This window comes from Cervus elaphus, chromosome X (genome assembly GCF_910594005.1).
Source record: "Cervus elaphus chromosome X, mCerEla1.1, whole genome shotgun sequence".
NCBI classification, from domain to species: domain Eukaryota; kingdom Metazoa; phylum Chordata; class Mammalia; order Artiodactyla; family Cervidae; genus Cervus; species Cervus elaphus.
Genome location: NC_057848.1, coordinates 3038707 through 3110573, shown reverse-complemented (window position 1 = coordinate 3110573; position 71867 = coordinate 3038707).

The following is a 71867-nucleotide window of genomic DNA, read 5'->3' as shown; positions in this document are numbered from 1 at the left end:
GTCCTGACGTGGCTGAACAAACACGTGGGTGGAAGGGCCATCCCCGTCGTAACTCGAGAATATACCCCAGGTTCCCGTCGCAACTCGAGAAAAACCATGAGACTTCCCCCTCAATGCGAGATGAGGCCCGATTCCCCTGTACTGCGTGCAGAGCAATTCCGTCTTGCACATCACACATGAAAGGAGCCTTGATTTCCTTGATGGCACTCCAGAGAAACCCCAAGAACACTGTTTCAAGGCTAGAGGGATCCTGAGGTCACTGTAGCAACACGAAAGAACTCTGTGGACCAAAAATCAACTCGAAAAGAGAGGTTAGTCCCTGGATTCGTCTCCAGAGGAATACCACCTTACCACAAGCACCTCAAGAGGAGGCTTCTCTCAGCTCTAGGTATGTGAGAGGGACCCTGAGTTTGCGGCCTCAAGTGGAATGGACACCGCGATGCCCTGACTCGAAATAAGGCTGGATATCCCTGCAGTGACTTCAATGCAGGCTCGTCTTGCATCTCCCAGGACGAAAGGATGTCTGAATCCCCTGTGGAGACCACAGAGAAAGACCTAGTTCCCCACCTCATCGCGACCGGAGGCCTCACATCCTTTGAAAACTCCAGAGGTGCGCGGAGATCAGTGCCTCCAAAGGAGACGATGCCTGACTCCTCGTGAAACTTGATAGGAGTCCCAGGATTCTTGTGGCACGTGGAAAGGGACCCTTGGTCTCCCGCCTCAGCTGGAGAGGCGTTCCAATTGCCCTGCCAAGCCTCGAGGAGAATCCCGAGTTGTCCCTCGCAACTAGGCAGGAGTCCTGACGTGGCTGAACAAACACGTGGGTGGAAGGGCCATCCCCGTCGTAACTCGAGAATATACCCCAGGTTCCCGCCGCAACTCGAGAAAAACCATGAGACTTCCCCCTCAATGCGAGATGAGGCCCGATTCCCCTGTACTGCGTGCAGAGCAATTCCGTCTTGCACATCACACATGAAAGGAGCCTTGATTTCCTTCATGGCACTCCAGAGAAACCCCAAGAACACTGTTTCAAGGATAGAGGGATCCTGAGGTCACTGTAGCAACACGAAAGGACTCTGTGGACCAAAAATCAACTCGAAAAGAGAGGTTAGTCCCTGGATTCGTCTCCAGAGGAATACCACCTTACCACAAGCACCTCAAGAGGAGGCTTCTCTCAGCTCTAGGTATGTGAGAGGGACCCTGAGTTTGCGGCCTCAAGTGGAATGGACACCGCGATGCCCTGACTCGAAATAAGGCCGGATATCCCTGCAGTGACTTCAATGCAGGCTCGTCTTGCATCTCCCAGGACGAAAGGATGTCTGAATCCCCTGTGGAAAGCACAGAGAAAGACTTAGTTCCCCACCTCATCGCGACCGATAGCCTCACATCCTTTGAAAACTCCAGAGGTACGCGGAGATCAGTGCCTCCAAAGGAGACGATGCCTGACTCCTCGTGTAACTTGATAGGAGTCCCAGGATTCCTGTGGCACTTGGAAAGGGACACTTGGTCTCCCGCCTCAGCTGGAGAGGCGTCCCAATTGCCCTCCAAGCCTCGAGGAGAATCCCGAGTTGTGTCTCGCAACTAGGCAGGAGTCCTGACGTCGCTGAAGAAACACGTGGGTGGAAGGGCCATCCCCGTCGTAACTCGAGAATATACCCCAGGTTCCCGCCGCAACTCGAGAAAAACCATGAGACTTCCCCCTCGCCGCGAGATGAGGCCCGATTCCCCTGCACTGCGTGCAGAGCAATTCCGTGTTGCACATCACACATGAAAGGAGCCTTGATTTCCTTGATGGCACTCCAGAGAAACCCCAAGAACACTGTTTCAAGGCTAGAGGGATCCTGAGGTCACTGTAGCAACACGAAAGAGCTCCGTGGGCCAAAAATCAACTCGAGATGAGAGGTTAGTCCCTAGCTTCGACTCCAGAGGAATACCACCTTACCACAAGCACCTCAAGAGGAGGCTTCTCTCAGCTCTAGGTATGTGGGAGGGACCCTGAGTTTGCGGCCTCAAGTGGAATATACACCGCGATGCCCTGACGCGAAAAAAGGCTGGATATCCCTGCAGTGACTTGAATGCAGGCTCGTCTTGCATCTCCGAAGATGAAAGGATGTCTGAATCCCCTGTGGAGACCACAGAGAAAGACCTAGTTCCCCACCTCATCGCGACCGGAGGCCTCACATCCTTTGAAAACTCCAGAGGTACGCGGAGATCAGTGCCTCCAAAGGAGACGATGCCTGACTCCTCGTGAAACTTGATAGGAGTCCCAGGATTCCTGTGGCACGTGGAAAGGGACCCTTGGTCTCCCGCCTCAGGTGGAGAGGCGTCCCAATTGCCCTGCCAAGCCTCGAGGAGAATCCCGAGTTGTCCCTCGCAACTAGGCAGGAGTCCTGACGTGGCTGAACAAACACGTGGGTGGAAGGGCCATCCCCATCGTAACTCGAGAATATACCCCAGGTTCCCGCCGCAACTCGAGAAAAACCATGAGACTTCCCCCTCGCCGCGAGATGAGGCCCGATTCCCCTGTACTGCGTGCAGAGCAATTCCGTCTTGCACATCACACATGAAAGGAGCCTTGATTTCCTTGATGGCACTCCAGAGAAACCCCAAGAACACTGTTTCAAGGCTAGAGGGATCCTGAGGTCCCTGTAGCAACACGAAAGAGCTCCGTGGGCCAAAAATCAACTCGAGATGAGAGGTTAGTCCCTGGCTTCGACTCCAGAGGAATACCACCTTACCACAAGCACCTCAAGAGGAGGCTTCTCTCAGCTCTAGGTATGTGAGAGGGACCCTCAGTTTGCGGCCTCAAGTGGAATGGACACCGCGATGCCCTGACTCGAAATAAGGCCGGATATCCCTGCAGTGACTTCAATGCAGGCTCGTCTTGCATCTCCCAGGACGAAAGGATGTCTGAATCCAGTGTGGAAAGCACAGAGAAAGACTTAGTTCCCCACCTCATCGCGACCGATAGCCTCACATCCTTTGAAAACTCCAGAGGTACGCGGAGATCAGTGCCTCCAAAGGAGACGATGCCTGACTCCTCGTGAAACTTGATAGGAGTCCCAGGATTCCTGTGGCACTTAGAAAGGGACACTTGGTCTCCCGCCTCAGCTGGAGAGGCGTCCCAATTGCCCTGCCAAGCCTCGAGGAGAAACCAGAGTTGTCCCTCGCAACTAGGCAGAAGTCCTGACGTCGCTGAAGAAACACGTGGGTGGAAGGGCCATCCCCGTCGTAACTCGAGAATATACCCCAGGTTCCCGCCGCAACTCGAGAAAAACCAGGAGACTTCCCACTCGCCGCGAGATGAGGCCCGATTCCCCTGCACTGCGTGCAGAGCAATTCCGTGTTGCACATCACACATGAAAGGAGCCTTGATTTCCTTCATGGCACTCCAGAGAAACCCCAAGAACACTGTTTCAAGGCTAGAGGGATCCTGAGGTCACTGTAGCAACACGAAAGAGCTCCGTGGGCCAAAAATCAACTCGAGATGAGAGGTTAGTCCCTGGCTTCGACTCCAGAGGAATACCACCTTACCACAAGCACCTCAAGAGGAGGCTTCTCTCAGCTCTAGGTATGTGAGAGGGACCCTGAGTTTGCGGCCTCAAGTGGAATGGACACCGCGATGCCCTGACGCGAAATAAGGCTGGATATCCCTGCAGTGACTTGAATGCAGGCTCGTCTTGCATCTCCCAAGATGAAAGGATGTCTGAATCCCCTGTGGAGACCACAGAGAAAGACCTAGTTCCCCACCTCATCGCGACCGGAGGCCTCACATCCTTTGAAAACTCCAGAGGTACGCGGAGATCAGTGCCTCCAAAGGAGACGATGCCTGACTCCTCGTGAAACTTGATAGGAGTCCCAGGATTCCTGTGGCACGTGGAAAGGGACCCTTGGTCCCCAGCCTCAGCTGGAGAGGCATCCCAATTGCCCTGCAAAGCCTCGAGGAGAATCCCGAGTTGTGTCTCGCAACTAGGCAAGAGTCCTGACGTGGCTGAACAGACACGTGGGTGGAAGGGCCATCCCCGTCGTAACTCGAGAATATACCCCAGGTTCCCGCCGCAACTCGAGAAAAACCATGAGACTTCCCCCTCGCCACGAGATGAGGCCCGATTCCCCTGCACTGCGTGCAGAGCAATTCCGTCTTGCACATCACACATGAAAGGTGCCTTGATTTCCTTGATGGCACTCCAGAGAAACCCCAAGAACACTGTTTCAAGGCTAGAGGGATCCTGAGGTCACTGTAGCAACACAAAAGAGCTCCGTGGGCCAAAAATCAACTCGAGATGAGAGGTTAGTCCCTGGCTTCGACTCCAGAGGAATACCACCTTACCACAAGCACCTCAAGAGGAGGCTTCTCTCAGCTCGAGGTATGTGAGAGGGACCCTGAGTTTGCGGCCTCAAGTGGAATGGACACCGCGATGCCCTGACTCGAAATAAGGCCGGATATCCCTGCAGTGACTTGAATGCAGGCTCGTCTTGCATCTCCCAAGACGAAAGGATGTCTGAATCCCCTGTGGAGACCACAGAGAAACACCTAGTTCCCCACCTCATCGCGACTGGAGGCCTCACATCCTTTGAAAACTCCAGAGGTATGCGGAGATCAGTGCCTCCAAAGGAGACGATGCCTGACTCCTCGTGAAACTTGATAGGAGTCCCAGGATTCTTGTGGCACGTGGAAAGGGACACTTGGTCTACCGCCTCAGCTGGAGAGGCGTTCCAATTGCCGTGCCAAACCTCGAGGAGAATCCCGAGTTGTCCCTCGCAACTAGGCAGGAGTCCTGACGTGGCTGAACAAACACGTGGGTGGAAGGGCCATCCCCGTCGTAACTCGAGAATGTACCCCAGGTTCCCGCCGCAACTCGAGAAAAACCATGAGACTTCCCCCTCGATGCGAGATGAGGCCCGATTCCCCTGTACTGCGTGCAGAGCAATTCCGTCTTGCACATCACACATGAAAGGAGCCTTGATTTCCTTGATGGCACTCCAGAGTAACCCCAAGAACACTGTTTCAAGGATAGAGGGATCCTGAGGTCACTGTAGCAACACGAAAGAACTCTGTGGACCAAAAATCAACTCGAAAAGAGAGGTTAGTCCCTGGATTCGTCTCCAGAGGAATACCACCTTACCACAAGCACCTCAAGAGGAGGCTTCTCTCAGCTCTAGGTATGTGAGAGGGACCCTGAGTTTGCGACCTCAAATGGAATGGACACCGCAATGCCCTGACTCGAAGTAAGGCCGGATATCCCTGCAGTGACTTCAATGCAGGCTCGTCTTGCATCTCTCAGGAAGAAAGGATGTCTGAATCCCCTGTGGAAAGCACAGAGAAAGACTTAGTTCCCCACCTCATCGCGACCGATAGCCTCACATCCTTTGAAAACTCCAGAGGTACGCGGAGATCAGTGCCTCCAAAGGAGACGATGCCTGACTCCTCGTGCAACTTGATAGGAGTCCCAGGATTCCTGTGGCACTTGGAAAGGGACACTTGGACTCCCGCCTCAGCTGGAGAGGCGTCCCAATTGCCTTGCCAAGCCTCGAGGAGAATCCAGAGTTGTCCCTCGCAACTAGGCAGGAGTCCTGACGTCGCTGAAGAAACACGTGGGTGGAAGGGCCATCCCCGTCGTAACTCGAGAATATACCCCAGGTTCCCGCCGCAACTCGAGAAAAACCATGAGCATTCCGCCTCGCCGCGAGATGAGGCCCGATTCCCCTGCACTGCGTGCAGAGCAATTCCGTGTTGCACATCACACATGAAAGGAGCCTTGATTTCCTTGATGGCACTCCAGAGAAACCCCAAGAACACTGTTTCAAGGCTAGAGGGATCCTGAGGTCACTGTAGCAACACAAAAGAGCTCCGTGGGCCAAAAATCAACTCGAGATGAGAGGTTAGTCCCTGGCTTCGACTCCAGAGGAATACCACATTACCACAAGCACCTCAAGAGGAGGCTTCTCTCAGCTCTAGGTATGTAAGAGGGACCCTGAGTTTGCGGCCTCAAGTGGAATGGACACCGCGATGCCCTGACACGAAATAAGGCTGGATATCCCTGCAGTGACTTGAATGCAGGCTCGTCTTGCATCTCCCAAGATGAAAGGATGTCTGAATCCCCTGTGGAGACCACAGAGAAAGACCTAGTTCCCCACCTCATCGCGACCGGAGGCCTCACATCCTTTGAAAAGTCCAGAGGTATGCGGAGATCAGTGCCTCCAAAGGAGACGATGCCTGACTCCTCGTGAAACTTGATAGGAGTCCCAGGATTCCTGTGGCACGTGGAAAGGGACCCTTGGTCTCCCGCCTCAGCTGGAGAGGCGTCCCAATTGCCTTGCCAAGCCTCGAGGAGAATCCCGAGTTGTGTCTCGCAACTAGGCAAGAGTCCTGACGTGGCTGAACAAACACGTGTGTGGAAGGGCCATCCCCGTCGTAACTCGAGAATATACCCCAGGTTCCCGCCGCAACTCGAGAAAAACCATGAGACTTCCCCCTCGCCGCGAGATGAGGCCCGATTCCCCTGCACTGCGTGCAGAGCAATTCTGTGTTGCACATCACACATGAAAGGAGCCTTGATTTCCTTGATGGCACTCCAGAGAAACCCCAAGAACACTGTTTCAAGGCTAGAGGGATCCTGAGGTCACTGTAGCAACACGAAAGAGCTCCGTGGACCAAAAATCAACTCGAGATGAGAGGTTAGTCCCTGGCTTCGACTCCAGAGGAATACCACCTTACCACAAGCACCTCAAGAGGAGGCTTCTCTCAGCTCTAGGTATGTGAGAGGGACCCTGAGTTTGCGGCCTCAAGTGGAATGGACACCGCGATGCCCTGACTCGAAATAAGGCCGGATATCCCTGCAGTGACTGGAATGCAGGCTCGTCTTGCATCTCCCAAGACGAAAGGGTGTCTGAATCCCCTGTGGAGACCACAGAGAAAGACCTAGTTCCCCACCTCATCGCGACAGGAGGCCTCAAATCCTTTGAAAACTCCAGAGGTATGCGGAGATCAGTGCCTCCAAAGGAGACGATGCTTGACTCCTCGTGAAACTTGATAGGAGACCCAGGATTCCTGTGGCACGTGGAAAGGGACCCTTGGTCTCCCGTCTCAGCTGGAGAGGCGTCCCAATTGCCCTGCAGAGCCTCGAGGAGAATCCAGAGTTGTCCCTCGCAACTAAGCAGGAGTCCTGACATGGCTGAACACACACGTGTGTGGAAGGGCCATCCCCGTCGTAACTCGAGAATAAACCCCAGGTTCCCGCCGCAACTCGAAAAAAACCATGAGACTTCCCCCTCGCCGCGAGATGAGGCCCGATTCCCCTGCACTGCGTGCAGAGCAATTCCGTGTTGCACATCACACATGAAAGGAGCCTTGATTTCCTTGATGGCACTCTAGAGAAACCCCAAGAACACTGTTTCAAGGCTAGAGGGATCCTGAGGTCACTGTAGCAACACGAAAGAGCTCCGTGGACCAAGAATCAACACGAGATGAGAGGTTAGTCCCTGGCTTCGACTCCTGAGGAATACCACCTTACCACAAGCACCTCAAGAGGAGGCTTCTCTCAGCTCTATGTATGTGAGAGGGATCCTGAGTTTGCGGCCTCAAGTGGAATGGACACCGCGATGCCCTGACTCGAAATAAGGCCGGATATCCCTGCAGTGACTTGAATGCAGGCTCGTCTTGCATCTCCCAAGAAGAAAGGATGTCTGAATCCCCTGTGGAGACCACAGAGAAACACCTAGTTTCCCACCTCATCGCGACCGGAGGCCTCACATCCTTTGAAAACTCCAGAGGTACGCGGAGATCAGTGCCTCCAAAGGAGACGATGCCTGACTCCTCGTGAAACTTGATAGGAGTCCCAGGATTCTTGTGGCACGTGGAAAGGGACCCTTGGTCTCCCGCCTCAGCTGGAGAGGCGTTCCAATTGCCCTGCCAAGCCTCGAGGAGAACCCCGAGTTGTCCCTCGCAACTAGGCAGGAGTCCTGACGTGGCTGAACAAACACGTGGGTGGAAGGGCCATCCCCATCGTAACTCGAGAATATACCCCAGGTTCCCGCCGCAACTCGAGAAAAACCATGAGACTTCCCCCTCGATGCGAGATGAGGCCCGATTCCCCTGTACTGCGTGCAGAGCAATTCCGTCTTGCACATCACACATGAAAGGAGCCTTGATTTCCTTGATGGCACTCCAGAGAAACCCCAAGAACACTGTTTCAAGGATAGAGGGATCCTGAGGTCACTGTAGCAACATGAAAGAACGCTGTGGACCAAAAATCAACTCGAAAAGAGAGGTTAGTCCCTGGATTCGTCTCCAGAGGAATACCACCTTACCACAAGCACCTCAAGAGGAGGCTTCTCTCAGCTCTAGGTATGTGAGAGGGACCCTCAGTTTGCGGCCTCAAGTGGAATGGACACCGCGATGCCCTGACTCGAAATAAGGCCGGATATCCCTGCAGTGACTTCAATGCAGGCTCGTCTTGCATCTCCCAGGACGAAAGGATGTCTGAATCCCCTGTGGAAAGCACAGAGAAAGACTTAGTTCCCCACCTCATCGCGACCGATAGCCTCACATCCTTTGAAAACTCCAGAGGTACGCGGAGATCAGTGCCTCCAAAGGAGACGATGCCTGACTCCTCGTGAAACTTGACAGGAGTCCCAGGATTCCTGTGGCACTTGGAAAGGGACACTTGGTCTCCCGCCTCCGCTGGAGAGGCGTCCCAATTGCCCTGCCAAGCCTCGAGGTGAATCCAGAGTTGTCCCTCGCAACTAGGCAGGAGTCCTGACGTCGCTGAAGAAACACGTGGGTGGAAGGGCCATCCCCGTCGTAACTCGAGAATATACCCCAGGTTCCCGCCGCAACTCGAGAAAAACCATGAGACTTCCCCCTCGCCGCGAGATGAGGCCCGATTCCCCTGCACTGCGTGCAGAGCAATTCCGTGTTGCACATCACACATGAAAGGAGCCTTGATTTCCTTGATGGCACTCCAGAGAAACCCCAAGAACACTGTTTCAAGGCTAGAGGGATCCTGAGGTCACTGTAGAAACACGAAAGAGCTCCATGGGGCAAAAATCAACTCGAGATGAGAGGTTAGTCCCTGGCTTCGACTCCAGAGGAATACCACCTTACCACAAGCACCTCAAGAGGAGGCTTCTCTCAGCTCTAGGTATGTGAGAGGGATCCTGAGTTTGCGGCCTCAAGTGGAATGGACACCGCGATGCCCTGACGCGAAATAAGGCTGGATATCCCTGCAGTGACTTGAATGCAGGCTCGTCTTGCATCTCCCAAGATGAAAGGATGTCTGAATCCCCTGTGGAGACCACAGAGAAAGACCTAGTTCCCCACCTCATTGCGACCGGAGGCCTCACATCCTTTGAAAACTCCAGAGGTACGCGGAGATCAGTGCCTCCAAAGGAGACGATGCCTGACTCCTCGTGAAACTTGATAGGAGTCCCAGGATTCCTGTGGCACGTGGAAAGGGACCCTTGGTCTCCCGCCTCAGCTGGAGAGGCCTCCCAATTGCCCTGCCAAGCCTCGAGGAGAATCCCGAGTTGTGTCTCGCAACTAGGTAAGAGTCCTGATGTGGTTGAACAAACACGTGTGTGGAAGGGCCATCCCCGTCGTAACTCGAGAATATACCCCAGGTTCCCGCCGCAACTCGAGAAAAACCATGAGACTTCCCCCTCGCCGCGAGATGAGGCCCGATTCCCCTGCACTGCGTGCAGAGCAATTCTGTGTTGCACATCACACATGAAAGGAGCCTTGATTTCCTTCATGGCACTCCAGAGAAACCCCAAGAACACTGTTTCAAGGCTAGAGGGATCCTGAGGTCACTGTAGCAACACGAAAGTGCTCCGTGGACCAAAAATCAACATGAGATGAGAGGTTAGTCCCTGGCTTCGACTCCAGAGGAATACCACCTTCCCACAAGCACCTCAAGAGGAGGCTTCTCTCAGCTCTAGGTATGTGAGAGGGACCCTGAGTTTGCGGCCTCAAGTGGAATGGACACCGCGATGCCCTGACTCGAAATAAGGCCGGATATCCCTGCAGTGACTGGAATGCAGGCTCGTCTTGCATCTCCCAAGACGAAAGGGTGTCTGAATCCCCTGTGGAGACCGCAGAGAAAGACCTAGTTCCCCACCTCATCGTGACAGGAGGCCTCAAATCCTTTGAAAACTCCAGAGGAATGCGGAGATCAGTGCCTCCAAAGGAGTCGATGCCTGACTGCTCGTGAAACTTGATAGGAGACCCAGGATTCCTGTGGCACGTGGAAAGGGACCCTTGGTCTCCCGTCTCAGCTGGAGAGGCGTCCCAATTGCCCTGCAAAGCCTCGAGGAGAATCCCGAGTTGCCCCTCGCAACTAGGCAGGAGTCCTGACGTCGTTGAAGAAACACGTGGGTGGAAGGGCCATCCCCGTCGTAACTCGAGAATATACCCCAGGTTCCTGCCGCAACTCGAGAAAAACCATGAGACTTCCCCCTCAATGCGAGATGAGGCCCGATTCCCCTGTACTGCGTGCAGAGCAATTCCGTCTTGCACATCACACATGAAAGGAGCCTTGATTTCCTTGATGGCACTCCAGAGAAACCCCAAGAACACTGTTTCAAGGATAGAGGGATCCTGAGGTCACTGTAGCAACATGAAAGAACGCTGTGGACCAAAAATCAACTCGAAAAGAGAGTTTAGTCCCTGGATTCGTCTCCAGAGGAATACCACCTTACCACAAGCACCTCAAGAGGAGGCTTCTCTCAGCTCTAGGTATGTGAGAGGGACCCTCAGTTTGCGGCCTCAAGTGGAATGGACACCGCGATGCCCTGACTCGAAATAAGGCCGGATATCCCTGCAGTGACTTCAATGCAGGCTCGTCTTGCATCTCCCAGGACGAAAGGATGTCTGAATCCCCTGTGGAAAGCACAGAGAAAGACTTAGTTCCCCACCTCATCGCGACCGATAGCCTCAGATCCTTTGAAAACTCCAGAGGTACGAGGAGATCAGTGCCTCCAAAGGAGACGATGCCTGACTCCTCGTGAAACTTGACAGGAGTCCCAGGATTCCTGTGGCACTTGGAAAGGGACACTTGGTCTCCCGCCTCAGCTGGAGAGGCGTCCCAATTGCCCTGCCAAGCCTCGAGGTGAATCCAGAGTTGTCCCTCGCAACTAGGCAGGAGTCCTGACGTCGCTGAAGAAACACGTGGGTGGAAGGGCCATCCCCGTAGTAACTCGAGAATATACCCCAGGTTCCCGCCGCAACTCGAGAAAAACCATGAGACTTCCCCCTCGCCGCGAGATGAGGCCCGATTCCCCTGCACTGCGTGCAGAGCAATTCCGTGTTGCACATCACACATGAAAGGAGCCTTGATTTCCTTGATGGCACTCCAGAGAAACCCCAAGAACACTGTTTCAAGGCTAGAGGGATCCTGAGGTCACTGTAGCAACACGAAAGAGCTCCGTGGGCCAAAAATCAACTCGAGATGAGAGGTTAGTCCCTGGCTTCGACTCCAGAGGAATACCACCTTACCACAAGCACCTCAAGAGGAGGCTTCTCTCAGCTCTAGGTATGTGAGAGGGACCCTGAGTTTGCGGCCTCAAGTGGAATGGACACCGCGATGCCCTGACGCGAAATAAGGCTGGATATCCCTGCAGTGACTTGAATGCAGGCTCGTCTTGCATCTCCCAAGATGAAAGGATGTCTGAATCCCCTGTGGAGACCACAGAGAAAGACCTAGTTCCCCACCTCATTGCGACCGGAGGCCTCACATCCTTTGAAAACTCCAGAGGTACGCGGAGATCAGTGCCTCCAAAGGAGACGATGCCTGACTCCTCGTGAAAATTGATAGGAGTCCCAGGATTCCTGTGGCACGTGGAAAGGGACCCTTGGTCTCCCGCCTCAGCTGGAGAGGCGTCCCAATTGCCTTGCCAAGCCTCGAGGAGAATCCCGAGTTGTGTCTCGCAACTAGGTAAGAGTCCTGATGTGGTTGAACAAACACGTGTGTGGAAGGGCCATCCCCGTCGTAACTCGAGAATATACCCCAGGTTCCCGCCGCAACTCGAGAAAAACCATGAGACTTCCCCCTCGCCGCGAGATGAGGCCCGATTCCCCTGCACTGCGTGCAGAGCAATTCTGTGTTGCACATCACACATGAAAGGAGCCTTGATTTCCTTCATGGCACTCCAGAGAAACCCCAAGAACACTGTTTCAAGGCTAGAGGGATCCTGAGGTCACTGTAGCAACACGAAAGTGCTCCGTGGACCAAAAATCAACATGAGATGAGAGGTTAGTCCCTGGCTTCGACTCCAGAGGAATACCACTTTCCCACAAGCACCTCAAGAGGAGGCTTCTCTCAGCTCTAGGTATGTGAGAGGGACCCTGAGTTTGCGGCCTCAAGTGGAATGGACACCGCGATGCCCTGACTCGAAATAAGGCCGGATATCCCTGCAGTGACTGGAATGCAGGCTCGTCTTGCATCTCCCAAGACGAAAGGGTGTCTGAATCCCCTGTGGAGACCGCAGAGAAAGACCTAGTTCCCCACCTCATCGCGACAGGAGGCCTCAAATCCTTTGAAAACTCCAGAGGAATGCGGAGATCAGTGACTCCAAAGGAGTCGATGCCTGACTGCTCGTGAAACTTGATAGGAGACCCAGGATTCCTGTGGCACGTGGAAAGGGACACTTGGTCTCCCGTCTCAGCTGGAGAGGCGTCCCAATTGCCCTGCAAAGCCTCGAGGAGAATCCCGAGTTGCCCCTCGCAACTAGGCAGGAGTCCTGACGTCGTTGAAGAAACACGTGGGTGGAAGGGCCATCCCCGTCGTAACTCGAGAATATACCCCAGGTTCCTGCCGCAACTCGAGAAAAACCATGAGACTTCCCCCTCAATGCGAGATGAGGCCCGATTCCCCTGTACTGCGTGCAGAGCAATTCCGTCTTGCACATCACACATGAAAGGAGCCTTGATTTCCTTGATGGCACTCCAGAGAAACCCCAAGAACACTGTTTCAATGATAGAGGGATCCTGAGGTCACTGTAGCAACATGAAAGAACGCTGTGGACCAAAAATCAACTCGAAAAGAGAGGTTAGTCCCTGGATTCGTCTCCAGAGGAATACCACCTTACCACAAGCACCTCAAGAGGAGGCTTCTCTCAGCTCTAGGTATGTGAGAGGGACCCTGAGTTTGCAGCCTCAAGTGGAATGGACACCGCGATGCCCTGACTCGAAATAAGGCTGGATATCCCTGCAGTGACTTCAATGCAGGCTCGTCTTGCATCTCCCAGGACGAAAGGATGTCTGAATCCCCTGTGGAAAGCACAGAGAAAGACTTAGTTCCCCACCTCATCGCGACCGATAGCCTCAGATCCTTTGAAAACTCCAGAGGTACGAGGAGATCAGTGCCTCCAAAGGAGACGATGCCTGACTCCTCGTGAAACTTGACAGGAGTCCCAGGATTCCTGTGGCACTTGGAAAGTGACACTTGGTCTCCCGCCTCAGCTGGAGAGGCGTCCCAATTGCCCTGCCAAGCCTCGAGGTGAATCCAGAGTTGTCCCTCGCAACTAGGCAGGAGTCCTGACGTCGCTGAAGAAACACGTGGGTGGAAGGGCCATCCCCGTAGTAACTCGAGAATATACCCCAGGTTCCCGCCGCAACTCGAGAAAAACCATGAGACTTCCCCCTCGCCGCGAGATGAGGCCCGATTCCCCTGCACTGCGTGCAGAGCAATTCCGTGTTGCACATCACACATGAAAGGAGCCTTGATTTCCTTGATGGCACTCCAGAGAAACCCCAAGAACACTGTTTCAAGGCTAGAGGGATCCTGAGGTCACTGTAGCAACACGAAAGAGCTCCGTGGGCCAAAAATCAACTCGAGATGAGAGGTTAGTCCCTGGCTTCGACTCCAGAGGAATACCACCTTACCACAAGCACCTCAAGAGGAGGCTTCTCTCAGCTCTAGGTATGTGAGAGGGACCCTGAGTTTGCGGCCTTAAGTGGAATGGACACCGCGATGCCCTGAGTCGAAATAAGGCCGGATATCCCTGCAGTGACTGGAATGCAGGATCGTCTTGCATCTCCCAAGACGAAAGGGTGTCTGAATCCCCTGTGGAGACCACAGAGAAAGACCTAGTTCCCCACCTCATCGCGACAGGCAGCCTCAAATCCTTTGAAAACTCCAGAGGTATGCGGAGATCAGTGCCTCCAAAGGAGACGATGCCTGACTCCTCGTGAAACTTGATAGGAGACCCAGGATTCCTGTGCCACGTGGAAAGGGAACCTTGGTCTCCCGTCTCAGCTGGAGAGGCGTCCCAATTGCCCTGCAAAGCCTCAAGGAGAATCCCGAGTTGTGTCTCGCAACTAGGCAGGAGTCCTGACTTCGCTGAACACACACGTGTGTGGAAGGGCCATCTCCGTCGTAACTCGAGAATATACCCCAGGTTCCCGCCGCAACTCGAGAAAAACCATGAGACTTCCCCCTCGCCGCGAGATGAGGCCCGATTCCCCTGCACTGCGTGCAGAGCAATTCCGTGTTGCACATCACATATGAAAGGAGCCTTGATTTCCTTGATGGTACTCCAGAGAAACCCCAAGAACACTGTTTCAAGGCTAGAGGGATCCTGAGGTCACTGTAGCAACACGAAAGAGCTCCGTGGACCAAGAATCAACACGAGATGAAAGGTTAGTCCCTGGCTTCGACTCCTGAGGAATACCACCTTACCACAAGCACCTCAAGAGGAGGCTTCTCTCAGCTCTAGGTATGTGAGAGGGATCCTGAGTTTGCGGCCTCAAGTGGAATGGACACCGCGATGCCCTGACTCGAAATAACGCCGGATATCCCTGCAGTGACTTGAATGCAGGCTCGTCTTGCATCTCCCAAGAAGAAAGGATGTCTGAATCCCCTGTGGAGACCATAGAGAAACACCTAGTTCCCCACCTCATCGCGACCGGAGGCCTCACATCCTTTGAAAACTCCAGAGGTACGCGGAGATCAGTGCCTCCAAAGGAGACGATGCCTGACTCCTCGTGAAACTTGATAGGAGTCCCAGGATTCTTGTGGCACGTGGAAAGGGACCCTTGGTCTCCCGCCTCAGCTGGAGAGGCGTTCCAATTGCCCTGCCAAGCCTCGAGGTGAATCCCGAGTTGTCCCTCGCAACTAGGCAGGAGTCCTGACGTGGCTGAACAAACACGTGGGTGGAAGGGCCATCCCCGTCGTAACTCGAGAATATACCCCAGGTTCCCGCCGCAACTCGAGAAAAACCAAGAGACTTCCCCCTCGATGCGAGATGAGGCCCGATTCCCCTGCACTGCGTGCAGAGCAATTCCGTGTTGCACATCACACATGAAAGGAGCCTTGATTTCCTTGATGGCACTCCAGAGAAACCCCAAGAACACTGTTTCAAGGCTAGAGGGATCCTGAGGTCACTGTAGCAACACGAAAGAGCTCCGTGGACCAAGAATCAACACGAGATGAGAGGTTAGTCCCTGGCTTCGACTCCTGAGGAATACCACCTTACCACAAGCACCTCAAGAGGAGGCTTCTCTCAGCTCTAGGTATGTGGGAGGGATCCTGAGTTTGCGGCCTCAAGTGGAATGGACACCGCGATGCCCTGACTCGAAATAAGGCCGGATATCCCTGCAGTGACTTGAATGCAGGCTCGTCTTGCATCTCCCAAGAAGAAAGGATGTCTGAATCCCCTGTGGAGACCATAGAGAAACAACTAGTTCCCCACCTCATCGCGACAGGAGGCCTCACATCCTTTGAAAACTCCAGAGGTACGCGGAGATCAGTGCCTCCAAAGGAGACGATGCCTGACTCCTCGTGAAACTTGATAGGAGTCCCAGGATTCCTGTGGCACGTGGAAAGGGACCCTTGGTCTCCCGCCTCAGCTGGAGAGGCGTCCCAATTGCCTTGCCAAGCCTCGTGGAGAATCCCGAGTTGTGTCTCGCAACTAGGCAAGAGTCCTGACGTGGCTGAACAAACACGTGTGTGGAAGGGCCATCCCCGTCGTAACTCGAGAATATACCCCAGGTTCCCGCCGCAACTCGAGAAAAACCATGAGACTTCCCCCTCGCCGCGAGATGAGGCCCGATTCCCCTGCACTGCGTGCAGAGCAATTCCGTGTTGCACATCACATATGAAAGGAGCCTTGATTTCCTTGATGGTACTCCAGAGAAACCCCAAGAACACTGTTTCAAGGCTAGAGGGATCCTGAGGTCACTGTAGCAACACGAAAGAGCTCCGTGGACCAAGAATCAACACGAGATGAAAGGTTAGTCCCTGGCTTCGACTCCTGAGGAATACTACCTTACCACAAGCACCTCAAGAGGAGGCTTCTCTCAGCTCTAGGTATGTGAGAGGGATCCTGAGTTTGCGGCCTCAAGTGGAATGGACACCGCGATGCCCTGACTCGAAATAACGCCGGATATCCCTGCAGTGACTTGAATGCAGGCTCGTCTTGCATCTCCCAAGAAGAAAGGATGTCTGAATCCCCTGTGGAGACCATAGAGAAACACCTAGTTCCCCACCTCATCGCGACCGGAGGCCTCACATCCTTTGAAAACTCCAGAGGTACGCGGAGATCAGTGCCTCCAAAGGAGACGATGCCTGACTCCTCGTGAAACTTGATAGGAGTCCCAGGATTCTTGTGGCACGTGGAAAGGGACCCTTGGTCTCCCGCCTCAGCTGGAGAGGCGTTCCAATTGCCCTGCAAAGCCTCGAGGTGAATCCCGAGTTGTCCCTCGCAACTAGGCAGGAGTCCTGACGTGGCTGAACAAACACGTGGGTGGAAGGGCCATCCCCGTCGTAACTCGAGAATATACCCCAGGTTCCCGCCGCAACTCGAGAAAAACCAAGAGACTTCCCCCTCGATGCGAGATGAGGCCCGATTCCCCTGCACTGCGTGCAGAGCAATTCCGTGTTGCACATCACACATGAAAGGAGCCTTGATTTCCTTGATGGCACTCCAGAGAAACCCCAAGAACACTGTTTCAAGGCTAGAGGGATCCTGAGGTCACTGTAGCAACACGAAAGAGCTCCGTGGACCAAGAATCAACACGAGATGAGAGGTTAGTCCCTGGCTTCGACTCCTGAGGAATACCACCTTACCACAAGCACCTCAAGAGGAGGCTTCTCTCAGCTCTAGGTATGTGGGAGGGATCCTGAGTTTGCGGCCTCAAGTGGAATGGACACCGCGATGCCCTGACTCGAAATAAGGCCGGATATCCCTGCAGTGACTTGAATGCAGGCTCGTCTTGCATCTCCCAAGAAGAAAGGATGTCTGAATCCCCTGTGGAGACCATAGAGAAACAACTAGTTCCCCACCTCATCGCGAACGGAGGCCTCACATCCTTTGAAAACTCCAGAGGTACGCGGAGATCAGTGCCTCCAAAGGAGACGATGCCTGACTCCTCGTGAAACTTGATAGGAGTCCCAGGATTCTTGTGGCACGTGAAAGGGACCCTTGGTCTCCCGCCTCAGCTGGAGAGGCGTTCCAATTGCCCTGCCAAGCCTCGAGGAGAATCCCGAGTTGTCCCTCATAACTAGGCAGGAGTCCTGACGTGGCTGAACAAACACGTGGGTGGAAGGGCCATCCCCGTCGTAACTCGAGAATATACCCCAGGTTCCCGCCGCAACTCGAGAAAAACCAAGAGACTTCCCCCTCGATGCGAGATGAGGCCCGATTCCCCTGCACTGCGTGCACAGCAATTCCGTGTTGCACATCACACATGAAAGGAGCCTTGATTTCCTTCATGGCACTCCAGAGAAACCCCAAGAACACTGTTTCAAGGCTAGAGGGATCCTGAGGTCACTGTAGCAACACGAAAGAGCTCCGTGGGCCAAAAATCAACTCGAGATGAGAGGTTAGTCCCTGGCTTCGACTCCAGAGGAATACCACCTTACCACAAGCACCTCAAGAGGAGGCTTCTCTCAGCTCTAGGTATGTCAGAGGGACCCTGAGTTTGCGGCCTCAAGTGGAATGGACACCGCGATGCCCTGACGCGAAATAAGGCTGGATATCCCTGCAGTGACTTGAATGCAGGCTCGTCTTGCATCTCCCAAGATGAAAGGATGTCTGAATCCCCTGTGGAGACCACAGAGAAAGACCTAGTTCCCCACCTCATCGCGACCGGAGGCCTCACATCCTTTGAAAACTCCAGAGGTACGCGGAGATCAGTGCCTCCAAAGGAGACGATGCCTGACTCCTCGTGAAACTTGATAGGAGTCCCAGGATTCCTGTGGCACGTGGAAAGGGACCCTTGGTCTCCCGCCTCAGCTGGAGAGGCGTCCCAATTGCCTTGCCAAGCCTCGAGGAGAATCCCGAGTTGTGTCTCGCAACTAGGCAAGAGTCCTGACGTGGCTGAACAAACACGTGTGTGGAAGGGCCATCCCCGTCGTAACTCGAGAATATACCCCAGGTTCCCGCCGCAACTCGAGAAAAACCATGAGACTTCCCCCTCGCCGCGAGATGAGGCCCGATTCCCCTGCACTGCGTGCAGAGCAATTCTGTGTTGCACATCACACATGAAAGGAGCCTTGATTTCCTTCATGGCACTCCAGAGAAACCCCAAGAACACTGTTTCAAGGCTAGAGGGATCCTGAGGTCACTGTAGCAACACGATAGAGCTCCGTGGACCAAAAATCAACTCGAGATGAGAGGTTAGTCCCTGGCTTCGACTCCAGAGGAATACCACCTTACCACAAGCACCTCAAGAGGAGGCTTCTCTCAGCTCTAGGTATGTGAGAGGGACCCTGAGTTTGCGGCCTCAAGTGGAATGGACACCGCGATGCCCTGACTCGAAATAAGGCCGGATATCCCTGCAGTGACTGGAATGCAGGCTCGTCTTGCATCTCCCAAGACGAAAGGGTGTCTGAATCCCCTGTGGAGACCACAGAGAAAGACCTAGTTCCCCACCTCATCGCGACAGGAGGCCTCAAATCCTTTGAAAACTCCAGAGGTATGCGGAGATCAGTGCCTCCAAAGGAGACGATGCCTGACTCCTCGTGAAACTTGATAGGAGTACCAGGATTCTTGTGGCACGTGGAAAGGGACCCTTGGTCTCCCGCCTCAGCTGGAGAGGCATTCCAATTGCCCTGCCAAGCCTCGAAGAGAATCCCGAGTTGTCCCTCGCAACTAGGCAGGAGTCCTGACGTGGCTGAACAAACACGTGGGTGGAAGGGCCATCCCCGTCGTAACTCGAGAATATACCCCAGGTTCCCGCCGCAACTCGAGAAAAACCATGAGACTTCCCCCTCGATGCGAGATGAGGCCCGATTCCCCTGTACTGCGTGCAGAGCAATTTCGTCTTGCACATCACACATGAAAGGAGCCTTGATTTCCTTGATGGCACTCCAGAGAAACCCCAAGAACACTGTTTCAAGGCTAGAGGGATCCTGAGGTCACTGTAGCAACACGAAAGAACTCTGTGGACCAAAAATCAACTCGAAAAGAGAGGTTAGTCCCTGGATTCGTCTCCAGAGGAATACCACCTTACCACAAGCACCTCAAGAGGAGGCTTCTCTCAGCTCTAGGTATGTGAGAGGGACCCTGAGTTTGCGGCCTCAAGTGGAATGGACACCGCGATGCCCTGACTCGAAATAAGGCCGGATATCCCTGCAGTGACTTCAATGCAGGCTCGTCTTGCATCTCCCAGGACGAAAGGATGTCTGAATCCCCTGTGGAAAGCACAGAGAAAGACTTAGTTCCCCACCTCATCGCGACCGATAGCCTCACATCCTTTGAAAATCTAGAGGTACGCGGAGATCAGTGCCTCCAAAGGAGACGACGCCTGACTCCTCGTGAAAGTTGATAGGAGTCCCAGGATTCCTGTGGCACTTGGAAAGGGACACTTGGTCTCCCGCCTCAGCTGGAGAGGCGTCCCAATTGCCCTGCCAAGCCTCGAGGAGAATCCAGAGTTGTCCCTCGCAACTAGGCAGGAGTCCTGACGTCGCTGAAGAAACACGTGGGTGGAAGGGCCATCCCCGTCGTAACTCGAGAATATACCCCAGGTTCCCGCCGCAACTCGAGAAAAACCATGAGACTTGCCCCTCGCCGCGAGATGAGGCCCGATTCCCCTGCACTGCGTGCAGAGCAATTCCGTGTTGCACATCACACATGAAAGGAGCCTTGATTTCCTTGATGGCACTCCAGAGAAACCCCAAGAACACTGTTTCAAGGCTAGAGGGATCCTGAGGTCACTGTAGCAACACGAAAGAGCTCCGTGGGCCAAAAATTAACTCGAGATGAGAGGTTAGTCCCTGGCTTCGACTCCAGAATAATACCACCTTACCACAAGCACCTCAAGAGGAGGCTTCTCTCAGCTCTAGGTATGTGAGAGGGACCCTGAGTTTGCGGCCTCCAGTGGAATGGACACCGCGATGCCCTGACGCGAAATAAGGCTGGATACCCCTGCAGTGACTTGAATGCAGGCTCGTCTTGCACCTCCCAAGATGAAAGGATGTTTGAATCCCCTGTGGAGACCACAGAGAAAGAGCTAGTTCCCCACCTCATCGCGACCGGAGGCCTCACATCCTTTGAAAACTCCAGAGGTATGCGGAGATCAGTGCCTCCAAAGGAGACGATGCCTGACTCCTCGTGAAACTTGATAGGAGTCCCAGGATTCCTGTGGCACGTGGAAAGGGACCCTTGATCTCCCGCCTCAGCTGGAGAGGCGTCCCAATTGCCTTGCCAAGCCTCGAGGAGAATCCCGAGTTGTGTCTCGCAACTAGGCAAGAGTCCTGACGTGGCTGAACAAACACGTGGGTGAAAGGGCCATCCCCGTCGTAACTCGGGAATATACCCCAGGTTCCCGCCGCAACTCGAGAAAAACCATGAGACTTCCCCCTCGCCGCGAGATGAGGCCCGATTCCCCTGCACTGCGTGCAGAGCAATTCTGTGTTGCACATCACACATGAAAGCAGCCTTGATTTCCTTCATGGCACTCCAGAGAATCCCCAAGAACACTGTTTCAAGGCTAGAGGGATCCTGAGGTCACTGTAGCAACACGAAAGAGCTCCGTGGACCAAAAATCAACTCGAGATGAGAGGTTAGTCCCTGGCTTCGACTCCAGAGGAATACCACCTTACCACAAGCACCTCAAGAGGAGGCTTCTCTCAGCTCTAGGTATGTGAGAGGGACCCTGAGTTTGCGGCCTCAAGTGGAATGGACACCGCGATGCCCTGACGCGAAATAAGGCTGGATATCCCTGCAGTGACTTGAATGCAGGCTCGTCTTGCATCTCCCAAGATGAAAGGATGTCTGAATCCCCTGTGGAGACCACAGAGAAAGACCTAGTTCTCCACCTCATCGTGACCGGAGGCCTCACATCCTTTGAAAACTCCAGAGGTACGCGGAGATCAGTGCCTCCAAAGGAGACGATGCCTGACTCCTCGTGAAACTTGATAGGAGTCCCAGGATTCCTGTGGCACGTGGAAAGGGACCCTTGGTCTCCCGCCTCAGCTGGAGAGGCGTCCCAATTGCCCTGCCAAGCCTCGAGGAGAATCCCGAGTTGTGTCTCGCAACTAGGCAAGAGTCCTGACGTGGCTGAACAAACACGTGTGGAGGGGCCATCCCCGTCGTAACTCGAGAATATACCCAGGTTCCCGCCGCAACTCGAGAAAAACCATGAGACTTCCCCCTCGCCGCGAGATGAGGCCCGATTCCCCTGCACTGCGTGCAGAGCAATTCTGTGTTGCACATCACACATGAAAGGAACCTTGATTTCCTTCATGGCACTCCAGAGAAACCCCAAGAACACTGTTTCAAGGCTAGAGGGATCCTGAGGTCACTGGAGCAACACTAAAGAGCTCCGTGGACCAAAAATCAACTCGAGATGAGAGGTTAGTCCCTGGCTTCGACTCCAGAGGAATACCACCTTACCACAAGCACCTCAAGAGGAGGCTTCTCTCAGCTCTAGGTATGTGAGAGGGACCCTGAGTTTGCGGCCTCCAGTGGAATGGACACCGCGATGCCCTGACTCGAAATAAGGCCGGATATCCCTGCAGTGACTGGAATGCAGGCTCGTCTTGCATCTCCCAAGACGAAAGGGTGTCTGAATCCCCTGTGGAGACCACAGAGAAAGACCTAGTTCCCCACCTCATCGCGACAGGAGGCCTCAAATCCTTTGAAATCTCCAGAGGTATGCGGAGATCAGTGCCTCCAAAGGAGACGATGCCTGACTCCTCGTGAAACTTGATAGGAGTCCCAGGATTCTTGTGGCACGTGGAAAGGGACCCTTGGTCTCCCGCCTCAGCTGGAGAGGCATTCCAATTGCCCTGCCAAGCCTCGAAGAGAATCCCGAGTTGTCCCTCGCAACTAGGCAGGAGTCCTGACGTGGCTGAACAAACACGTTGGTGGAAGGGCCATCCCCGTCGTAACTCGAGAATATACCCCAGGTTCCCGCCGCAACTCGAGAAAAACCATGAGACTTCCCCCTCGATGCGAGATGAGGCCCGATTCCCCTGTACTGCGTGCAGAGCAATTCCGTCTTGCACATCACACATGAAAGGAGCCTTGATTTCCTTGATGGCACTCCAGAGAAACCCCAAGAACACTGTTTCAAGGATAGAGGGATCCTGAGGTCACTGTAGCAACACGAAAGAACTCTGTGGACCAAAAATCAACTCGAAAAGAGAGGTTAGTCCCTGGATTCGTCTCCAGAGGAATACCACCTTACCACAAGCACCTCAAGAGGAGGCTTCTCTCAGCTCTAGGTATGTGAGAGGGACCCTGAGTTTGCGGCCTCAAGTGGAATGGACACCGCGATGCCCTGACTCGAAATAAGGCCGGATATCCCTGCAGTGACTTCAATGCAGGCTCGTCTTGCATCTCCCAGGACGAAAGGATGTCTGAATCCCCTGTGGAAAGCACAGAGAAAGACTTAGTTCCCCCACCTCATCGCGACCGATAGCCTCACATCCTTTGAAAACTCCAGAGGTACGCGGAGATCAGTGCCTCCAAAGGAGACGACGCCTGACTCCTCGTGAAACTTGATAGGAGTCCCAGGATTCCTGTGGCACTTGGAAAGGGACACTTGGTCTCCCGCCTCAGCTGGAGAGGCGTCCCAATTGCCCTGTCAAGCCTCGAGGAGAATCCAGAGTTGTCCCTCGCAACTAGGCAGGAGTCCTGACGTCGCTGAAGAAACACGTGGGTGGAAGGGCCATCCCCGTCGTAACTCGAGAATATACCCCAGGTTCCCGCCGCAACTCGAGAAAAACCATGAGACTTCCCCCTCGCCGCGAGATGAGGCCCGATTCCCCTGCACTGCGTGCCGAGCAATTCCGTGTTGCACATCACACATGAAAGGAGCCTTGATTTCCTTGATGGCACTCCAGAGAAACCCCAAGAACACTGTTTCAAGGCTAGAGGGATCCTGAGGTCACTGTAGCAACACGAATGAGCCCCGTGGGCCAAATTTAACTCGAGATGAGAGGTTAGTCCCTGGCTTCGACTCCAGAGGAATACCACCTTACCACAAGCACCTCAAGAGGAGGCTTCTCTCAGCTGTAGTTATGTGAGAGGGACCCTGAGTTTGCGGCCTCCAGTGGAATGGACACCGCGATGCCCTGACGCGAAATGAGGCTGGATACCCCTGCAGTGACTTGAATGCAGGCTCGTCTTGCACCTCCCAAGATGAAAGGATGTTTGAATCCCCTGTGGAGACCACAGAGAAAGAGCTAGTTCCCCACCTCATCGCGACCGGAGGCCTCACATCCTTTGAAAACTCCAGAGGTATGCGGAGATCAGTGCCTCCAAAGGAGACGATGCCTGACTCCTCGTGAAACTTGATAGGAGTCCCAGGATTCCTGTGGCACGTGGAAAGGGACCCTTGGTCTCCCGCCTCAGCTGGAGAGGCGTCCCAATTGCCTTGCCAAGCCTCGAGGAGAATCCCGAGTTGTGTCTCGCAACTAGGCAAGAGTCCTGACGTGGCTGAACAAACACGTGGGTGAAAGGGCCATCCCCGTCGTAACTCGAGAATATACCCCAGGTTCCCGCCGCAACTCGAGAAAAACCATGAGACTTCCCCCTCGCCGCGAGATGAGGCCCGATTCCCCTGCACTGCGTGCAGAGCAATTCCGTGTTGCACATCACACATGAAAGGAGCCTTCATTTCCTTGATGGCACTCCAGAGAAACCCCAAGAACACTGTTTCAATGCTAGAGGGATCCTGAGGTCACTGTAGCAACACGAAAGAGCTCCGTGGGCCAAAAATCAACTCGAGATGAGTGGTTAGTTCCTGGCTTCGACTCCAGAGGAATACCACCTTACCACAAGCACCTCAAGAGGAGGCTTCTCTCAGCTCTAGGTATGTGAGAGGGACCCTGAGTTTGCGGCCTCAAGTGGAATGGACACCGCGATGCCCTGACTCGAAATAAGGCCGGATATCCCTGCAGTGACTTCAATGCAGGCTCGTCTTGCATCTCCCAAGACGAAAGGATGTCTGAATCCCCTGTGGAAAGCACAGAGAAAGACTTAGTTCCCCACCTCATCGCGACCGATGGCCTCACATCCTTTGAAAACTCCAGAGGTACGCGGAGATCAGTGCCTCCAAAGGAGACGATGCCTGACTTCTCGTGAAACTTGATAGGAGTCCCAGGTTTCCTGTGGCACTTGGAAAGGGACACTTGGTCTCCCGCCTCAGCTGGAGAGGCGTCCCAATTGCCCTGTCAAGCCTCGAGGAGAATCCCGAGTTGTCCCTCGCAACTAGGCAGGAGTCCTGACGTGGCTGAACAAACACATGGGTGGAAGGGCCATCCCCGTCGTAACTCGAGAATATACCCCAGGTTCCCGCCGCAACTCGAGAAAAACCATGAGACTTCCCCCTCGCCGCGAGATGAGGCCCGATTCCCCTGCACTGCGTGCAGAGCAATTCCGTGTTGCACATCACACATGAAAGGAGCCTTGATTTCCTTGATGGCACTCCAGAGAAACCCCAAGAACACTGTTTCAAGGCTAGAGGGATCCTGAGGTCACTGTAGCAACACGAAAGAGCTCCATGGGCCAAAAATCAACTCGAGATGAGAGGTTAGTCCCTGGCTTCGACTCCAGAGGAATACCACCTTACCACAAGCACCTCAAGAGGAGGCTTCTCTCAGCTCTAGGTATGTGAGAGGGACCCTGAGTTTGCGGCCTCAAGTGGAATGGAAACCGCGATGCCCTGACGCGAAATAAGGCTGGATATCCCTGCAGTGATTTGAATGCAGGCTCGTCTTGCATCTCCCAAGATGAAAGGATGTCTGAATCCCCTGTGGAGACCACAGAGAAAGACCTAGTTCCCCACCTCATCGCGACCGGAGGCCTCACATCCTTTGAAAACTCCAGAGGTACGCGGAGATCAGTGCCTCCAAAGGAGACGATGCCTGACTCCTCGTGAAACTTGATAGGAGTCCCAGGAGTCCTGTGGCACGTGGAAAGGGACCCTTGGTCTCCCGCCTCAGCTGGAGAGGCGTCCCAATTGCCTTGTCAAGCCTCGAGGAGAATCCCGAGTTGTGTCTCGCAACTAGGCAAGAGTCCTGACGTGGCTGAACAAACACGTATGTGGAAGGGCCATCCCCGTCGTAACTCGAGAATATACCCCAGGTTCCCGCCGCAACTCGAGAAAAACCATGAGACTTCCCCCTCGCCGCGAGATGAGGCCCGATTCCCCTGCACTGCGTGCAGAGCAATTCTGTGTTGCACATCACACATGAAAGGAGCCTTGATTTCCTTGATGGCACTCCAGAGAAACCCCAAGAACACTGTTTCAAGGCTAGAGGGATCCTGAGGTCACTGTAGCAACACGAAAGAGCTCCGTGGGCCAAAAATCAACTCGAGATGAGAGGTTAGTCCCTGGCTTCGACTCCAGAGGAATACCACCTTACCACAAGCACCTCAAGAGGAGGCTTCTCTCAGCTCTAGGTATGTGAGAGGGACCCTGAGTTTGTGGCCTCAAGTGGAATGGACACCGCGATGCCCTGACTCGAAATAAGGCCGGATATCCCTGCAGTGACTGGAATGCAGGCTCGTCTTGCATCTCCCAAGACGAAATGGTGTCTGAATCCCCTGTGGAGACCACAGAGAAAGACCTAGTTCCCCACCTCATCGCGACAGGAGGCCTCAAATCCTTTGAAAACTCCAGAGGTATGCGGAGATCAGTGCCTCCAAAGGAGACGATGCCTGACTCCTCTTGAAACTTAATAGGAGACCCAGGATTCCTGTGGCACGTGGAAAGGGACACTTGGTCTCCCGTCTCAGCTGGAGAGGCGTCCCAATTGCCCTGCAAAGCCTCGAGGAGAATCCAGAGTTGTCCCTCGCAACTAGGCAGGAGTCCTGACGTCGCTGAAGAAACACGTGGGTGGAAGGGCCATCCCCGTCGTAACTCGAGAATATACCCCAGGTTCCCGCCGCAACTCGAGAAAAACCATGAGACTTCCCCCTCGCCGCGATATGAGGCCCGATTCCCCTGCACTGTGTGCAGAGCAATTCCGTGTTGCACATCACACATGAAAGGAGCCTTGATTTCCTTGATGGCACTCCAGAGAAACCCCAAGAACACTGTTTCAAGGATAGAGGGATCCTGAGGTCACTGTAGCAAGACGAAAGAGCTCCGTGGACCAAGAATCAACACGAGATTAGAGGTTAGTCCCTGGCTTTGACTCCTGAGGAATACCACCTTACCACAAGCACCTCAAGAGGAGGCTTCTCTCAGCTCTAGGTATGTGAGAGGGATCCTGAGTTTGCGGCCTCAAGTGGAATGGACACCGCGATGCCCTGACTCGAAATAAGGCCGGATATCCCTGCAGTGACTTGAATGCAGGCTCGTCTCGCATCTCCCAAGAAGAAAGGATGTCTGAATCCCCTGTGGAGACCACAGAGAAAGACCTAGTTCCCCACCTCATCGCGACCGGAGGCCTCACATCCTTTGAAAACTCCAGAGGTACGCGGAGATCAGTGCCTGCAAAGGAGACGATGCCTGACTCCTCGTGAAACTTGATAGGAGTCCCAGGACTCTTGTGGCACGTGGAAAGGGACACATGGTCTCCCGCCTCAGCTGGAGAGGCGTTCCAATTGCCCTGCCAAGCCTCGAGGAGAATCCCGAGTTGTCCCTCGCAACTAGGCAGGAGTCCTGACGTGGCTGAACAAACACGTGGGTGGAAGGGCCATCCCCGTCGTAACTCGAGAATATACCCCAAGTTCCCGCTGCAATTCGAGAAAAACCATGAGACTTCCCCCTCGATGCGAGATGAGGCCCGATTCCCCTGTACTGCGTGCAGAGCAATTCCGTCTTGCACATCACACATGAAAGGAGCCTTGATTTCCTTGATGGCACTCCAGAGAAACCCCAAAAACACTGTTTCAAGGATAGAGGGATCCTGAGGTCACTGTAGCAACATGAAAGAACTCTGTGGACCAAAAATCAACTCGAAAAGAGAGGTTAGTCCCTGGATTCGTCTCCAGAGGAATACCACCTTACCACAAGCACCTCAAGAGGAGGCTTCTCTCAGCTCTAGGTATGTGAGAGGGACCCTGAGTTTGCGGCCTCAAGTGGAATGGACACCGCGATGCCCTGACTCGAAATAAGGCCGGATATCCCTGCAGTGACTTCAATGCAGGCTCGTCTTGCATCTCTCAGGACGAAAGGATGTCTGAATCCCCTGTGGAAAGCACAGAGAAAGACTTAGTTCCCCACCTCATCGCGACCGATAGCCTCACATCCTTTGAAAACTCCAGAGGTATGCGGAGATCAGTGCCTCCAAAGGAGACGATGCCTGACTCCTCGTGAAACTTGATAGGAGTCCCAGGATTCTTGTGGCACGTGGAAAGGGACCCTTGGTCTCCCGACTCAGCTGGAGAGGCATTCCAATTGCCCTGCCAAGCCTCGAGGAGAATCCCGAGTTGTCCCTCGCAACTAGGCAGGAGTCCTGACGTGGCTGAACAAACACGTGGGTTGAAGGGCCATCCCCGTCGTAACTCGAGAATATACCCCAGGTTCCCGCCGCAACTCGAGAAAAACCATGAGACTTCCCCCTCGCCGCGAGATGAGGCCCGATTCCCCTGCACTGCGTGCAGAGCAATTCCGTGTTGCACATGACACATGAAAGGAGCCTTGATTTCCTTGATGGCACTCCAGAGAAACCCCAAGAACACTGTTTCAAGGCTAGAGGGATCCTGAGGTCACTGTAGCAACACGAAAGAGCTTCGTCGACCAAGAATCAACACGAGATGAGAGGTTAGTCCCTGGCTTCGACTCCAGAGGAATACCACCTTACCACAAGCACCTCAAGAGGAGGCTTCTCTCAGCTCTAGGTATGTGAGAGGGATCCTGAGTTTGCGGCCTCAAGTGGAATGGACACCGCGATGCCCTGACTCGAAATAAGGCCGGATATCCCTGCAGTGACTTGAATGCAGGCTCGTCTTGCATCTCCCAAGAAGAAAGGATGTCTGAATCCCCTGTGGAGACCACAGAGAAAGACCTAGTTCCCCACCTCATCGCGACAGGAGGCCTCACATCCTTTGAAAACTCCAGAGGTACGCGGAGATCAGTGCCTCCAAAGGAGACGATGCCTGACTCCTCGTGAAACTTGACAGGAGTCCCAGGATTCCTGTTGCGCTTGGAAAGGGACACTTGGTCTCCCGCCTCAGCTGGAGAGGCGTCCCAATTGCCCTGCCAAGCCTCGAGGAGAATCCCGAGTTGTCCCTCGCAACTAGGCAGGAGTCCTGATGTCGCTGAAGAAACACGTGGGTGGAAGGGCCATCCCCGTCGTAACTCGAGAATATACCCCAGGTTCCCGCCGCAACTCGAGTAAAACCATGAGACTTCCCCCTCGCCGCGAGATGAGGCCCGATTCCCCTGCACTGCGTGCAGAGCAATTCAGTGTTGCACATCACACATGAAAGGAGCCTTGATTTCCTTGATGGCACTCCAGAGAAACCCCAAGAACACTGTTTCAAGGCTAGAGGGATCCTGAGGTCACTGTAGCAACACGAAAGAGCTCCGTGGGCCAAAAATCAACTCGAGATGAGAGGTTAGTCCCTGGCTTCGACTCCAGAGAAATACCACCTTACCACAAGCACCTCAAGAGGAGGCTTCTCTCAGCTCTAGGTATGTGAGAGGGACCCTGAGTTTGCGGCCTCAAGTGGAATGGACACCGCGATGCCCTGACGCGAAATAAGGCTGGATATCCCTGCAGTGACTTGAATGCAGGCTCGTCTTGCATCTCCCAAGATGAAAGGATGTCTGAATCCCCTGTGGAGACCACAGAGAAACACCTAGTTCCCCACCTCATCGCGACCGGAGGCCTCACATCCTTTGAAAACTCCAGAGGTACACGGAGATCAGTGCCTCCAAAGGAGACGATGCCTGACTTCTCGTGAAACTTGATAGGAGTCCCAGGATTCCTGTGGCACGTGGAAAGGGACCCTTGGTCTCCCGCCTCAGCTGGAGAGGTGTCCCAATTGCCTTGCCAAGCCTCGAGGAGAATCCCGAGTTGTCCCTCGCAACTAGGCAAGAGTCCTGACGTGGCTGAACAAACACGTGTGTGGAAGGGCCATCCCCGTCGTAACTCGAGAATATACCCCAGGTTCCCGCCGCAACTCGAGAAAAGCCATGAGACTTCCCTCTCGCCGCGAGATGAGGCCCGATTCCCCGGCACTGCGTGCAGAGCAATTCTGTGTTGCACCTCACACATGAAAGGAGCCTTGATTTCCTTCATGGCACTCCAGAGAAACCCCAAGAACACTGTTTCAAGGCTAGAGGGATCCTGAGGTCACTGTTGCAACACGAAAGAGCTCCGTGGACGAAAAATCAACTCGAGATGAGAGGTTAGTCCCTGGTTTCGACTCCAGAGGAATACCACCTTACCACAAGCACCTCAAGAGGAGGCTTCTCTCAGCTCTAGGTATGTGAGAGGGACCCTGAGTTTGTGGCCTCAAGTGGAATGGACACCGTGATGCCCTGACTCGAAATAAGGCCGGATATTCCTGCAGTGACTGGAATGCAGGCTCGTCTTGCATCTCCCAAGACGAAAGGGTGTCTGAATCCCCTGTGGAGACCACAGAGAAACACCTAGTTCCCCACCTCATCGCGACAGGAGGCCTCAAATCCTTTGAAAACTCCAGAGGTATGCGGAGATCAGTGCCTCCAAAGGAGACGATGCCTGATTCCTCGTGAAACATGATAGGAGACCCAGGATTCCTGTGGCACGTGGAAAGGGACACTTGGTCTCCCGTCTCAGCTGGAGAGGCGTCCCAATTGCCCTGCAAAGCCTCGAGGAGAATCCCGAGTTGTCCCTCGCAACTAGGCAGGAGTCCTGACGTCGCTGAAGAAACACGTGGGTGGAAGAGCCATCCCCGTCGTAACTCGAGAATATACCCCAGGTTCCCGCCGCAACTCGAGAAAAACCATGAGACTTCCCCCTCGCCGCGAGATGAGGCCCGATTCCCCTGCACTGCGTGCAGAGCAATTCCGTGTTGCACATCACACATGAAAGGAGCCTTGATTTCCTTGATGGCACTCCAGAGAAACCCCAAGAACACTGTTTCAAGGCTAGAGGGATCCTGAGGTCACTGTAGGAACACGAAAGAGCTCCGTGGACCAAGAATCAACACGAGATGTGAGGTTAGTCCCTGGCTTCGACTCCTGAGGAATACCACCTTACCACAAGCACCTCAAGAGGAGGCTTCTCTCAGCTCTAGGTATGTGAGAGGGATCCTGAGTTTGCGGCCTCAAGTGGAATGGACACCGCGATGCCCTGACTCGAAATAAGGCCGGATATCCCTGCAGTGACTTGAATGCAGGCTCGTCTTGCATCTCCCAAGAAGAAAGGATGTCTGAATCCCCTGTGGAGACCACAGAGAAACACCTAGTTCCCCACCTCATCGCGACCGGAGGCCTCACATCCTTTGAAAACTCCAGAGGTACGCGGAGATCAGTGCCTCCAAAGGAGACGATGCCTGACTCCTCGTGAAACTTGATAGGAGTCCCAGGATTCTTGTGGCACGTGGAAAGGGACCCTTGGTCTCCCGCCTCAGCTGGAGAGGCGTCCCAATTGCCCTGCCAAGCCTCGAGGAGAATCCCGAGTTGTCCCTCGCAACTAGGCAAGAGTCCTGACGTGGCTGAACAAACACGTGTGTGGAAGGGCCATCCCCGTCTTAACTCGGGAATATACCCCAGGTTCCCGCCGCAACTCGAGCAAAACCATGAGACTTCCCCCTCGCCGCGAGATGAGGCCCGATTCCCCTGCACTGCGTGCAGAGCAATTCCGTGTTGCACATCACACATGAAAGGAGCCTTGATTTCCTTGATGGCACTCCAGAGAAACCCCAAGAACACTGTTTCAAGGCTAGAGGGATCCTGAGGTCACTGTAGCAACACGAAAGAGCTCCGTGGGCCAAAAATCAACTCGAGATGAGAGGTTAGTCCCTGGCTTCGACTCCAGAGGAATACCACCTTACCACAAGCACCTCAAGAGGAGGCTTCTCTCAGCTCTAGGTATGTGAGAGGGACCCTGAGTTTGCGGCCTCAAGTGGAATGGACACCGCGATGCCCTGACGCGAAATAAGGCTGGATATCCCTGCAGTGACTTGAATGCAGGCTCGTCTTGCATCTCCCAAGAAGAAAGGATGTCTGAATCCCCTGTGGAGACCACAGAGAAAGACCTAGTTCCCCACCTCATCGCGACCGGAGGCCTCACATTCTTTGAAAACTCCAGAGGTACGCGGAGATCAGTGCCTCCAAAGGAGACGATGCCTGACTCCTCGTGAAACTTGATAGGAGTCCCAGGATTCCTGTGGCACGTGGAAAGGGACCCTTGGTCTCCCGCCTCAGCTGGAGAGGCGTCCCAATTGCCTTGCCAAGCCTCGAGGAGAATCCCGAGTTGTGTCTCGCAACTAGGTAAGAGTCCTGATGTGGCTGAACAAACACGTGTGTGGAAGGGCCATCCCCGTCGTAACTCGAGAATATACCCCAGGTTCCCGCCGCAACTCGAGAAAAACCATTAGACTTCCCCCTCGCCGCGAGATGAGGCCCGATTCCCCTGCACTGCGTGCAGAGCAATTCTGTGTTGCACATCACACATGAAAGGAGCCTTGATTTCCTTCATGGCACTCCAGAGAAACCCCAAGAACACTGTTTCAAGGCTAGAGGGATCCTGAGGTCACTGTAGTAACACGAAAGAGCTCCGTCGACCAAGAATCAACACGAGATGAGAGGTTAGTCCCTGGCTTCGACTCCTGAGGAATACCACCTTACCACAAGCACCTCAAGAGGAGGCTTCTCTCAGCTCTAGGTATGTGAGAGGGATCCTGAGTTTGCGGCCTCAAGTGGAATGGACACCGCGATGCCCTGACTCGAAATAAGGCCGGATATCCCTGCAGTGACTTGAATGCAGGCTCGTCTTGCATCTCCCAAGAAGAAAGGATGTCTGAATCCCCTGTGGAGACCACAGAGAAACACCTAGTTCCCCACCTCATCGCGACCGGAGGCCTCACATCCTTTGAAAACTCCAGAGGTACGCGGAGATCAGTGCCTCCAAAGGAGACGATGCCTGACTCCTCGTGAAACTTGATAGGAGTCCCAGGATTCTTGTGGCACGTGGAAAGGGACACTTGGTCTCCCGCCTCAGCTGGAGAGGCGTCCTATTTGCCCTGCCAAGCCTCGAGGAGAATCCCGAGTTGTCCCTCGCAACTAGGCAGGAGTCCTGACGTGGCTGAAGAAACACGTGGTTGGAAGGGCCATCCCGGTCGTAACTCGAGAATATACCCCAGGTTCCCGCCGCAACTCGAGAAAAACCATGACACTTCCCCCTCGATGCGAGATGAGGCCCGATTCCCCTGCACTGCATGCAGAGCAATTCCGTGTTGCACATCACACATGAAAGGAGCCTTGATTTCCTTGATTGCACTCCAGAGAAACCCCAAGAACACTGTTTCAAGGCTAGAGGGATCCTGAGGTCACTGTAGCAACACGAAAGAACTCTGTGGACCAAAAATCAACTCGAAAAGAGAGGTTAGTCCCTGGATTCGTCTCCAGAGGAATACCACCTTACCACAAGCACCTCAAGAGGAGGCTTCTCTCAGCTCTAGGTATGTGAGAGGGACCCTGAGTTTGCGGCCTCAAGTGGAATGGACACCGCGATGCCCTGACTCGAAATAAGGCCGGATATCCCTGCAGTGACTTCAATGCAGGCTCGTCTTTCATCTCCCAGGACGAAAGGATGTCTGAATCCCCTGTGGAAAGCACAGAGAAAGACTTAGTTTCCCACCTCATCGCGACCGATAGCCTCACATCCTTTGAAAGCTCCAGAGGTACGCGGAGATCAGTGCCTACAAAGGAGACGATGCCTGACTCCTCGTGCAACTTGAAGGAGTCCCAGGATTCCTGTGGCACTTGGAAAGGGACACTTGGTCTCCCGCCTCCGCTGGAGAGGCGTCCCAATTGCCCTGCAAAGCCTCGAGGAGAATCCCGAGTTGTCCCTCGCAACTAGGCAGGAGTCCTGACGTCGCTGAAGAAACACGTGGGTGGAAGGGCCATCCCCATCGTAACTCGAGAATATACCCCAGGTTCCCGCCGCAACTCGAGTAAAACCATGAGACTTCCCCCTCGCCGCGAGATGAGGCCCGATTCCCCTGCACTGCGTGCAGAGCAATTCAGTGTTGCACATCACACATGAAAGGAGCCTTGATTTCCTTCATGGCACTCCAGAGAAACCCCAAGAACACTGTTTCAAGGCTAGAGGGATCCTGAGGTCACTGTAGCAACACGAAAGAGCTCCGTGGGCCAAAAATCAACTCGAGATGAGAGGTTAGTCCCTGGCTTCGACTCCAGAGGAATACCACCTTACCACAAGCACCTCAAGAGGAGGCTTCTCTCAGCTCTAGGTATGTGAGAGGGACCCTGAGTTTGCGGCCTCAAGTGGAATGGACACCGCGATGCCCTGACGCGAAATAAGGCTGGATATCCCTGCAGTGACTTGAATGCAGGCTCGTCTTGCATCTCCCAAGATGAAAGGATGTCTGAATCCCCTGTGGAGACCACAGAGAAAGACCTAGTTCCCCACTTCATCGCGACCGGAGGCCTCACATCCTTTGAAAACTCCAGAGGTACACGGAGATCAGTGCCTCCAAAGGAGACGATGCCTGACTTCTCGTGAAACTTGATAGGAGTCCCAGGATTCCTGTGGCACGTGGAAAGGGACCCTTGGTCTCCCGCCTCAGCTGGAGAGGTGTCCCAATTGCCTTGCCAAGCCTCGAGGAGAATCCCGAGTTGTGTCTCGCAACTAGGCAAGAGTCCTGACGTGGCTGAACAAACACGTGTGTGGAAGGGCCATCCCCGTCGTAACTCGAGAATATACCCCAGGTTCCCGCCGCAACTCGAGAAAAACCATGAGACTTCCCCCTCGCCGCGAGATGAGGCCCGATTCCCCTGCACTGCGTGCAGAGCAATTCCGTGTTGCACATCACACATGATAGGAGCCTTGATTTCCTTCATGGCACTCCAGAGAAACCCCAAGAACACTGTTTCAAGGCTAGAGGGATCCTGAGGTCACTGTAGCAACACGAAAGAGCTCCGTGGACCAAAAATCAACTCGAGATGAGAGGTTAGTCCCTGGTTTCGACTCCAGAGGAATACCACCTTACCACAAGCACCTCAAGAGGAGGCTTCTCTCAGCTCTAGGTATGTGAGAGGGACCCTGAGTTTGTGGCCTCAAGTGGAATGGACACCGTGATGCCCTGACTCGAAATAAGGCCGGATATTCCTGCAGTGACTGGAATGCAGGCTCGTCTTGCATCTCCCAAGACGAAAGGGTGTCTGAATCCCCTGTGGAGACCACAGAGAAAGACCTAGTTCCCCACCTCATCGCGACAGGAGGCCTCAAATCCTTTGAAAACTCCAGAGGTATGCGGAGATCAGTGCCTCCAAAGGAGACGATGCCTGATTCCTCGTGAAACTTGATAGCAGAACCAGGATTCCTGTGGCACGTGGAAACGGACACTTGGTCTCCCGTCTCAGCTGGAGAGGCGTCCCAATTGCCCTGCAAAGCCTCGAGGAGAATCCCGAGTTGTCCCTCGCAATTAGGCAGGAGTCCTGACGTCGCTGAAGAAACACGTGGGTGGAAGGGCCATCCCCGTCGTAACTCGAGAATATACCCCAGGTTCCCGCCGCAACTCGAGAAAAACCATGAGACTTCCCCTTCGCTGCGAGATGAGGCCTGATTCCCCTGCACTGCGTGCAGAGCAATTCCGTGTTGCACATCACACATGAAAGGAGCCTTGATTTCCTTGATGGCACTCCAGAGAAACCCCAAGAACACTGTTTCAAGGCTAGAGGGATCCTGAGGTCACTGTAGCAACACGAAAGAGCTCCGTGGACCAAGAATCAACACGAGATGAGAGGTTAGTCCCTGGCTTCGACTCCTGAGGAATACCACCTTACCACAAGCACCTCAAGAGGAGGCTTCTCTCAGCTCTAGGTATGTGAGAGGGATCCTGAGTTTGCGGCCTCAAGTGGAATGGACACCGCGATGCCCTGACTCGAAATAAGGCCGGATATCCCTGCAGTGACTTGAATGCAGGCTCGTCTTGCATCTCCCAAGAAGAAAGGATGTCTGAATCCCCTGTGGAGACCACAGAGAAACACCTAGTTCCCCACCTCATCGCGACCGGAGGCCTCACATCCTTTGAAAACTCCAGAGGTACGCGGAGATCAGTGCCTCCAAAGGAGACGATGCCTGACTCCTCGTGAAACTTGATAGGAGTCCCAGGATTCTTGTAGCACGTGGAAAGGGACCCTTGGTCTCCCGCCTCAGCTGGAGAGGCGTCCCAATTGCCCTGCCAAGCCTCGAGGAGAATCCCGAGTTGTCCCTCGCAACTAGGCAGGAGTCCTGACGTGGCTGAAGAAACACGTGGTTGGAAGGGCCATCCCCGTCGTAACTCGAGAATATACCCCAGGTTCCCGCCGCAACTCGAGAAAAACCATGACACTTCCCCCTCGATGCGAGATGAGGCCCGATTCCCCTGCACTGCGTGCAGAGCAATTCCGTGTTGCACATCACACATGAAAGGAGCCTTGATTTCCTTGATTGCACTCCAGAGAAACCCCAAGAACACTGTTTCAAGGCTAGAGGGATCCTGAGGTCACTGTAGCAACACGAAAGAACTCTGTGGACCAAAAATCAACTCGAAAAGAGAGGTTAGTCCCTGGATTCGTCTCCAGAGGAATACCACCTTACCACAAGCACCTCAAGAGGAGGCTTCTCTCAGCTCTAGGTATGTGAGAGGGACCCTGAGTTTGCGGCCTCAAGTGGAATGGACACCGCGATGCCCTGACTCAAAATAAGGCCGGATATCCCTGCAGTGACTTCAATGCAGGCTCGTCTTGCATCTCCCAGGACGAAAGGATGTCTGAATCCCCTGTGGAAAGCACAGAGAAAGACTTAGTTCCCCACCTCATCGCGACCGATAGCCTCACATCCTTTGAAAGCTCCAGAGGTACGCGGAGATCAGTGCCTCCAAAGGAGACGATGCCTGACTCCTCGTGCAACTTGATAGGAGTCCCAGGATTCCTGTGGCACTTGGAAAGGGACACTTGGTCTCCCGCCTCCGCTGGAGAGGCGTCCCAATTGCCCTGCCAAGCCTCGAGGAGAATCCCGATTTGTCCCTCGCAACTAGGCAGGAGTCCTGACGTCGCTGAAGAAACACGTGGGTGGAAGGGCCATCCCAGTCGTAACTCGAGAATATACCCCAGGTTCCCGCCGCAACTCGAGAAAAACCATGAGAGTTCCCCCTCGCCGCGAGATGAGGCCCGATTCCCCTGCACTGCGTGCAGAGCAATTCTGTGTTGCACATCACACATGAAAGGAGCCTTGATTTCCTTCATGGCACTCCAGAGAAACCCCAAGAACACTGTTTCAAGGCTAGAGGGATCCTGAGGTCACTGTAGCAACACGAAAGAGCTCCGTGGACCAAGAATCAACTCGAGATGAGAGGTTAGTCCCTGGTTTCGACTCCAGAGGAATACCACCTTACCACAAGCACCTCAAGAGGAGGCTTCTCTCAGCTCTAGGTATGTGAGAGGGACCCTGAGTTTGTGGCCTCAAGTGGAATGGACACCGTGATGCCCTGACTCGAAATAAGGCCAGATATTCCTGCAGTGACTGGAATGCAGGCTCGTCTTGCATCTCCCAAGACGAAAGGGTGTCTGAATTCCCTGTGGAGACCACAGAGAAAGACCTAGTTCCCCACCTCATCGCGACAGGAGGCCTCAAATCCTTTGAAAACTCCAGAGGTATGCGGAGATCAGTGCCTCCAAAGGAGACGATGCCTGATTCCTCGTGAAACTTGATAGGAGACCCAGGATTCCTGTGGCACGTGGAAAGGGACACTTGGTCTCCCGTCTCAGCTGGAGAGGCGTCCCAATTGCCCTGCAAAGCCTCGAGGAGAATCCCGAGTTGTCCCTCGCAACTAGGCAGGAGTCCTGACGTCGCTGAAGAAACACGTGGGTGGAAGGGCCATCCCCGTCGTAACTCGAGAATATACCCCAGGTTCCCGCCACAACTCGAGAAAAACCATGAGACTTCCCCCTCGCCGCGAGATGAGGCCCGATTCCCCTGCACTGCGTGCAGAGCAATTCCGTGTTGCACATCACACATGAAAGGAGCCTTGATTTCCTTGATGGCACTCCAGAGAAACCCCAAGAACACTGTTTCAAGGCTAGAGGGATCCTGAGGTCACTGTAGCAACACGAAAGAGCTCCGTGGACCAAGAATCAACACGAGATGAGAGGTTAGTCCCTGGATTCGTCTCCAGAGGAATACCACCTTACCACAAGCACCTCAAGAGGAGGCTTCTCTCAGCTCTAGGTATGTGAGAGGGATCCTGAGTTTGCGGCCTCAAGTGGAATGGACACCGCGATGCCCTGACTCGAAATAAGGCCAGATATCCCTGCAGTGACTGGAATGCAGGCTCGTCTTGCATCTCCCAAGAAGAAAGGATGTCTGAATCCCCTGTGGAGACCACAGGGAAAGACCTTGTTCCCCACCTCATCGCGACCGGAGGCCTCACATCCTTTGAAAACTCCAGAGGTACGCGGAGATCAGTGCCTCCAAAGGAGACGATGCCTGACTTCTCGTGCAACTTGATAGGAGTCCCAGGATTCTTGTGGCACGTGGAAAGGGACCCTTGGTCTCCCGCCTCAGTTGGAGAGGCGTTCCAATTGCCCTGCCAAGCCTCGAGGAGAATCCCGAGTTGTCCCTCGCAACTAGGCAGGAGTCCTGACGTCGCTGAAGAAACACGTGGGTGGAAGGGCCATCCCCGTCGTAACTCGAGAATATACCCCAGGTTCCCGCCGCAACTCGAGAAAAACCATGAGACTTCCCCCTCGCTGCGAGATGAGGCCCGATTCCCCTGCACTGCGTGCAGAGCAATTCCGTGTTGCACATCACACATGAAAGGAGCCTTGATTTCCTTGATGGCACTCCAGAGAAACCCCAAGAACACTGTTTCAAGGCTAGAGGGATCCTGAGGTCACTGTAGCAACACGAAAGAGCTCCATGGGGCAAAAATCAACTCGAGATGAGAGGTTAGTCCCTGGCTTCGACTCCAGAGGAATACCACCTTACCACAAGCACCTCAAGAGGAGGCTTCTCTCAGCTCTAGGTATGTGAGAGGGACCCTGAGTTTGCGGCCTCAAGTGGAATGGACACCGCGATGCCCTGACGCGAAATAAGGCTGGATATCCCTGCAGTGACTTGAATGCAGGCTCGTCTTGCATCTCCCAAGATGAAAGGATGTCTGAATCCCCTGTGGAGACCACAGAGAAAGACCTAGTTCCCCACCTCATCGCGACCGGAGGCCTCACATCCTTTGAAAACTCCAGAGGTACGCGGAGTTCAGTGCCTCCAAAGGAGACGATGCCTGACTCCTCGTGAAACTTGATAGGAGTCCCAGGATTCCTGTGGCACGTGGAAAGGGACCCTTGGTCTCCTGCCTCAGCTGGAGAGGCGTCCCAATTGCCTTGCCAAGCCTCGAGGAGAATCCCGAGTTGTGTCTCGCAACTAGGCAAGAGTCCTGAGGTGGCTGAACAAACACGTGTGTGGAAGGGCCATCCCCGTCGTAACTCGAGAATATACCCCAGGTTCCCGCCGTAACTCGAGAAAAACCATGAGACTTCCCCCTCGCCGCGAGATGAGGCCCGATTCCCCTGCACTGCGTGCAGAGCAATTCTGTGTTGCACATCACACATGAAAGGAGCCTTGATTTCCTTGATGGCACTCCAGAGAAACCCCAAGAACACTGTTTCAAGGCTAGAGGGATCCTGAGGTCACTGTAGCAACACGAAAGAGCTCCGTGGGCCAAAAATCAACTTGAGATGAGAGGTTAGTCCCTGGCTTCGACTCCAGAGGAATACCACCTTACCACAAGCACCTCAAGAGGAGGCTTCTCTCAGCTCTAGGTATGTGAGAGGGACCCTGAGTTTGCGGCCTCAAGTGGAATGGACACCGCGATGCCCTGACTCGAAATAAGGCCGGATATCCCTGCAGTGACTGGAATGCAGGCTAGTCTTGCATCTCCCAAGACGAAAGGGTGTCTGAATCCCCTGTGGAGACCACAGAGAAAGACCTAGTTCCCCACCTCATCGCGACAGGAGGCCTCAAATCCTTTGAAAACTCCAGAGGTATGCGGAGATCAGTGCCTCCAAAGGAGACGATGCCTGACTCCTCGTGAAACTTGATAGGAGACCCAGGATTCCTGTGGCACGTGGAAAGGGACACTTGGTCTCCCGTCTCAGCTGGAGAGGCGTCCCAATTGCCCTGCAAAGCCTCGAGGAGAATCCAGAGTTGTCCCTCGCAACTAGGCAGGAGTCCTGACGTCGCTGAAGAAACACGTGGGTGGAAGGGCCATCCCCGTCGTAACTCGAGAATATACCCCAGGTTCCCGCCGCAACTCGAGAAAAACCATGAGACTTCCCCCTCGCCGCGAGATGAGGCCCGATTCCCCTGCATTGCGTGCAGAGCAATTCCGTGTTGCACATCACACATGAAAGGAGCCTTGATTTCCTTGATGGCACTCCAGAGAAACCCCAAGAACACTGTTTCAAGGCTAGACGGATCCTGAGGTCACTGTAGCAACACGAAAGAGCTCCGTGGACCAAGAATCAACACGAGATGAGAGGTTAGTCCCTGGCTTCGACTCCTGAGCAATACCACCTTACCACAAGCACCTCAAGAGGAGGCTTCTCTCAGCTCTAGGTATGTGAGAGTGATCCTGAGTTTGCGGCCTCAAGTGGAATGGACACCGCGATGCCCTGACTCGAAATAAGGCCGGATATCCCTGCAGTGACTTGAATGCAGGCTCGTCTTGCATCTCCCAAGAAGAAAGGATGTCTGAATCCCCTGTGGAGACCACAGAGAAACACCTAGTTCCCCACCTCATCGCGACCGCAGGCCTCACATCCTTTGAAAACTCCAGAGGTACGCGGAGATCAGTGCCTCCAAAGGAGACGATGCCTGACTCCTCGTGAAACTTGATAGGAGTCCCAGGATTCTTGTGGCACGTGGAAAGGGACCCTTGGTCTCCCGCCTCAGCTGGAGAGGCGTTCCAATTGCCCTGCCAAGCCTCGAGGAGAATCCCGAGTTGTCCCTCGCAACTAGGCAGGAGTCCTGACATGGCTGAACAAACACGTGGTTGGAAGGGCCATCCCCGTCGTAACTCGAGAATATACCCCAGGTTCCCGCCGCAACTCGAGAAAAACCATGAGACTTCCCCCTCGCCGCGAGATGAGGCCCGATTCCCCTGTACTGCGTGCAGAGCAATTCCGTGTTGCACATCCCACATGAAAGGAGCCTTGATTTCCTTGATGGCACTCCAGAGAAATCCCAAGAACACTGTTTCAAGGATAGAGGGATCCTGAGGTCACTGTAGCAACACGAAAGAACTCTGTGGACCAAAAATCAACTCGAAAAGAGAGGTTAGTCCCTGGATTCGTCTCCAGAGGAATGCCACCTTACCTCAAGCACCTCAAGAGGAGGCTTCTCTCAGCTCTAGGTATGTGAGAGGGACCCTGAGTTTGCGGCCTCAAGTGGAATGGACACCGCGATGCCCTGACTCGAAATAAGGCCGGATATCCCTGCAGTGACTTCAATGCAGGCTCGTCTTGCATCTCCCAGGACGAAAGGATGTCTGAATCCCCTGTGGAAAGCACAGAGAAAGACTTAGTTCCCCTCCTCATCGCGACAGGAGGCCTCAAATCCTTTGAAAACTCCAGAGGTACGCGGAGATCAGTGCCTCCAAAGGAGACGATGCCTGACTCCTCGTGAAACTTGATAGGAGTCCCAGGATTCCTGTGGCACTTGGAAAGGGACACTTGGTCTCCCGCCTCAGCTGGAGAGGCGTCCCAATTGCCCTGCCAAACCTCGAGGAGAATCCAGAGTTGTCCCTCGCAACTAGGCAGGAGTCCTGACGTCGCTGAAGAAACACGTGGGTGGAAGGGCCATCCCCGTCGTAACTCGAGAATATACCCCAGGTTCCCGCCGCAACTCGAGAAAAACCATGAGACTTCCCCCTCGCCGCGAGATGAGGCCCGATTCCCCTGCACTGCGTGCAGAGCAATTCCGTGTTGCACATCACACATGAAAGGAGCCTTGATTTCCTTGATGGCACTCCAGAGAAACCCCAAGAACACTGTTTCAAGGCTAGAGGGATCCTGAGGTCACTGTAGCAACACGAAAGAGCTCCGTGGACCAAGAATCAACACGAGATGAGAGGTTAGTCCCTGGCTTCGACTCCTGAGCAATACCACCTTACCACAAGCACCTCAAGAGGAGGCTTCTCTCAGCTCTAGGTATGTGAGAGGGACCCTGAGTTTGCGGCTTCAAGTGGAATGGACACCGCGATGCCCTGACTCGAAATAAGGCCGGATATCCCTGCAGTGACTTCAATGCAGGCTCGTCTTGCATCTCCCAGGACGAAAGGATGTCTGAATCCCCTGTGGAAAGCACAGAGAAAGACTTAGTTCCCCACCTCATCGCGACCGATAGCTCACATCCTTTGAAAACTCCAGAGGTACGCGGAGATCAGTGCCTCCAAAGGAGACGATGCCTGACTCCTCGTGCAACTGGATAGGAGTCCCAGGATTCCTGTGGCACTTGGAAAGGGACACTTGGTCTCCCGCCTCAGCTGGAGAGGCGTCCCAATTGCCTTGCCAAGCCTCGAGGAGAATCCCGAGTTGTGTCTCGCAACTAGGCAGGAGTCCTGACGTGGCTGAACAAACACGTGTGTGGAAGGGCCATTCCCGTCGTAACTCGAGAATATACCCCAGGTTCCCGCCGCAACTCGAGAAAAACCATGAGACTTCCCCCTCGCCATGAGATGAGGCCCGATTCCCCTGCACTGCGTGCAGAGCAATTCTGTGTTGCACATCACACATGAAAGGAGCCTTGATTTCCTTCATGGCACTCCAGAGAAACCCCAAGAACACTGTTTCAAGGCTAGAGGGATCCTGAGGTCACTGTAGCAACACGAAAGAGCTCCGTGGACCAAAAATCAACTCGAGATGAGAGGTTAGTCCCTGGCTTCGACTCCAGAGGAATACCACCTTACCACAAGCACCTCAAAGGAGGCTTCTCTCAGCTCTAGGTATGTGAGAGGGACCCTGAGTTTGCGGCCTCAAGTGGAATGGACACTACGATGCCCTGACTCGAAACAAGGCCGGATATCCCTGCAGTGACTGGAATGCAGGCTCGTCTTGCATCTCCCAAGATGAAAGGGTGTCTGAATCCCCTGTGGAGACCACAGAGAAAGACCTAGTTCCCCACCTCATCGCGACAGGGGGCCTCAAATCCTTTGAAAACTCCAGAGGTATGCTTAGATCAGTGCCTCCAAAGGAGACGATGCCTGACTTCTCGTGAAACTTGATAGCAGACCCAGGATTCCTGTGGCACGTGGAAAGGGACCCTTGGTCTCCCGTCTCAGCTGGAGAGGCGTCCCAATTGCCCTGCAAAGCCTCGAGGAGAATCCAGAGTTGTCCCTCGCAACTAGGCAGGAGTCCTGACATGGCTGAACACACAGGTGTGTGGAAGGGCCATGCCCGTCGTAACTCGAGAATATACCCCAGGTTCCCGCTGCAACTCGAGAAAAACCATGAGACTTCCCCCTCGCCACGAGATGAGGCACGATTCCCCTGCACTGCGTGCAGAGCAATTCCGTGTTGGACATCACACATGAAAGGAGCCTTGATTTCCTTGATGGCACTCCAGAGAAACCCCAAGAACACTGTTTCAAGGCTAGAGGGATCCTGAGGTCACTGTAGCAACACGAAAGAGCTCCGTGGACCAAGAATCAACACGAGATGAGAGGTTAGTCCCTGGCTTCGACTCCTGAGGAATACCACCTTACCACAAGCACCTCAAGAGGAGGCTTCTCTCAGCTCTAGGTATGTGAGAGGGATCCTGAGTTTGCGGCCTCAAGTGGAATGGACACCGCGATGCCCTGACTCGAAATAAGGCCGGATATCCCTGCAGTGACTTGAATGCAGGCTTGTCTTGCATCTCCCAAGAAGAAAGGATGTCTGAATCCCCTGTGGAGACCACAGAGAAACACCTAGTTCCCCACCTCATCGCGACCGCAGGCCTCACATCCTTTGAAAACTCCAGAGGTACGCGGAGATCAGTGCCTCCAAAGGAGACGATGCCTGACTCCTCGTGAAACTTGATAGGAGTCCCAGGATTCTTGTGGCACGTGGAAAGGGACCCTTGGTCTCCCGCCTCAGCTGGAGAGACGTTCCAATTGCCCTGCCAAGCCTCGAGGAGAATCCCGAGTTGTCCCTCGCAACTAGGCAGGAGTCCTGACATGGCTGAACAAACTCGTGGTTGGAAGGGCCATCCCCGTCGTAACTCGAGAATATACCCCAGGTTCCCGCCGCAACTCGAGAAAAACCATGAGAGTTCCCCCTCGACGCGAGATGAGGCCCGATTCCCCTGTACTGCGTGCAGAGCAATTCCGTGTTGCACATCCCACATGAAAGGAGCCTTGATTTCCTTGATGGTACTCCAGAGAAATCCCAAGAACACTGTTTCAAGGATAGAGGGATCCTGAGGTCACTGTAGCAACACGAAAGAACTCTGTGGACCAAAAATCAACTCGAAAAGAGAGGTTAGTCCCTGGATTCGTCTCCAGAGGAATGCCACCTTACCACAAGCACCTCAAGAGGAGGCTTCTCTCAGCTCTAGGTATGTGAGAGGGACCCTGAGTTTGCGGCCTCAAGTGGAATGGACACCGCGATGCCCTGACTCGAAATAAGGCCGGATATCCCTGCAGTGACTTCAATGCAGGCTCGTCTTGCATCTCCCAGGACGAAAGGATGTCTGAATCCCCTGTGGAAAGCACAGAGAAAGACTTAGTTCCCCTCCTCATCGCGACAGGAGGCCTCAAATCCTTTGAAAACTCCAGAGGTACGCGGAGATCAGTGCCTCCAAAGGAGACGATGCCTGACTCCTCGTGAAACTTGATAGGAGTCCCAGGATTCCTGTGGCACTTGGAAAGGGACACTTGGTCTCCCGCCTCAGCTGGAGAGGCGTCCCAATTGCCCTGCCAAACCTCGAGGAGAATCCAGAGTTGTCCCTCGCAACTAGGCAGGAGTCCTGACGTCGCTGAAGAAACACGTGGGTGGAAGGGCCATCCCCGTCGTAACTCGAGAATATACCCCAGGTTCCCGCCGCAACTCGAGAAAAACCATGAGACATCCCCCTCGCCGCGAGATGAGGCCCGATTCCCCTGCACTGCGTGCAGAGCAATCTGTGTTGCACATCACACATGAAAGGAGCCTTGATTTCCTTGATGGCACTCCAGAGAAACCCCAAGAACACTGTTTCAAGGCTAGAGGGATCCTGAGGTCACTGTAGCAACACGAAAGAGCTCCGTGGACCAAAAATCAACTCGAGATGAGAGGTTAGTCCCTGGCTTCGACTCCAGAGGAATACCACCTTACCACAAGCACCTCAAGAGGAGGCTTCTCTCAGCTCTAGGTATGTGAGAGGGACCCTGAGTTTGCGGCCTCAAGTGGAATGGACACCGCGATGCCCTGTCTCGAAATAAGGCCGGATATCCCTGCAGTGACTGGAATGCAGGCTCGTCTTGCATCTCCCAAGACGAAAGGGTGTCTGAATCCCCTGTGGAGACCACAGAGAAAGACCTAGTTCCCCACCTCATCGCGACAGGCGGCCTCAAATCCTTTGAAAACTCCAGAGGTATGCGGAGATCAGTGCCTCCAAACGAGACGATGCCTGACTCCTCGTGAAACTTGATAGGAGTCCCAGGATTCCTGTGGCACGTGGAAAGGGACCCTTGGTCTCCCGTCTCAGCTGGAGAGGCATCCCAATTGCCCTGCCAAGCCTCGAGGAGAATCCCGAGTTGTCCCTCGCAACTAGGCAGGAGTCCTGACATGGCTGAACACACACGTGTGTGGAAGGGCCATCCCTGTCGTAACTCGAGAATATACCCCTGGTTCCCGCCGCAACTCGAGAAAAACCATGAGACTTCCCCCTCGCCGCGAGATGAGGCCCGATTCCCCTGCACTGCGTGCAGAGCAATTCCGTGTTGCACATCACACATGAAAGGAGCCTTGATTTCCTTGATGGCACTCCAGAGAAACCCCAAGAACACTGTTTCAAGGCTAGAGGGATCCTGAGGTCACTGTAGCAACACGAAAGAGCTCCGTTCACCAAGAATCAACTCGAGATGAGAGGTTAGACCCTGGCTTCGACTCTTGAGGAATACCACCTTACCACAAGCACCTCAAGAGGAGGCTTCTCTCAGCTCTAGGTATGTGAGAGGGATCCTGAGTTTGCGGCCTCAAGTGGAATGGACACCGCGATGCCCTGACGCGAAATAAGGCTGGATATCCCTGCAGTGACTTCAATGCAGGCTCGTCTTGCATCTCCCAGGACGAAAGGATGTTTGAATCCCCTGTGGAAAGCACAGAGAAAGACTTAGTTCCCCACCTCATCGCGACCGGAGGCCTCACATCCTTTGAAAACTCCAGAGGTACGCGGAGATCAGTGCCTCCAAAGGAGACGATGCCTGACTCCTCGTGAAACTTGATAGGAGTCCCAGTATTCTTGTGGCACTTGGAAAGGGACACTTGGTCGCCCGCCTCAGCTGGAGAGGCGTCCCAATTGCCCTGCCAAGCCTCGAGGAGAATCCAGAGTTGTCCCTCGCAACTAGGCAGGAGTCCTGACGTCGCTGAAGAAACACGTGGGTGGAAGGGCCATCCCCGTCGTAACTCGAGAATATACCCCAGGTTCCCGCCGCAACTCGAGAAAAACCATGAGACTTCCCCCTCGGCGCGAGATGAGGCCCGATTCCCCTGCACTGCGTGCAGAGCAATTCCGTGTTGCACATCACACATGAAAGGAGCCTTGATTTCCTTGATGGCACTCCAGAGAAACCCCAAGAACACTGTTTCAAGGCTAGAGGGATCCTGAGGTCACTGTAGCAACACGAAAGAGCTCCATGGGCCAAAAATCAACTCGAGATGAGAGGTTAGTCCCTGGCTTCGACTCCAGAGGAATACCACCTTACCACAAGCACCTCAAGAGGAGGCTTCTCTCAGCTCTAGGTATGTGAGAGGGACCCTGAGTTTGCGGCCTCAAGTGGAATGGACACCGCGATGCCCTGACTCGAAATAAGGCTGGATATCCCTGCAGTGACTGGAATGCAGGCTCGTCTTGCATCTCCCAAGATGAAAGGATGTCTGAATCCCCTGTGGAGACCACAGAGAAAGACCTAGTTCCCCACCTCATCGCGACCGGAGGCCTCACATCCTTTGAAAACTCCAGTGGTATGCGGAGATCAGTGCCTCCAAAGGAGACGATGCCTGACTCCTCGTGAAACTTGATAGGAGACCCAGGATTCCTGTGGCACGTGGAAAGGGACACTTGGTCTCCCGTCTCAGCTGGAGAGGCGACCCAATTGCCCTACAAAGCCTCGAGGAGAATCCCGAGATGTCCCTCGCAACTAGGCAGGAGTCCTGACATGGCTGAACAAACACGTGGGTGGAAGGGCCATCCCCGTCGTAACTCGAGAATATACCCCAGGTTCCCGCTGCAACTCGAGAAAAACCATGAGACTTCCCCCTCGCCACGAGATGAGGCACGATTCCCCTGCACTGCGTGCAGAGCAATTCCGTGTTGCACATCACACATGAAAGGAGCCTTGATTTCCTTGATGGCACTCCAGAGAAAACCCAAGAACACTGTTTCAAGGCTAGAGGGATCCTGAGGTCACTGTAGCAACACGAAAGAACTCCGTGGACCAAGAATCAACTCGAGATGAGAGGTTAGTCCCTGGCTTCGACTCCTGCGGAATAGCACCTTACCACAAGCACCTCAAGAGGAGGCTTCTCTCAGCTCTAGGTATGTGAGAGGGATCCTGAGTTTGTGGCCTCAAGTGGAATGGACACCGCGATGCCCTGACTCTAAATAAGGCCGGATATCCCTGCAGTGACTTCAATGCAGGCTCGTCTTGCATCTCCCAAGACGAAAGGATGTCTGAATCCCCTATGGAAAGTACAGAGAAAGACTTAGTTCCCCACCTCATCGCGACCGATAGCCTCACATCCTTTGAAAACTCCAGAGGTACGCGGAGATCAGTGCCTCCAAAGGAGACGATGCCTGACTTCTCGTGAAACTTGATAGGAGTCCCAGGATTCCTGTGGCACTTGGAAAGGGACCCTTGGTCTCCCGCCTCAGCTGGAGAGGCGTCCCAATTACCCTGCCAAGCCTCGAGGAGAATCCCGAGTTGTCCCTCGCAACTAGGCAGGAGTCCTGACATCGCTGAAGAAACACGTATGTGGAAGGGCCATCCCCGTCGTAACTCGAGAATATACCCCAGGTTCCCGCCGCAACTCGAGAAAAACCATGAGACTTCCCCCTCGCTGCGAGATGAGGTCCGATTCCCCTGCACTGCGTGCAGAGCAATTCCGTGTTGCACATCACACATGAAAGGAGCCTTGATTTCCTTGATTGCACTCCAGAGAAACCCCAAGAACACTGTTTCAAGGCTAGAGGGATCCTGAGGTCACTGTAGCAACACGAAAGAGCTCCATGGGCCAAAAATCAACTCGAGATGAGAGGTTAGTCCCTGGCTTCGACTCCAGAGGAATACCACCTTACCACAAGCACCTCAAGAGGAGGCTTCTCTCAGCTCTAGGTATGTGAGAGGGACCCTGAGTTTGCGGCCTCAAGTGGAATGGACACCGCGATGCCCTGACGCGAAATAAGGCTGGATATCCCTGCAGTGACTTGAATGCAGGCTCGTCTTGCATCTCCCAAGATGAAAGGATGTCTGAATCCCCTGTGGAGACCACAGAGAAAGACCTAGTTCCCCACCTCATCGCGTCCGGAGGCCTCACATCCTTTGAAAACTCCAGAGGTACGCGGAGATCAGTGCCTCCAAAGGAGACGATGCCTGACTCCTCGTGAAACTTGATAGGAGTCCCAGGATTCCTGTGGCACGTGGAAAGGGACCCTTGGTCTCCCGCCTCAGCTGGAGAGGCGTCCCAATTGCCTTGCCAAGCCTCGAGGAGAATCCCGAGTTGTGTCTCGCAACTAGGCAAGAGTCCTGACGTGGCTGAACAAACACGTGTGTGGAAGGGCCATCCCCGTCGTAACTCGAGAATATACCCCAGGTTCCCGCCGCAACTCGAGAAAAACCATGAGACTTCCCCCTCGCCGCGAGATGAGGCCCGATTCCCCTGTACTGCGTGCAGAGCAATTCTGTGTTGCACATCACACATGAAAGGAGCCTTGATTTCCTTCATGGCACTCCAGAGAAACCCCAAGAACACTGTTTCAAGGCTAGAGGGATCCTGAGGTCACTGTAGCAACACGAAAGAGCTCCGTGGACGAAAAATCAACTCGAGATGAGATGTTAGTCCCTGGCTTCGACTCCAGAGGAATACCACCTTACCACAAGCACCTCAAGAGGAGGCTTCTCTCAGCTCTAGGTATGTGAGAGGGACCCTGAGTTTGCGGCCTCAAGTGGAATGGACACCGCGATGCCCTGACTCGAAATAAGGCCAGATATCCCTGCAGTGACTGGAATGCAGGCTCGTCTTGCATCTCCCAAGACGAAAGGGTGTCTGAATCCCCTGTGGAGACCACAGAGAAAGACCTAGTTCCCCACCTCATCGCGACAGGAGGCCTCAAATCCTTTGAAAACTCCAGAGGTATGCGGAGATCAGTGCCTCCAAAGGAGACGATGCCTGACTCCTCGTGAAACTTGATAGGAGTCCCAGGATTCCTGTGGCACGTGGAAAGGGAACCTTGGTCTCCCGTCTCAGCTGGAGAGGCGTCCCAATTGCCCTGCAAAGCCTCGAGGAGAATCCCGAGTTGTCCCTCGCAACTAGGCAGGAGTCCTGACATGGCTGAACACACACGTGTGTGGAAGGGCCATCCCCATCGTAACTCGAGAATATACCCCAGGTTCCCGCCGCAACTCGAGAAAAACCATGAGACTTCCCCCTCGCCGCGAGATGAGGCCCGATTCCCCTGCACTGCGTGCAGAGCAATTCCGTGTTGCACATCACACATGAAAGGAGCCTTGATTTCCTTGATGGCACTCCAGAGAAACCCCAAGAACACTGTTTCAAGTCTAGAGGGATCCTGAGGTCACTGTAGCAACACGAAAGAGCTGCGTGGACCAAGAATCAACACGAGATGAGAGGTTAGTCCCTTGCTTCGACTCCTGAGGAATACCACCTTACCACAAGCACCTCAAGAGGAGGCTTCTCTCAGCTCTAGGTATGTGAGAGGGACCCTGAGTTTGCGGCCTCAAGTGGAATGGACACCGCGATGCCCTGACGCGAAATAAGGCCGGATATCCCTGCAGTGACTTCAATGCAGGCTCGTCTTGCATCTCCCAGGACGAAAGGATGTCTGAATCCCCTGTGGAAAGCACAGAGAAAGACTTAGTTCTCCACCTCATCGCGACCGGAGGCCTCACATCCTTTGAAAACTCCAGAGGTACGCGGAGATCAGTGCCTCCAAAGGAGACGATGCCTGACTCCTCGTAAAACTTGATAGGAGTCCCAGTATTCTTGTGGCACTTGGAAAGGGACACTTGGTCGCCCGCCTCAGCTGGAGAGGCGTCCCAATTGCCCTGCCAAGCCTCGAGGAGAATCCAGAGTTGTCCCTCGCAACTAGGCAGGAGTCCTGACGTCGCTGAAGAAACACGTGGGTGGAAGGGCCATCCCCGTCGTAACTCGAGAATATACCCCAGGTTCCCGCCGCAACTCGAGAAAAACCATGAGACTTCCCCCTCGGCGCGAGATGAGGCCCGATTCCCCTGCACTGCGTGCAGAGCAATTCCGTGTTGCACATCACACATGAAAGGAGCCTTGATTTCCTTGATGGCACTCCAGAGAAACCCCAAGAACACTGTTTCAAGGCTAGAGGGATCCTGAGGTCACTGTAGCAACACGAAAGAGCTCCATGGGCCAAAAATCAAGTCGAGATGAGAGGTTAGTCCCTGGCTTCGACTCCAGAGGAATACCACCTTACCACAAGCACCTCAAGAGGAGGCTTCTCTCAGCTCTAGGTATGTGAGAGGGACCCTGAGTTTGCGGCCTCAAATGGAATGGACACCGCGATGCCCTGACTCGAAATAAGGCTGGATATCCCTGCAGTGACTGGAATGCAGGCTCGTCTTGCATCTCCCAAGATGAAAGGATGTCTGAATCCCCTGTGGAGACCACAGAGAAAGACCTAGTTCCACACCTCATCGCGACCGGAGGCCTCACATCCTTTGAACACTCCAGAGGTACGCGGAGATCAGTGCCTCCAAAGGAGACGATGCCTGACTCCTCGTGCAACTTGATAGGAGTCCCAGGATTCCTGTGGCACGTGGAAATGGACCCTTGGTCTCCCGCCTCAGCTGGAGAGGCGTCCCAATTGCCTTGCCAAGCCTCGAGGAGAATCCCGAGTTGTGTCTCGCAACTAGGCAGGAGTCCTGACGTGGCTGAACAAACACGTGTGTGGAAGGGCCATCCACGTCGGAACTCAAGAATATACCCCAGGTTCCCGCCGCAACTCGAGAAAAACCATGAGACTTCCCCCTCGCCGCGAAATGAGGCCCGATTCCCCTGCACTGCGTGCAGAGCAATTCTGTGTTGCAGATCACACATGAAAGGAGCCTTGATTTCCTTGATGGCACTCCAGAGAAACCCCAAGAACACTGTTTCAAGGCTAGAGGGATCCTGAGGTCACTGTAGCAACACGAAAGAGCTCCGTGGGCCAAAAATCAACTCGAGATGAGAGGTTAATCCCTGGCTTCGACTCCAGAGGAATACCACCTTACCACAAGCACCTCAAGAGGAGGCTTCTCTCAGCTCTAGGTATGTGAGAGGGACCCTGAGTTTGCGGCCTCAAGTGGAATGGACACCGCGATGCCCTGACTCGAAATAAGGCCGGATATCCCTGCAGTGACTGGAATGCAGGCTCGTCTTGCATCTCCCACGACGAAAGGGTGTCTGAATCCCCTGTGGAGACCACAGAGAAAGACCTAGTTCCCCACCTCATCGCGACAGGAGGCCTCAAATCCTTTGAAAACTCCAGAGGTATGCGGAGATCAGTGCCTCCAAAGGAGACGATGCCTGACTCCTCGTGAAACTTGATAGGAGTCCCAGGATTCCTGTGGCACGTGGAAAGGGACCCTTGGTCTCCCGTCTCAGCTGGAGAGGCGTCCCAATTGCCCTGCAAAGCCTCGAGGAGAATCCCGAGTTGTCCCTCGCAACTAGGCAGGAGTCCTGACATGGCTGAACACACACGTGTGTGGAAGGGCCATCCCCATCGTAACTCGAAAATATACCCCAGGTTCCCGCCGCAACTCGAGAAAAACCATGAGACTTCCCCCTCGCCGCGAGATGAGGCCCGATTCCCCTGCACTGCGTGCAGAGCAATTCCGTGTTGCACATCACACATGAAAGGAGCCTTGATTTCCTTGATGGCACTCCAGAGAAACCCCAAGAACACTGTTTCAAGTCTAGAGGGATCCTGAGGTCACTGTAGCAACACGAAAGAGCTGCGTGGACCAAGAATCAACACGAGATGAGAGGTTAGTCCCTTGCTTCGACTCCTGAGGAATACCACCTTACCACAAGCACCTCAAGAGGAGGCTTCTCTCAGCTCTAGGTATGTGAGAGGGATCCTGAGTTTGCGGCCTCAAGTGGAATGGACACCGCGATGCCCTGACTCGAAATAAGGCTGGATATCCCTGCAGTGACTTGAATGCAGGCTCGCCTTGCATCTCCCAAGAAGAAAGGATGTCTGAATCCCCTGTGGAGACCACAGAGAAACACCTAGTTCCCCACCTCATCGCGACCGGAGGCCTCACATCCTTTGAAAACTCCAGAGGTACGCGGAGATCAGTGCCTCCAAAGGAGACGATGCCTGACTCCTCGTGAAACTTGATAGGAGTCCCAGTATTCTTGTGGCACTTGGAAAGGGACCCTTCGTCTCCCGCCTCAGCTGGAGAGGCATTCCAATTGCCCTGCCAAGCCTCGAGGAGAATCCCGAGTTGTCCCTCGCAACTAGGCAGGAGTCCTGACGTGGCTGAACAAACACGTGGGTGGAAGGGCCATCCCCGTCGTAACTCGAGAATATACCCCAGGTTCCCGCCGCAACTCGATAAAAACCATTAGAATTCCCCCTCGATGCGAGGTGAGGCCCGATTCCCCTGTACTGCGTGCAGAGCAATTCCGTGTTGCACATCACACATGAAAGGAGCCTTGATTTCCTTGATGGCACTCCAGAGAAACCCCAAGAACACTGTTTCAAGGCTAGAGGGATCCTGAGGTCACTGTAGCAACACGAAAGAACTCTGTGGACCAAAAATCAACTCGAAAAGAGAGGTTAGTCCCTGGATTCGTCTCCAGAGGAATACCACCTTACCACAAGCACCTCAAGAGGAGGCTTCTCTCAGCTCTAGGTATGTGAGAGGGACCCTGAGTTTGCGGCCTCAAGTGGAATGGACACCGCGATGCCCTGACTCGAAATAAGGCCGGATATCCCTGCAGTGACTTCAATGCAGGCTCGTCTTGCATCTCCCAGGACGAAAGGATGTCTGAATCCCCTGTGGAAAGCACAGAGAAAGACTTAATTCCCCTCCTCATCGCGACAGGAGGCCTCAAATCCTTTGAAAACTCCAGAGGTACGCGGAGATCAGTGCCTCCAAAGGAGAAGAAGCCTGACTCGTCGTGCAACTTGATAGGAGTCCCAGGATTCCTGTGGCACTTGGAAAGGGACACTTGGTCTCCCGCCCCAGCTGGAGAGGCGTCCCAATTGCCCTGCCAAGCCTCGAGGAGAATCCAGAGTTGTCCCTCGCAACTAGGCAGGAGTCCTGACGTCGCTGAAGAAACACGTGGGTGGAAGGGCCATCCCCGTCGTAACTCGAGAATATACCCCAGGTTCCCGCCGCAACTCGAGAAAAACCATGAGACTTCCCCCTCGGCGCGAGATGAGGCCCGATTCCCCTGCACTGCGTGCAGAGCAATTCCGTGTTGCACATCACACATGAAAGGAGCCTTGATTTCCTTGATGGCACTCCAGAGAAACCCCAAGAACACTGTTTCAAGGCTAGAGGGATCCTGAGGTCACTGTAGCAACACGAAAGAGCTCCGTGGGCCAAAAATCAACTCGAGATGAGAGGTTAGTCCCTGGCTTCGACTCCAGAGGAATACCACCTTACCACAAGCACCTCAAGAGGAGGCTTCTCTCAGCTCTAGGTATGTGAGAGGGACCCTGAGTTTGCGGCCTCAAGTGGAATGGACACCGCGATGCCCTGACGCGAAATAAGGCTGGATATCCCTGCGGTGACTTGAATGCAGGCTCGTCTTGCATCTCCCAAGATGAAAGGATGTCTGAATCCCCTGTGGAGACCACAGAGAAAGACCTAGTTCCCCACTTCATCGCGACCGGAGGCCTCACATCCTTTGAAAACTCCAGAGGTACGCGGAGATCAGTGCCTCCAAAGGAGACGATGCCTGACTCCTCGTGAAACTTGATAGGAGTCCCAGGATTCCTGTGGCACGTGGAAAGGGACCCTTGGTCTCCCGCCTCAGCTGGAGAGGCGTCCCAATTGCCTTGCCAAGCCTCGAGGAGAATCCCGAGTTGTGTCTCGCAACTAGGCAGGAGTCCTGACGTGGCTGAACAAACACGTGTGTGGAAGGGCCATCCCCGTCGTAACTTGAGAATATACCCCAGGTTCCTGCCGCAACTCGAGAAAAACCATGAGACTTCCCCCTCGCCGCGAGATGAGGCCCAATTCCCCTGCACTGCGTGCAGAGCAATTCTGTGTTGCACATCACACATGAAAGGAGCCTTGATTTCCTTCATGGCACTCCAGAGAAACCCCAAGAACACTGTTTCAAGGCTAGAGGGATCCTGAGGTCACTGTAGCAACACGAAAGAGCTCCGTGGACCAAAAATCAACTCGAGATGAGAGGTTAGTCCCTGGCTTCGACTTCTGAGGAATACCACCTTACCACAAGCACCTCAAGAGGAGGCTTCTCTCAGCTCTAGGTATGTGAGAGGGACCCTGAGTTTGCGGCCTCAAGTGGAATGGACACCGCGATGCCCTGACTCGAAATAAGGCCGGATATCCCTGCAGTGACTGGAATGCAGGCTCGTCTTGCATCTCCCAAGACGAAAGGGTGTCTGAATCCCCTGTGGAGACCACAGAGAAAGACCTAGTTCCCCACCTCATCGCGACCGGAGGCCTCACATCCTTTGAAAACTCCAGAGGTATGCGGAGATCAGTGCCTCCAAAGGAGACGATGCCTGACTCCTCGTGAAACTTGATAGGAGACCCAGGATTCCTGTGGCACGTGGAAAGGGACCCTTGGTCTCCCGTCTCAGCTGGAGAGGCGTCCCAATTGCCCTGCCAAGCCTCGAGGAGAATCCAGAGTTGTCCCTCGCAACTAGGCAGGAGTCCTGACGTCGCTGAAGAAACACGTGGGTGGAAGGGCCATCCCCGTCGTAACTCGAGAATATACCCCAGGTTCCCGCCGCAACTCGAGAAAAACCATGAGACTTCCCCCTCGCCGCGAGATGAGGCCCGATTCCTCTGCACTGCGTGCAGAGCAATTCCGTGTTGCACATCACACATGAAAGGAGCCTTGATTTCCTTGATGGCACTCCAGAGAAACCCCAAGAACACTGTTTCAAGGCTAGAGGGATCCTGAGGTCACTGTAGCAACACGAAAGAGCTCCGTGGACCAAGAATCAACACGAGATGAGAGGTTAGTCCCTGGCTTCGACTCCTGAGGAATACCACCTTACCACAAGCACCTCAAGAGGAGGCTTCTCTCAGCTCCAGGTATGTGAGAGGGATCCTGAGTTTGCGGCCTCAAGTGGAATGGACACCGCGATGCCCTGACTCGAAATAAGGCTGGATATCCCTGCAGTGACTTGAATGCAGGCTCGTCTTGCATCTCCCAAGAAGAAAGGATGTCTGAATCCCCTGTGGAGACCACAGAGAAACACCTAGTTCCCCACCTCATCGCGACCGGAGGCCTCACATCCTTTGAAAACTCCAGAGGTACGCGGAGATCAGTGCCTCCAAAGGAGACGATGCCTAACTCCTCGTGAAACTTGATAGGAGTCCCAGGATTCTTGTGGCACGTGGAAAGGGACCCTTGGTCTCCCGCCTCAGCTGGAGAGGCCTCCCAATTGCCCTGCCAAACCTCGAGGAGAATCCCGAGTTGTCCCTCGCAACTAGGCAGAAGTCCTGACGTGGCTGAACAAACACGTGGGTGGAAGTTCCATCCCCGTCGTAACTCGAGAATATACCCCAGGTTCCCGCCGCAACTCGAGAAAAACCATGAGACTTCCCCCTCGATGCGAGATGAGGCCCGATTCCCCTGTACTGCGTGCAGAGCAATTCCGTGTTGCACATCACACATGAATGGAGCCTTGATTTCCTTGATGGCACTCCAGAGAAACCCCAAGAACACTGTTTCAAGGCTAGAGGGATCCTGAGGTCACTGTAGCAACACGAAAGAACTCTGTGGACCAAAAATCAACTCGAAAAGAGAGGTTAGTCCCTGGATTCGTCTCCAGAGGAATACCACCTTACCACAAGCACCTCAAGAGGAGGCTTCTCTCAGCTCTAGGTATGTGAGAGGGACCCTGAGGTTGCGGCCTCAAGTGGAATGGACACCGCGATGCCCTGACTCGAAATAAGGCCGGATATCCCTGCAGTGACTTCAATGCAGGCTCGTCTTGCATCTCCCAGGACGAAAGGATGTCTGAATCCCCTGTGGAAAGCACAGAGAAAGACTTAGTTCCCACCTCATCGCGACTGATAGCCTCACATCCTTTGAAAACTCCAGAGGTACGCGGAGATCAGTGCCTCCAAAGGAGACGACGCCTGACTCCTCGTGAAACTTGATAGGAGTCCCAGGATTCCTGTGGCACTTGGAAAGGGACACTTGGTCTCCCGCCTCAGCTGGAGAGGCGTCCCAATTGCCCTGCCAAGCCTCGAGGAGAATCCAGAGTTGTCCCTCGCAACTAGGCAGGAGTCCTGACGTCGCTGAAGAAACACGTGGGTGGAAGGGCCATCCCCGTCGTAACTCGAGAATATACCCCAGGTTCCCGCCGCAACTCGAGAAAAACCATGAGACTTCCCCCTCGCCGCGAGATGAGGCCCGATTCCCCTGCACTGCGTGCAGAGCAATTCCGTGTTGCACATCACACATGAAAGGAGCCTTGATTTCCTTGATGGCACACCAGAGAAACCCCAAGAACACTGTTTCAAGGCTAGAGGGATCCTGAGGTCACTGTAGCAACACGAAAGAGCTCCGTGGGCCAAAAATCAACTCGAGATGAGATGTTAGTCCCTGGCTTCGACTCCAGAGGAATACCACCTTACCACAAGCACCTCAAGAGGAGGCTTCTCTCAGCTCTAGGTATGTGAGAGGGACCCTGAGTTTGCGGCCTCAAGTGGAATGGACACCGCGATGCCCTGACGCGAAATAAGGCTGGATATCCCTGCAGTGACTTGAATGCAGGCTCGTCTTGCATCTCCCAAGATGAAAGGATGTCTGAATCCCCTGTGGAGACCACAGAGAAAGACCTAGTTTCCCACCTCATCGCGACCGGAGGCCTCACATCCTTTGAAAACTCCAGAGGTATGCGGAGATCAGTGCCTCCAAAGGAGACGATGCCTGACTCCTCGTGAATCTTGATAGGAGACCCAGGATTGCTGTGGCACGTGGAAAGGGACCCTTGGTGTCCCGTCTCAGCTGGAGAGGCGACCCAATTGCCCTGCAAAGCCTCGAGGAGAATCCCGAGATGTCCCTCGCAACTAGGCAGGAGTCCTGACATGGCTGAACAAACACGTGTGTGGAAGGGCCATCCCCGTCGTAACTCGAGAATATACCCCAGGTTCCCGCTGCAACTCGAGAAAAACCATGAGACTTCCCCCTCGCCACGAGATGAGGCCCGATTCCCCTGCACTGCGTGCAGAGCAATTCCGTGTTGCACATCACACATGAAAGGAGCCTTGATTTCCCTGATGGCACTCCAGAGAAACCCCAAGAACACTGTTTCAAGGCTAGAGGGATCCTGAGGTCACTGTAGCAACACGAAAGAGCTCCGTGGACCAAGAATCAACACGAGATGAGAGGTTAGTCCCTGGCTTCGACTCCTGAGGAATACCACCTTACCACAAGCAACTCAAGAGGAGGCTTCTCTCAGCTCTAGGTATGTGAGAGGGATCCTGAGTTTGTGGCCTCAAGTGGAATGGACATCACGATGCCCTGACTCGAAATAAGGCTGGATATTCCTGCAGTGACTTGAATGCAGGCTCGTCTTGCATCTCCCAAGAAGAAAGGATGTCTGAATCCCCTGTGGAGACCACAGAGAAACACCTAGTTCCCAACCTCATCGCGACCGCAGGCCTCACATCCTTTGAAAAAAACAGAGGTGTACGGAGATCAGTGCCTCCAAAGGAAACGATGCCTGACTCCTCGTGAAACTTGATAGGAGTCCCAGGATTCTTGTGGCACGTGGAAAGGGACCCTTGGTCTCCCGCCTCAGCTGGAGAGGCGTTCCAATTGCCCTGCCAAGCCTCGAGGAGAATCCCGAGTTGTCCCTCGCAACTGGGCAGGAGTCCTGACGTGGCTGAACAAATACGTGGGTGGAAGGGCCATCCCCGTCGTAACTCGAGAATATACCCCAGGTTCCCGCCGCAACTCGAGAAAAACCATGAGACTTCCCCCTCGATGCGAGATGAGGCCCGATTCCCCTGTACTGCGTGCAGAGCAATTTCGTGTTGCACATCACACATGAAAGGAGCCTTGATTTCCTTGATGGCACTCCAGAGAAACCCCAAGAACACTGTTTCAAGGATAGAGGGATCCTGAGGTCACTGTAGCAACACGAAAGAACTCTGTGGACCAAAAATCAACTCGAAAAGAGAGGTTAGTCCCTGGATTCGTCTCCAGAGGAATACCACCTTACCACAAGCACCTCAAGAGGAGGCTTCTCTCAGCTCTAGGTATGTGAGAGGGACCCTGAGTTTGCGGCCTCAAGTGGAATGGACACCGCGATGCCCTGACTCGAAATAAGGCCGGATATCCCTGCAGTGACTTGAATGCAGGCTCGTCTTGCATCTCCCAGGACGAAAGGATGTCTGAATCCCCTGTGGAAAGCACAGAGAAAGACTTAGTTCCCCTCCTCATCGCGACAGGAGGCCTCAAATCCTTTGAAAACTCCAGAGGTACGCGGAGATCAGTGCCTCCAAAGGAGACGATGCCTGACTCCTCGTGAAACTTGATAGGAGTCCCAGGATTCTTGTGGCACGTGGAAAGGGACCCTTGGTCTCCCGCCTCAGCTGGAGAGGCGTCCCAATTGCCTTGCCAAGCCTCGAGGAGAATCCAGAGTTGTCCCTCGCAACTAGGCAAGAGTCCTGACGTGGCTGAACAAACACGTGGGTGGAAGGGCCATCCCCGTCGTAACTCGAGAATATACCCCAGGTTCCCGCCGCAACTCGAGAAAAACCATGAGACTTCCCCCTCGCCGCGAGATGAGGCCCGATTCCCCTGCACTGCGCGCAGAGCAATTCTGTGTTGCACATCACACATGAAAGGAGCCTTGATTTCCTTGATGGCACTCCAGAGAAACCCCAAGAACACTGTTTCAAGGCTAGAGGGATCCTGAGGTCACTGTAGCAACACGAAAGAGCTCCGTGGACCAGAAATCAACTCGAGATGAGAGGTTAGTCCCTGGCTTCCACTCCAGAGGAATACCACCTTACCACAAGCACCTCAAGAGGAGGCTTCTCTCAGCTCTAGGTATGTGAGAGGGACCCTGAGTTTGCGGCCTCAAGTGGAATGGACACCGCGATGCCCTGACTCGAAATAAGGCCGGATATCCCTGCAGTGACTGGGATGCAGGCTCGTCTTGCATCTCCCAAGACGAAAGGGTGTCTGAATCCCCTGTCGAGACCACAGAGAAACACCTAGTTCCCCACCTCATCGCGACAGGCGGCCTCAAATCCTTTGAAAACTCCAGAAGTATGCGGAGATCAGTGCCTCCAAAGGAGACGATGCCTGACTCCTCGTGAAACTTGATAGGAGACCCAGGATTCCTGTGGCACGTGGAAAGGGACCCATGGTCTCCCGTCTCAGCTGGAGAGGCGTCCCAATTGCCCTGCAAAGCCTCGAGGAGAATCCCGAGTTGTCCCTCGCAACTAGGCAGGAGTCCTGACATGGCTGAACACACACGTGTGTGGAAGGGCCATCCCCGTCGTAACTCGAGAATATACCCCAGGTTCCCGCCGCAACTCGAGAAAAACCATGAGACTTCCCCCTCGCCGCGAGATGAGGCTCGATTCCCCTGCACTGCGTGCAGAGCAATTCCGTCTTGCACATCACACATGAAAGGAGCCTTGATTTCCTTGATGGCACTCCAGAGAAACCCCAAGAACACTGTTTCAAGGCTAGAGGGATCCTGAGGTCACTGTAGCAACACGAAAGAACTCTGTGGACCAAAAATCAACTCGAAAAGAGAGGTTAGTCCCTGGATTCGTCTCCAGAGGAAGACCACCTTACCACAAGCACCTCAAGAGGAGGCTTCTCTCAGCTCTAGGTATGTGACAGGGACCCTGAGTTTGCGGCCTCAAGTGGAATGGACACCGCGATGCCCTGACTCGAAATAAGGCCGGATATCCCTGCAGTGACTTCAATGCAGGCTCGTCTTGCATCTCCCAGGACGAAAGGATGTCTGAATCCCCTGTGGAAAGCACAGAGAAAGACTTAGTTCCCCACCTCATCGCGACCGATAGCCTCACATCCTTTGAAAACTCCAGAGGTACGCGGAGATCAGTGCCTCCAAAGGAGACGATGCCTGACTCCTCGTGAAACTTGATAGGAGTCCCAGGATTCCTGTGGCACGTGGAAAGGGACCCTTGGTCTCCCGCCTCAGCTGGAGAGGCGTCCCAATTGCCCTGCCAAGCCTCGAGGAGAATCCAGAGTTGTCCCTCGCAACTAGGCAGGAGTCCTGACGTCGCTGAAGAAACACGTGGGTGGAAGGGCCATCCCCGTCGTAACTCGAGAATACACCCCAGGTTCCCGCCGCAACTCGAGAAAAACCATGAGACTTCCCCCTCGCCGCGAGATGAGGCCCGATTCCCCTGCACTGCGTGCAGAGCAATTCCGTGTTGCACATCACACATGAAAGGAGCCTTGATTTCCTTGATGGCACTCCAGAGAAACCCCAAGAACACTGTTTCAAGGCTAGAGGGATCCTGAGGTCACTGTAGCAACACGAAAGAGCTCCGTGGGCCAAAAATCAACTCGAGATGAGAGGTTAGTCCCTGGCTTCGACTCCAGAGGAATACCACCTTACCACAAGCACCTCAAGAGGAGGCTTCTCTCAGCTCTAGGTATGTGAGAGGGACCCTGAGTTTGCAGCCTCAAGTGGAATGGACAACGCGATGCCCTGACGCGAAATAAGGCTGGATATCCCTGCAGTGACTTGAATGCAGGCTCGTCTTGCATCTCCCAAGATGAAAGGATGTCTGAATCCCCTGTGGAGACCACAGAGAAAGACCTAGTTCCCCACCTCATCGCGACTGGAGGCCTCACATCCTTTGAAAACTCCAGAGGTACGCGGAGATCAGTGCCTCCAAAGGAGACGATGCCTGACTCTTCGTGAAACTTGATAGGAGTCCCAGTATTCCTGTGGCACGTGGAAAGGGACCCTTGGTCTCCCGCCTCAGCTGGAGAGGCGTCCCAATTGCCTTGCCAAGCCTCGAGGAGAATCCCGAGTTGTGTCTCGCAACTAGGCAAGAGTCCTGACGTGGCTGAACAAACACGTGTGTGGAAGGGCCATCCCCGTCGTAACTCGAGAATATACCCCAGGTTCCAGCCGCAACTCGAGAAAAACCATGAGACTTCCCCCTCAATGCGAGATGAGGCCCGTTTCCCCTGCACTGCGTGCACAGTAATTCTGTGTTGCACATCACACATGAAAGGAGCCTTGATTTCCTTGATGGCACTCCAGAGAAACCCCAAGAACACTGTTTCAAGGCTAGAGGGATCCTGAGGTCACTGTAGCAACACGAAAGAGCTCCGTGGACCAAAAATCAACTCGAGATGAGAGGTTAGTCCCTGGCTTCGACTCCTGCGGAATAGCACCTTACCACAAGCACCTCAAGAGGAGGCTTCTCTCAGCTCTAGGTATGTGAGAGGGACCCTGAGTTTGCGGCCTCAAGTGGAATGGACACCACAAAGCCCTGACTCGAAATAAGGCCGGATATTCCTGCAGTGACTGGAATGCAGGCTCGTCTTGCATCTCCCAAGACGAAAGGGTGTCTGAATCCCCTGTGGAGACCACAGAGAAAGACCTAGTTCCCCACCTCATCGCGACAGGAGGCCTCAAATCCTTTGAAATCTCCAGAGGTATGCGGAGATCAGTGCCTCCAAAGGAGACGATGCCTGACTCCTCGTGAAACTTGATAGGAGACCCAGGATTCCTGTGGCACGTGGAAAGGGACCCTTGGTCTCCCGTCTCAGCTGGAGAGGCGTCCCAATTGCCCTGCAAAGCCTCGAGGAGAATCCCGAGTTGTCCCTCGCAACTAGGCAGGAGTCCTGACGTCGCTGAAGAAACAAGTGGGTGGAAGAGCCATCCTCGTCGTAACTCGAGAATATACCCCAGGTTCCCGCCGCAACTCGAGGAAAACCATGAGACTTCCCCCTCGCCGCGAGATGAGGCCCGATTCCCCTGCACTGCGTGCAGAGCAATTCCGTGTTGCACATCACACATGAAAGGAGCCTTGATTTCCTTCATGGCACTCCAGAGAAACCCCAAGAACACTGTTTCAAGGCTAGAGGGATCCTGAGGTCACTGTAGGAACACGAAAGAGCTCCGTGGACCAAGAATCAACACGAGATGAGAGGTTAGTCCCTGGCTTCGACTCCTGAGGAATACCACCTTACCACAAGCACCTCAAGAGGAGGTTTCTCTCAGCTCTAGGTATGTGAGAGGGATCCTGAGTTTGCGGCCTCAAGTGGAATGGACACCGCGATGCCCTGACCCGAAATAAGGCCGGATATCCCTGCAGTGACTTGAATGCAGGCTCGTCTTGCATCTCCCAAGAAGAAAGGATGTCTGAATCCCCTGTGGAGACCACAGAGAAAGACCTAGTTCCCCACCTCATCGCGACCGGAGGCCTCACATCCTTTGAAAACTCCAGAGGTACGCGGAGATCAGTGCCTCCAAAGGAGACGATGCCTGACTCCTCGTGAAACTTGATAGGAGTCCCAGGATTCTTGTGGCACGTGGAAAGGGACCCTTGGTCTCCCGCCTCAGCTGGAGAGGCGTTCCAATTGCCCTGCTAAGCCTCGAGGAGAATCCCGAGTTGTCCCTCGCAACTAGGCCGGAGTCCTGATGTGGCTGAACAAACACGTGGGTGGAAGGGCCATCCCCGTCGTAACTCGAGAATATACCCCAGGTTCCCGCCGCAACTCGAGAAAAACCATGAGACTTCCCCCTCGCCGCGAGATGAGGCCCGATTCCCCTGCACTGCGCGCAGAGCAATTCTGTGTTGCACATCACACATGAAAGGAGCCTTGATTTCCTTGATGGCACTCCAGAGAAACCCCAAGAACACTGTTTCAAGGCTAGAGGGATCCTGAGGTCACTGTAGCAACACGAAAGAGCTCCGTGGGCCAAAAATCAACTCGAGATGAGAGGTTAGTCCCTGGCTTCGACTCCAGAGGAATACCACCTTACCACAAGCACCTCAAGAGGAGGCTTCTCTCAGCTCTAGGTATGTGAGAGGGACCCTGAGTTTGCGGCCTCAAGTGGAATGGACACCGCGATGCCCTGACTCGAAATAAGGCCGGATATCCCTGCAGTGACTGGGATGCAGGCTCGTCTTGCATCTCCCAAGACGAAAGGGTGTCTGAATCCCCTGTGGAGACCACAGAGAAAGACCTAGTTCCCCACCTCATCGCGACAGGCGGCCTCAAATCCTTTGAAAACTCCAGAAGTATGCGGAGATCAGTGCCTCCAAAGGAGACGATGCCTGACTCCTCGTGAAACTTGATAGGAGACCCAGGATTTCTGTGGCACGTGGAAAGGGACCCATGGTCTCCCGTCTCAGCTGGAGAGGCGTCCCAATTGCCCTGAAAAGCCTCGAGGAGAATCCCGAGTTGTCCCTCGCAACTAGGCAGGAGTCCTGACATGGCTGAACACACACGTGTGTGGAAGGGCCATCCCCGTCGTAACTCGAGAATATACCCCAGGTTCCCGCCGCAACTCGAGAAAAACCATGAGACTTCCCCCTCGCCGCGAGATGAGGCTCGATTCCCCTGCACTGCGTGCAGAGCAATTCCGTCTTGCACATCACACATGAAAGGAGCCTTGATTTCCTTGATGGCACTCCAGAGAAACCCCAAGAACACTGTTTCAAGGCTAGAGGGATCCTGAGGTCACTGTAGCAACACGAAAGAACTCTGTGGACCAAAAATCAACTCGAAAAGAGAAGTTAGTCCCTGGATTCGTCTCCAGAGGAAGACCACCTTACCACAAGCACCTCAAGAGGAGGCTTCTCTCAGCTCTAGGTATGTGAGAGGGACCCTGAGTTTGCGGCCTCAAGTGGAATGGACACCGCGATGCCCTGACTCGAAATAAGGCTGGATATCCCTGCAGTGACTTGAATGCAGGCTCGTCTTGCATCTCCCAAGATGAAAGGATGTCTGAATCCCCTGTGGAGACCACAGAGAAAGACCTAGTTCCCCACCTCATCGCGACCGGAGGCCTCACATCCTTTGAAAACTCCAGAGGTACGCGGAGATCAGTGCCTCCAAAGGAGACGATGCCTGACTCCTCGTGAAACTTGATAGGAGTCCCAGGATTCCTGTGGCACGTGGAAAGGGACCCTTGGTCTCCCGCCTCAGCTGGAGAGGCGTCCCAATTGCCTTGCCAAGCCTCGAGGAGAATCCCGAGTTGTGTCTCGCAACTAGGCAAGAGTCCTGACGTGGCTGAACAAACACGTGTGTGGAAGGGCCATCCCCGTCGTAACTCGAGAATATACCCCAGGTTCCCGCCGCAACTCGAGAAAAACCATGAGACTTCCCCCTCGCCGCGAGATGAGGCCCGATTCCCCTGCACTGCGTGCAGAGCAATTCTGTGTTGCACATCACACATGAAAGGAGCCTTGATTTCCTTGATGGCACTCCAGAGAAACCCCAAGAACACTGTTTCAAGGATAGAGGGATCCTGAGGTCACTGTAGCAACACGAAAGAGCTCCGTGGACCAGAAATCAACTCGAGATGAAAGGTTAGTCCCTGGCTTCGACTCCAGAGGAATACCACCTTACCACAAGCACCTCAAGAGGAGGCTTCTCTCAGCTCTAGGTATGTGAGAGGGACCCTGAGTTTGCGGCCTCAAGTGGAATGGACACCGCGATGCCCTGACTCGAAATAAGGCCGGATATCCCTGCAGTGACTGGAATGCAGGCTCGTCTTGCATCTCCCAAGACGAAAGGGTGTCTGAATCCCCTGTCGAGACCACAGAGAAACACCTAGTTCCCCACCTCATCGCGACAGGCGGCCTCAAATCCTTTGAAAACTCCAGAAGTATGCGGAGATCAGTGCCTCCAAAGGAGACGATGCCTGACTCCTCGTGAAACTTGATAGGAGACCCAGGATTCCTGTGGCACGTGGAAAGGGACCCATGGTCTCCCGTCTCAGCTGGAGAGGCGTCCCAATTGCCCTGCAAAGCCTCGAGGAGAATCCCGAGTTGTCCCTCGCAACTAGGCAGGAGTCCTGACATGGCTGAACACACACGTGTGTGGAAGGGCCATCCCCGTCGTAACTCGAGAATATACCCCAGGTTCCCGCCGCAACTCGAGAAAAACCATGAGACTTCCCCCTCGCCGCGAGATGAGGCCCGATTCCCCTGCACTGCGTGCAGAGCAATTCCGTCTTGCACATCACACATGAAAGGAGCCTTGATTTCCTTGATGGCACTCCAGAGAAACCCCAAGAACACTGTTTCAAGGCTAGAGGGATCCTGAGGTCACTGTAGCAACACGAAAGAACTCTGTGGACCAAAAATCAACTCGAAAAGAGAGGTTAGTCCCTGGTTTCGTCTCCAGAGGAATACCACCTTACCACAAGCACCTCAAGAGGAGGCTTCTCTCAGCTCTAGGTATGTGAGAGGGACCCTGAGTTTGCGCCCTCAGGTGGAATGGACACCGCGATGCCCTGACTCGAAATAAGGCCGGATATCCCTGCAGTGACTTCAATGCAGGCTCGTCTTGCATCTCCCAGGACGAAAGGATGTCTGAATCCCCTGTGGAAAGCACAGAGAAAGACTTAGTTCCCCACCTCATCGCGACCGATAGCCTCACATCCTTTGAAAACTCCAGAGGTACGCGGAGATCAGGGCCTCCAAAGGAGACGATGCCTGACTCCTCGTGAAACTTGATAGGAGTCCCAGGATTCCTGTGGCACGTGGAAAGGGACCCTTGGTCTCCCGCCTCAGCTGGAGAGGCGTCCCAATTGCCCTGCCAAGCCTCGAGGAGAATCCAGAGTTGTCCCTCGCAACTAGGCAGGAGTCCTGACGTCGCTGAAGAAACACGTGGGTGGAAGGGCCATCCCCGTCGTAACTCGAGAATATACCCCAGGTTCCCGCCGCAACTCGAGAAAAACCATGAGACTTCCCCCTCGCCGCGAGATGAGGCCCGATTCCCCTGCACTGCGTGCAGAGCAATTCCGTGTTGCACATCACACATGAAAGTAGCCTTGATTTCCTTGATGGCACTCCAGAGAAACCCCAAGAACACTGTTTCAAGGCTAGAGGGATCCTGAGGACACTGTAGCAACACGAAAGAGCTCCGTGGGCCAAAAATCAACTCGAGATGAGAGGTTAGTCCCTGGCTTCGACTCCAGAGGAACACCACCTTACCACAAGCACCTCAAGAGGAGGCTTCTCTCAGCTCTAGGTATGTGAGAGGGACCCTGAGTTTGCAGCCTCAAGTGGAATGGACAACGCGATGCCCTGACGCGAAATAAGGCTGGATATCCCTGCAGTGACTTGAATGCAGGCTCGTCTTGCATCTCCCAAGATGAAAGGATGTCTGAATCCCCTGTGGAGACCACCGAGAAAGACCTAGTTCCCCACCTCATCGCGACCGGAGGCCTCACATCCTTTGAAAACTCCAGAGGTACGCGGAGATCAGTGCCTCCAAAGGAGACGATGCCTGACTCCTCGTGAAACTTGATAGGAGTCCCAGGATTCCTGTGGCACGTGGAAAGGGACCCTTGGTCTCCCGCCTCAGCTGGAGAGGCGTCCCAATTGCCTTGCCAAGCCTCGAGGAGAATCCCGAGTTGTGTCTCGCAACTAGGCAAGAGTCCTGACGTGGCTGAACAAACACGTGTGTGGAAGGGCCATCCCCGTCGTAACTCGAGAATATACCCCAGGTTCCCGCCGCAACTCGAGAAAAACCATGAGACTTCCCCCTCGCCGCGAGATGAGGCCCGATTCCCCTGCACTGCGTGCACAGCAATTCTGTGTTGCACATCACACATGAAAGGAGCCTTGATTTCCTTGATGGCACTCCAGAGAAACCCCAAGAACACTGTTTCAAGGCTAGAGGGATCCTGAGGTCACTGTAGCAACACGAAAGAGCTCCGTGGACCAAAAATCAACTCGAGATGAGAGGTTAGTCCCTGGCTTCGACTCCAGAGGAATACCACCTTACCACAAGCACCTCAAGAGGAGGCTTCTCTCAGCTCTAGGTATGTGAGAGGGACCCTGAGTTTGCGGCCTCAAGTGGAATGGACACCGCGATGCCCTGACTCGAAATAAGGCCGGATATCACTGCAGTGACTGGAATGCAGGCTCGTCTTGCATCTCCCAAGACGAAAGGGTGTCTGAATCCCCTGTGGAGACCACAGAGAAACACCTAGTTCCCCACCTAATCGCGACAGGCGGCCTCAAATCCTTTGAAAACTCCAGAGGTATGCGGAGATCAGTGCCTCCAAAGGAGACGATGCCTGACTCCTCGTGAAACTTGATAGGAGTCCCAGGGTTCCTGTGGCACGTGGAAAGGGACCCATGGTCTCCCTCCTCAGCTGGAGAGGCGTCCCAATTGCCCTGCAAAGCCTCGAGGAGAATCCCGAGTTGTCCCTCGCAACTAGGCAGGAGTCCTGACGTGGCTGAACAAACACGTGGGTGGACGGGCCATCCCCGTCGTAACTCGAGAATATACCCCAGGTTCCCGCCGGAACTCGAGAAAAACCATGAGACTTCCCCCTCGCCGCGAGATGAGGCCCGATTCCCCCGCACTGCATGCAGAGCAATTCTGTGTTGCACATCACACATGAAAGGAGCCTTGATTTCCTTGATGGCACTCCAGAGAAACCCCAAGAACACTGTTTCAAGGCTAGAGGGATACTGAGGTCACTGTAGCAACACGAAAGAACTCCGTGGACCAAAAATCAACTCGAGATGAGATGTTAGTCCCTGACTTCGACTCCAGAGGAATACCACCTTACCACAAGCACCTCAAGAGGAGGCTTCTCTCAGCTCTAGGTATGTGAGAGGGACCCTGAGTTTGCGGCCTCAAGTGGAATGGACAACGCGATGCCCTGACTCGAAATAAGGCCGGATATCCCTGCAGTGACTGGAATGCAGGCTCGTCTTGCATCTCCCAAGACGAAAGGGTGTCTGAATCCCCTGTGGAGACCACAGAGAAAGACCTAGTTCCCCACCTCATCGCGACAGGAGGCCTCAAATCCTTTGAAAACTCCAGAGGTATGCGGAGATCAGTGCCTCCAAAGGAGACGATGCCTGACTCCTCGTGAAACTTGATAGGAGACCCAGGATTCCTGTGGCACGTGGAAAGGGACCCTTGGTCTCCCGTCTCAACTGGAGAGGCGTCCCAATTGCCCTGCAAAGCCTCGAGGAGAATCCCGAGTTGTCCCTCGCAACTAGGCAGGAGTCCTGACATGGCTGAACACACACGTGTGTGGAAGGGCCATCCCCGTCGTAACTCGAGAATATACCCTAGGTTCCCGCCGCAACTCGAGAAAAACCATGAGACTTCCCCCTTGCCGCGAGATGAGGCCCGATTCCCCTGCACTGCGTGCAGAGCAATTCCGTGTTGCACATCACACATGAAAGGAGCCTTGATTTCCTTGATGGCACTCCAGAGAAACCCCAAGAACACTGTTTCAAGGCTAGAGGGATCCTGAGGTCACTGTAGCAACACGAAAGAGCTCCGTGGACCAAGAATCAACACGAGATGAGAGGTTAGTCCCTGGCTTCGACTCCTGAGGAATACCACCTTACCACAAGCACCTCAAGAGGAGGCTTCTCTCAGCTCTAGGTATGTGAGAGGGATCCTGAGTTTGCGGCCTCAAGTGGAATGGACACCGCGATGCCCTGACTCGAAATAAGGCCGGATATCCCTGCAGTGACTTCAATGCAGGCTCGTCTTGCATCTCCCAAGAAGAAAGGATGTCTGAATCCCCTGTGGAGACCACAGAGAAACACCTAGTTCCCCACCTCATCGCGACCGGAGGCCTCACATCCTTTGAAAACTCCAGAGGTACGCGGAGATCAGTGCCTCCAAAGGAGACGATGCCTGACTCCTCGTGAAACTTGATAGGAGTCCCAGGATTCTTGTGGCACGTGGAAAGGGACCCTTGGTCTCCCGCCTCAGCTGGAGAGGCGTTCCAATTGCCCTGCCAAGCCTCGAGGAGAATCCCGAGTTGTCCCTCGCAACTAGGCAGGAGTCCTGACGTGGCTGAACAAACACGTGGGTGGAAGGGCCATCCCCGTCGTAACTCGAGAATATACCTCAGGTTCCCGCCGCAACTCGAGAAAAACCATGAGACTTCCCCCTCGCCGCGAGATGAGGTCCGATTCCCCTTCACTGCGTGCAGAGCAATTCCGTCTTGCACATCACACATGAAAGGAGCCTTGATTTCCTTGATGGCACTCCAGAGAAACCCCAAGAACACTGTTTCAAGGCTAGAGGGATCCTGAGGTCACTGTAGCAACACGAAAGAGCTCCGTGGGCCAAAAATCAACTCGAGATGAGAGGTTAGTCCCTGGCTTCGACTCCAGAGGAATACCACCTTACCACAAGCACCTCAAGAGGAGGCTTCTCTCAGCTCTAGGTATGTGAGAGGGACCCTGAGTTTGCGGCCTCAAGTGGAATGGACACCGCGATGCCCTGACGCGAAATAAGGCTGGATATCCCTGCAGTGACTTGAATGCAGGCTCGTCTTGCATCTCCCAAGATGTAAGGATGTCTGAATCCCCTGTGGAGACCACAGAGAAAGACCTAGTTCCCCACCTCATCGCGACCGGAGGCCTCACATCCTTTGAAAACTCCAGAGGTACACGGAGATCAGTGCCTCCAAAGGAGACGATGCCTGACTCCTCGTGAAACTTGATAGGAGTCCCAGGATTCCTGTGGCATGTGGAAAGGGACCCTTGGTCTCCCGCCTCAGCTGGAGAGGCGTCCCAATTGCCTTGCCAAGCCTCGAGGAGAATCCCGAGTTGTGTCTCGCAACTAGGCAAGAGTCCTGACGTGGCTGAACAAACACGTGTGTGGAAGGGCCATCCCCGTCGTAACTCGAGAATATACCCCAGGTTCCCGCCGCAACTCGAGAAAAACCATGAGACTTCCCCCTCGCCGCGAGATGAGGCCCGATTCCCCTGCACTGCGTGCACAGCAATTCTGTGTTGCACATCACACATGAAAGGAGCCTTGATTTCCTTGATGGCACTCCAGAGAAACCCCAAGAACACTGTTTCAAGGCTAGAGGGATCCTGAGGTCACTGTAGCAACACGAAAGAGCTCCGTGGACCAAGAATCAACACGAGATGAGAGGTTAGTCCCTGGCTTCGACTCCTGAGGAATACCACCTTACCACAAGCACCTCAAGAGGAGGCTTCTCTCAGCTCTAGGTATGTGAGAGGGATCCTGAGTTTGCGGCCTCAAGTGGAATGGACACCGCGATGCCCTGACTCGAAATAACGCCAGATATCCCTGCAGTGACTTGAATGCAGGCTCGTCTTGCATCTCCCAAGAAGAAAGGATGTCTGAAACCCCTGTGGAGACCATAGAGAAACACCTAGTTCCCCACCTCATCGCGACCGGAGGCCTCACATCCTTTGAAAACTCCAGAGGTACGCGGAGATCAGTGCCTCCAAAGGAGACGATGCCTGACTCCTCGTGAAACTTGATAGGAGTCCCAGGATTCTTGTGGCACGTGGAAAGGGACCCTTGGTCTCCCGCCTCAGCTGGAGAGGCGTTCCAATTGCCCTGCCAAGCCTCGAGGAGAATCCCGAGTTGTCCCTCACAACTAGGCAGGAGTCCTGACGTGGCTGAACAAACACGTGGGTGGAAGGGCCATCCCCGTCGTAACTCGAGAATATACCCCAGGTTCCCGCCGCAACTCGAGAAAAACCAAGAGACTTCCCCATCGATGCGAGATGAGGCCCGATTCCCCTGCACTGCGTGCAGAGCAATTCCGTGTTGCACATCACACATGAAAGGAGCCTTGATTTCCTTCATGGCACTCCAGAGAAACCCCAAGAACACTGTTTCAAGGCTAGAGGGATCCTGAGGTCACTGTAGCAACACGAAAGAGCTCCGTGGCCCAAAAATCAACTCGAGATGAGAGGTTAGTCCCTGGCTTCGACTCCAGAGGAATACCACCTTACCACAAGCACCTCAAGAGGAGGCTTCTCTCAGCTCTAGGTATGTGGGAGGGACCCTGAGTTTGCGGCCTCAAGTGGAATGGACACCGCGATGCCCTGACGCGAAATAAGGCTGGATATCCCTGCAGTGACTTGAATGCAGGCTCGTCTTGCATCTCCCAAGATGAAAGGATGTCTGAATCCCCTGTGGAGACCACAGGGAAAGACCTAGTTCCCCACCTCATCGCGACCGGAGGCCTCACATCCTTTGAAAACTCCAGAGGTACGCGGAGATCAGTGCCTCCAAAGGAGACGATGCCTGACTCCTCGTGAAACTTGATAGGAGTCCCAGGATTCCTGTGGCACGTGGAAAGGGACCCTTGGTCTCCGGCCTCAGCTGGAGAGGCGTCCCAATTGCCCTGCCAAGCCTCGAGGAGAATCCAGAGTTGTCCCTCGCAACTAGGCAGGAGTCCTGACGTCGCTGAAGAAACACGTGGGTGGAAGGGCCATTCCCGTCGTAACTCGAGAATATACCCCAGGTTCCCGCCGCAACTCGAGAAAAACCATGAGACTTCCCCCTCGCCGCGAGATGAGGCCCGATTCCCCTGCACTGCGTGCAGAGCAATTCCGTGTTGCACATCACACATGAAAGGAGCCTTGATTTCCTTGATGGCACTCCAGAGAAACCCCAAGAACACTGTTTCAAG